The sequence below is a fragment of the Heterocephalus glaber genome, unplaced genomic scaffold (assembly GCF_053883595.1).
Source record: "Heterocephalus glaber isolate CG9 unplaced genomic scaffold, H.glaber_assembly_v1.0 deba00000738, whole genome shotgun sequence".
Taxonomy (NCBI): Eukaryota; Metazoa; Chordata; class Mammalia; order Rodentia; family Bathyergidae; genus Heterocephalus; species Heterocephalus glaber.
Window position 1 is genome coordinate 5,724,675 of NW_028258161.1, and position 72,089 is coordinate 5,796,763.

At 36.4% G+C, this 72,089-nt stretch overlaps 1 long non-coding RNA gene across 1 annotated transcript; it reads right to left on the reverse strand.

Annotated features, from left to right (window-relative positions):
- Positions 1-13,012: 13,012 nt before the first annotated feature.
- Positions 13,013-28,757, reverse strand: LOC110345874 (uncharacterized). Its single transcript, XR_002389512.2, has 3 exons — positions 28,541-28,757; positions 24,178-24,262; positions 13,013-13,187 (listed from the first exon to the last, which is right to left on the reverse strand). It is a non-coding gene; the product is annotated as an uncharacterized LOC110345874 (long non-coding RNA).
- Positions 28,758-72,089: the final 43,332 nt, after the last annotated feature.

Genomic DNA, 72,089 nt, shown 5'->3' on the forward strand with positions numbered 1-72,089 from the left:
ATGACTGTAAATAGCAGTAATATGGCCTTAAGAATGTTTTTATTTTCCTATTCCATTTTTTTCTGGAAAAAAAATGTAAAATTCTTTCTGAATTTTCTGTAAGAAAAATCTTTTACTGTTATGTTTATAAAAGACTCAATACAAAATGAATAGAGATTGATTATATGCTTTGTAAAGATCCAGCTTAGAATTTCTTTTAAAATCAGGCATTCTTGATAAATCTTAAATATATCAATGTGCAAAAATTGTACTTTCTATCTATTTTACAAAACTAGATATATTTATGTTTAAAATTTTATTTTCTGTGACAGTACTCTAAGGGTATATTTTCCAAAAATCGTGAGTCTGGTAGTAGGGTTAGTACCCAATGTTTGTAAATTGAAGCCACAGAGTTTACATTTCTTTGAAATGCCATAGTGAAATTCTAGAATAAGAAAGTGTCATAATATAAGAACTCGGAGTCCTTTTTTATGTTAGTCTAATGAAATTGGATTAAGATTTCTCTATTTAGAGAGGAATTAGTAATAAGGAGAATCCACCTTTCCAATGTGACAACTTTTTGTAACTTTTAGTATAATCTTATTCTGTATTATACTTTTGTTCATTTCATTCTTTAATTTTACTTTTGAATTGCAGTTATATTTTTACATACCGTTAACATAAACTTTTAAAAACATCTTTCATTAAAAGTTACTGTTGACACAACTCCAGTAGAAATTATACTCTTTTTTAGAACCTAAACTAATAGTTTTCTTGTTAGCTGTCTTCTATAATAGTTCTTTATTATAGCTTTATTTTAAACCATACTCTATCAGAATTAATATACAAGGGGTCTTATAGTACAAGGCAGAGTTTTCAAAATGTCATCAACAGAACCCCGGAGGCCTTGGAGACTGTACCAAAAGGTCCATGAGGTCAGAACTATTTTCATAATAATCCACTTAGAGTACAAAAACATTGGTAGAGAAAACTTCTAATTCTGTAGTCTGAATCAGTGCAGTAGCACCAAACTGTTCTAGTAGTCACTGTATTCTTCACTGCCACACACGGTAAAAAGAAAACACATGAGCGCATACACACACACACACACACACACATAAGAAAAACAGTCAAAGACCATCATGTCTTTCACATATTCTGTGAAATGAAATGAGAAGTACACATAGAGCATTCCTGCTACAGGATGACAAATGATGATTTCATATTTTTGAGGAAAAGCACTTGTGCTGTTATCTGAGTTGTGACCTGACTTCACCACATTATTCATGAAACATCTTTTATTACTTGAAAGGAGCGACAGACAGACTGTGGTTATTCAGACTTGGGTATTTGGCAGATATTTTCTTGAAATGAATGAAGTGAGTCTGTCACTTCAGGGAAAATAAGTATCTGTTGCCAATGATAAAATTAAGATTTTCAAGAGAAAATTAGATCTTGGAAAGATTTATCCACCACCATGAATTTGAAAGAGCTTTCAATACTTAAAGACTTTTCTGATGAAATGGTTGATGATATTAATAAATGTGCTTCTGTGTCAACATTTGGAAGAGCTGCAGAACTTGGTAAGCCAGTATATTCCAAATTACCAATGTATAACATTGCAGAATCTGGTATGAGTGAAAGATCTCCTCAAAGTATGAGACAGACAAATGAATTTTAATATAATTGAGTATGAAAAGTTTATTGCTATAGTTTTGCATTGCACATTGCAACTAACCTTCAATAAATTGCTGCTTATCATATTTTATTGTAATAGTGAAGAGTAGCCACAAATATCTGAAAGGACAGATGTGATGTCAAGGTGGACTAAGAATAGTTCAATAATTACTAGAACAGTGGTTTTCTTGTCATTATATATGCTATTGAGAAATGTTTTTAAATCACAAAATATTTTGTTGAAGTTACTGCTTAGTTTAGAAAATCCTTCCCTGCATAGTACTTCATAGTTTTCTTCCCCATCAACAATTTACAGGGTAAGGAAGCATAAAAGAGGTTCATAGACTTTTGTAAAGGCCCATTTTGATCAGTAGTACTTTATAAAAACTATGTTTTGAATAATGGCTTTAATTTTTTAATTTCCCTGTAAACATTTCTACAATTTAGCCTCTGAAATCCTCCAAGATAAAGTGGCCTATTAAATGATAAGTCTGAAGGTGACTTTGAAATACACTCCACCTCCCAAGTGTCTCACAGATGAAAGCTTTGTTCTTGGCAGTACAAGAAATATACAGTCATTTTGGAAAACTGTTGCTGGGAAAGAATATATTTATTTTGGATGTTCCCTTTGAACAGTTAGGACACTTTTAAATAAAATAAACGTTTCCTTGATTTCAAGTCAAATGAATATTTTTATATGCCTCCAAACAGACCTCAGAAACGATCCATGCCACTCTCTTTATTGAGTTCCTAGAGTGACTATTCACTGGGGTTTATGAGCCATGAGTGTTCAAATATGGAGGAAAGCTAGAGACCTGGAAGATTACAGGTTTTTCTGCATCAAGGTTGACCTATAAAATCCTTTGGGAACCTGATTTTGCTAATCAAAATATAAATGATGGGGAATGATTCCATACATATCCTGTGAGCCAAAGAGAAATACCCAAGTGTCTGTTCCAGACCTCCTCAGCTTCACTGTACAGATTTCTTTCTCTGTTTCCCAATTCATTTTATACTGGGCATTGAACCCAGGGCCTTTCCACAGAGCCGCATACCCAGTATTTTTTTCTTCTTGGTCAAATATCTTGGTTTTTAATAGGTAAATTAAATGTAAATGGGATAAATGTTTATAGTAGAACATCTGAGTCACCAGCCTTAAAGTTTATAAAAGGACAATATATTTGGCTCTATAAAATGTGTTTTCAGAACCAGGCATGGTCGCACATGCCTTTAATTCCAGCACCAGGAGGCTTAGGCAAAAGGACCAAGAGCCTACGGCCAGCCTGGGCCACACAGTGACTTCAAGGCTCCAGCCTTTTAATATTATATTTTATTTTATTTTATTATTTTATTTCATTTTATTTTATTTTATTTTTATTTTGAGGGAGGGTCTCACTAAGTTGCTAATTTGCCCCGGCTGGGTTCAAATTTTCAGTCCTTTTGGCTCTGCCTCCCAGAGTACTGGGATTACAGGCATGTGCCATCATACCCAGCTCTTTCTTAGTTTTCAGGACAACTTTCCAAATCTCAAAATAAGTACCTCATAGTCCTAGTTGTACTTGGTCATGAAAGAATGGACTTTCCCCACAAATACAACACTGGGAAACAGGACACGAATAATGTCCTACTGTTTGGGATTTTTTAGCACATTACTTGACCTCTCTGGTCAAGTAAAAGAAAAGAAAGAGGTAGATGATTGGAATTACAAAGTTCTATAGTGTTATGTGTACTATCCTATGTTTAGTTCTTGAACTCCACAGAAGCAAGTTGGTAAATATTTCCACACTTTTCCACCCTTCCCCCCCTTACTCTGAATACATTCAACTTAGATTTTGCCATGCCAACATGTAAGTTTAATTTTGGCAACAATAGTTCACAGGTAGTTCTGTGAATGTTCTAATACATCACACTAATCTTCGTTAAATGTTTAGTTCCTTTCTTCATAATATTAAAATCTGGAGTTCAAGCACCACTGTCTGAGCCATCTACTATAATGTTTACCCTCAGTTTTTCAATTCATGATTTTAGTGACCATCGATGTTCATTTATTACCTCCATTATTTCATTAGAATTCACAAAATGGTGATTATTGATTATATTATTCTTTTTGGATTCATTAGCTGGAATTCTAATTCAAGAAAGAATCTCCCTTTATGAACTCTTTTGCTTCAGATAGAGCTGATACATCTTTCTTCTTATCGTTGTCTGTATGGTTGAAAATGTGCCTCACCTTTGGCTTCTGAAGCAATGTACAATCTAAATTAGCTGCAATAGATATATTCGTTTAATTTTGGAAAAGGCAATTAGTATTATGAATTCAGTGTTGAAATATTGTAATTTACATGCCAATCTTTCTACAACTCATTAGCTATTATCATGTGAAAGATGGTTAGCTAAATTTCCTTTTTAAAAATTTTTATTTTTATTAGTGCATATTTGCAGTACATAGTGATTACACCTAACGTATACATAAATTGAAGTATAAACAAATAAAAGGTGGATAATTGGAAACAGAGATAGACCTTGTGCAAATGGGAAAGGACCAAGAGATGGAGAGAGGAGGGAGGGGCAAGGGGAAAAACATTAAAAGAATTAATATGTGTTATGTACATGCAGCTTAGTTTTCATATTACCTTTTAATATAAAGTTTTACTGTGATTTGAGTCATTTACCCATTTTCACACTGAAGAAATGTATGGGGACCTCCTGATATGTAAGGTGGCCTGCTAAGCACTGGCCTCACACTACCAAATAAAATGGGTTGTCTGAGTCCCCTCGGGGCTCCCAGTGCAGAGGGAAAGAGAAAAGCAATTATACAAATGCTATATGCACTGTGTTCATACTTTCATTTATGTATCACTTAAGCCATACATTTATCATACTCATACACAGTTCATACATGTGCTACATGAAAGCATGTAGCAGAAAAATTTCAGAGATTGTGGCTTATTAAGGAATTGGTCATAGACCTTTGCTTTTTGAGAATTTGCATTTCTAAATCCTCGTCATTTAGGCAGCTAAGAGTAAAACTTTTTTAATGAAATTCACAGAATGACCAATTATCTAAAATATAATAACTTCACTAAAACTTGCTAGAGAATTCTGCTTCTACTTATTTATGGTTATACTTTCCCAGAGTAGTTCACTGTTAGCAAAATGTCACTTGGTCTTGATGGAAGTACTTAAGGAAACAGTGAACAACATACACATGGCTAAATTATAGTCACTGATTTATGTCTCTGTGCAAGGAAATTGAAGTGACTCTGCTCTTATACACTGACATTCCCTGAATGTCCAAGGTAAAACTAGGAACGTGCAATTTTGAAATGAAGAGTGATACTAAAACTTTCTTATTGACCCTGGACACCCATTTGACCAACTATATAATTTCCAGTTACTTGTTCAGTTGATGTATTTCAGTAACATTTTTGGCATTTATATAGACATAATCTATTAGTCTGTGGCCAAATTTTTAAATTTTTTTTTATTACTGACAATATCAGGATTTTAAAAGAATACTGAGGTGATTCCAGAATTCAAAGAGATCTTTATTTTTTCTTTATACTAGAGAATTTCCTTCTCTCATTGGAGAAAGAAATTGATAGCGTGTTCTTAAGAACTGAAGAAAACAAACAATGCAAAGCAAAACAAAACAGCATTACAAGAGAGAACTAAGAAATGATTCCATGGCCAATTGTTTTCTTTTTTCTTTTTGGTACCGGGAATCAAACTCAGGACCTTACGCTTGGGAGGCAGGCAGCAGCACCACTGAGCTAAATCCCTGGCCCAGCGAATTGTTTTCTAAATAGGCTGTTATTAGGAAATCTTTTGTCTTCATTTCTGGAGTTGAGATAATTTTCCTTCCACAGTGCGAGTGAAAGAAGCTAGTTGTTTTGACAACTGATTTAGAATTGTCATGTTTGTTTAGTGTGAAATCTCAATGTTCCAGAACTATCTAATAGCGTCAGCAAACACTTCCCATAGTCAGTAATTTCAAGTTAGACATATTTTCTCCCTCTCTTTCCCTCTCTCCCTCTCTCTCCCTCTCTCTCCCTCTCTCTCCCTCTCTCTCCCTCTCTCTCCCTCTCTCTCCCTCTCTCTCCCTCTCTCTCCCTCTCTCTCCCCTCCCCCCCCCCCCCCCGTGCTATATGGCTACATTACCATGTCTGCCCATCTAGCTAGCTAGCTATCATTTCATCATTTTGAGACTGAATCTTGCTAAATCACTATGTTGCCCAGGCTAGGCTCAAACTTGTTATCCTCCTTCCTCAACCTCTCAGAGTGCTGGGATTACAAGTGTGCACCACTGTTTTTGACTGGATTTTTTTCAAATTTAGTAGACAAAAAACTGGAAGAAAAAAAGCATAGCATGTGGCTCCCCAGTGAGCACCATTGCTATAGAATGATTTCATCATTACAGGAAGTTTTATTGAATACTGCTGCTATGAGGAATGAGCAGAAAATAGCTGTTATATTGAGAGAGTTGATTTTGAAAAACAAATCAACTACCATCTCCCACATCACCAAAAACACCAACACCAACAGGGTGTCTACTGTGTGCCCATACTACCAGGTAAAATTTCATATCTGGGGCTGTCTCCTCCCTGCTTCTTGAGTGAAACCTACAAGTCTCATGGTTTTCTGATCATTCTCAGATGTGATTTTTAGTCATTAAACTTTTTTCAGATGTTTGTGTAATTTCATGTTATAAACAAAACTCCAACCTACACTACCAGGACTTCTCTTAATGTGGTCAATCTTTCCTCTGGCTGGACATACATATCTCTGCCCTTTGCCTTTAATTTTCAGTCCTCATTGGATTTGCCCCTTTTAAGATGATTCTAGGCTGATCCTTAGGGAAAATCTCATTACTGTATTTCCAGGATATAGCAGTGGTTGGCACTGATACTCATTACATATTTGATATTAAATAAAGATGGTCACAATTTTAAGTAAATGAAGTTAGATTTTATACTCAATTACTCATTATACACCCATATAACCCATTGTTTCCCAAGATATAGACTAATCACCTCAGAGATATCTCTTCTGTTCTTTCACAGGAAATCCCCGCTGCCCGCCTATTGCCTCATTCAGGAACATTGTTCTGATTACTTTCAGCATAGATTAATTTTAACTGATATAGAATAGTTGAATGAAAATCAAACATGGTTAAATGAAATCAAACACTATGGACTCTTTTGTGCCTTGCTTATTTCACTCTCAGAATGTTTTTGAGGTTCGTTCAGGCTGTTGCATGTATGCGCCACTGTTCACTCATCTGCTTATGCACATTTGAGTCATTTAAAGTTTTGTAACTACTATGAATAAAGCTGCTCTGAATAAATGAACACATATTTCTATTTCTTTTGAATTACTATGTTGTAGGTTTAACTTCAACAAAGACAAATGTTTCCAAAGTATTTTACCATATAATTTTTCCCCATACTTTTATGAGAAGTTAAATTTTTCTGTACCCTCATAAACATTTGGTGTTACCAGTATTTAAGTTATCATTCTAGTGGGTATGAATTAATATTTCATTTTGATTGTAATGTGCCTTTCCTTCACAACTAATGTTGGAAAGAATTTTCATGTGAAAATTGGCCATTTTTATCTCTTCCTTATAAGGAAGACATTTGCCTATTTGCTGATGTGATATACATAATATATACAATATAATACACTTTCCTAGTCTGTGGTTTCTTTTGATTTTGTTGAAGGAACTTTCAAAAGTTTTAATATTGATAAAATCTATTTGGCATTTTTCTCTTTTATGATTAGTGTTTATTGGGTCTTAAGTAGGAAATTAATTGCCTATATCAGCACCAAGAAGATATTTTCCTTTATTTTCTTCTAGAATCTTATAGGTTTTGCCTCTATGTATAGGTCTGTAGTCTAGTCCTAAATAATTATTTGCATATTACATGAAGTATGATTTGAGTGTTATTTATTTTTGTATAGGTAGCTGGTTGATTCAGTTTTTTTGTTTTTTGTGTTTTTTTGGTATGGGGGATGGAACTCAGGGTCTTGCCCTTGTGAGGCAGTCACGGTGCCACTGAGCAAAATCTTTGGCTCTGCTTCATTCAGTTTTGAAGAGACTTTTTTTTTTGTCCCCATTGAATTGCTTTGGATATGTATAAGAAAGAAAGTGAGAGAAAGAAGAAAGGAAGGAAAGACAGAAAGATATATTCTTAAAACTTCTATTTTGTTTTATTGTTTTATTTGCTTATTTTTACACTAATAGGGTAGCTTGATTAACATAGCTATATATACATATATAACAAGTATGCAATAGTTTTACATAATATTGTATGGTAATAATACTTTTTATGAATAGTAAATTAACATTTGATGTTAATTTATATTACGATTGTTTTGGCTCTTTGATTTCCCTCTAGACTTTAAAATATCTTGTAATTTTTCTATTTTAAAAAGCCTAGAAACTTTGTTGATACAGTCTTGAATCCATAAATTAATTTGGAGATGATAAATATCAGTCTTTACTCTTTATGAATATAATGTGTCTTTCCATTTACTTATGCCTTCAGTTACTTTCAGAATTGTTTGTATGTTTTATATACAGATCTTAGATATATATCACTAAATTTGTAAAATTTTTTCAATTTTACTTTCCAAATGTCATTGTCAGTATCTAGAAATGAAGATCAAATATATTGATCTAGTATCCTGAGACCTTATTAATTTATATATTATTCATAATATACTGTTTGTACATCACTTAGTATTTCTATGCAAATGGTGATATTACCTGTAAAGAAGAACTGTTTCATTTCTTCCTTTCTAGTATGTCTGTTATATTTTTTCTTGACTTATCCCACTGGCCAGGAGTATAAGTACAATGTTGAGTAGAAGTGGTGATGTAGACATCTTCCATGGTATGCTCCTGAAGTCTATATTGAAAACTTAGCCAAATCATAAGCAGTAAATGCCCAAGACAAGACTTATAATACCTAGAAAAATGTGGCTACTGGGGAAATAAGAACTACTGAGAACCTGTGAGCTGAACACTTCCAGAGGTGACATGGAAGTAGAAAACAATAAAGGATTGACACAAAAGAAGTGGAGAGACCTTCGAATAGCCTGAGAATGCAAAAACAATCCTGTAACGCTAGCCCCAATGGTTGATGACCTGCTCTCCTCACTATAATGAAGAGCCAGAACTGTCCTGGTACACTGTTCTCTAAGCTGTCTTTTGATGTTTTAAATACTTTCCAAAGTAATAATTACTTTTAAATATGTCACATCTTAGAATTTAGGAAATGCTCAGTCAGATTCTATAATAGCTCACTCCACCTCTTTGTGCACACCTGCTCCCATTCTTGGTACAACAGCTATGGGAAATGCTTAAATGTTCTTTCTTAATATTAAGGGTATAACTGCACATTAGGATTACAACATAATGTAGACAGATGTAATTCAGGGATACAAACAGAAACTTTCAAAATTAAGGGATGATACTCAGAATAATAATAATGACTAGATTTGAGGGTTATATCCCAAAGAGAATACTAAGAGTACCAATATAATTTAAGGTTAACATGATTCATAAAAGCCCTAGAATACACATTACTGGGAATTGTGCTTTGGCGAGAGCAAAAAAGATTACTTAATGTTTTTTCTCAGCTTTGTAAATACTACATTGCAATAATAAAAATAATAACAACAACAACAACAACAACCAAAGATGAACTCTGAGTGTTCTGCCTTGCCAAGAATAACAGAAAGACACTTATGTTGTCAATCAAAGCATAAAAATACAGCAAACTGGGGTTCAACTCACATGCCTTAGAAGCCAACTTTTTTTTTAACCAGCCATGTGGTCTCTCTGGCTTCTCTTATCACTTTGGACTGTTTGGAAAGTAATTTATTTTGAGACACTTTGGACTGATGCATAGACTCAGTTACATGGCTACCTCACACAATATGTTCTTTGGGAGTTGAATCAGCACACATAAAAGGAGTCTATTTGGACTAGCCTTTCTGTCTGGTCAAGTCATCAGTACAAATAATTAAGGACAAGGTATCAAGAACAAAGATGCACAGTAGTGAAATTTTGAGGCATCATTGCCTTAATGCAAAGTTTGTATGGTCTTTCCCTGACATTTCATGCGTCAGCTCAGCATAGTGCATTATACACTCATATGGAGGCCAAGATATAGTTTGAGAGTCTACTGAAATCTTTGAACCTACTCTCTAGCTGAAGTATCTCTTCTTTGAAGTTACAGAGTCATCAAAATTGAATGGCTCTAAGAAGTTAAAAGATTATGGAAATAGAGTAAAATTGGCAGGACAAAGAAATTTATCCAATAAGTTTTCAAAGGAAAAATGAATCTAAAGTGGGTGACAGCAGCTGGGCCATAATGTCCAGAAGATCAAAGATCCAGGAAGTAAAAGATGGAAAAGGTTGCCCAAGTGAATAAGTGGAAAATGGAAGGGTGGCTAGGGAAAATATTCATTTTTAAAAGTTTTATTGGTACGTTTTTGACATACATAATGATCACATTCATCATAGGAAATTTGTATCTGTACACAATGTATATTAATTTTTTTCCCAACCTTCTTTCCCTTCAATCCTTCTTCCCCTCCATGTTTATAAAACTTTGGTTCTATTGTTTTCTTTCCATTCTTTTTTATTCCTATTCTCTTCCTTCCCTTCTCTCTCCCCCCTTCCTTATTCCCCTTCCCATATGAATATTTTCTTCCTACTTTCCAATACCTTTCTCCATTTTGATTCTTATTTATTCTTTGTGTTTCTCACACAAGAAAAATAATGTACCATTTAAACATGTGTGTCTGATTTATTTCACTTATAATTACGTTCTGAACGTGTATTCATTTACCTAAATGTCTCAAATTTATCCTTCTTTATGGCAACGCAGTACTCCACTGTATATAAAAACCACATTTTCTTTATCCATTTATCTGTTGATGGGCATATGGGCTGTTTCCAAGATTTAGCTATTATAAATTGTGGTGCTGTAAACATAAGTGTGCATATATTGCTGTGGTATGATGTTTTTAATTCTTTTGGGAAGATACCAAGAAGAGAAATAACTGGTTCAAACTGAACATCTAGTTTTATTCTTTTGAGAAATCTCCACATTGATTTCCACAGTAGTTGCACCAGTCCACACTCCCACCAACAGTGAAGAAGTGTTCATTTTTCCCCACAGCCCCACTGGCATTTGTTATTGGTTGATTTCTTGACAATAGCCTTTCTTTCTGGATTGAGATGGAATCTCAGCATTGTTTTAATTTGCATCTCTCAAATGATCAGTGATATTGAACATTTTTTCATATATTTATTTGCCATTTCTACCTCTTCATCTGAGAAATGTCTGTTCATTTCAGATGCCCATTTTTGAATTGGGTCTTCAAATTTGGGAGGTCTGATTTTTTCAGTTCTTTAACTTTTCTAGACATTAGTCATTTGTCTGAGGAACAGATGGCAAAAATTCTTTCTCACTCTGTGGGTTGTCTCTTCAATCTGTTGGTAATTTATTTTGCTGTGCAAAAGTGTTTTAACAAGACAAGATCTCAGTTGTTAATTCTTTGTAATATTTCCCATGCAATTGAGGATTATTGCTTCCCTTTCAGTTTCATTAAAGAGTTTGAGAAGTAGTGGCATTAGGTCTTCTGTAATAGAAAAGTATTATCCGGGGCTGGAGTTTTACTTTCTCACACTAATAGGACATGAATCAAGGTAAGAGTAAGCAGTTGCATCCAATTCAATTGAAAGTAAGCTGATCTGACCTGAACTACATGGACATGAACTAATTGAACTAGATTAACATAAATTTTATGGGGTTGTACAACTTCCCTTTAGAAACAGATAATTTTACAGGTAGACTTATACAACTATAACATTCCAAAACCACAATGTTTTTACTAAATTATTTTTAATTATTTAAGTTTGGAACAGACATTGAAAAGTTTTAAAGTTTGTCCTCTTGATATCGAAATCATAGCCATTTCAGTGTTTTAAAAAATTAATCTTCTTTACACACACACATACACACACACTCACACATACACACGCAGTTTTGGCCAATGAAAAATAATTCTAGTTCATTCAAGAGAAAGCTTGTGCCCCTGCTTCTCTCTGCTTGTATTGATTCAGAAACTTCCTATAAGGCTTCATGATAGAAAATAACTTTATAAAAGCAAGAGCACAAAGATGGATGAGTCAAAAAAATGAGATGTGAAAGGAAATTATAGAAATAATGAAACAGATAATGAACCAAACAGCACTGTAGATTTTGTATATAAAATTAAACTAAGGAAAGGAATAGATACAGTTAACTGGATTGATGGAATGGAAGCATCAATGAAATTATCATAGGCAAAAGATTTTAGTAATGGGGCAGATAATAATTATGAAAGATAAAGACAATCTTGGATAAGGACAGTTGTTATTCCAAAAGTCAAGAATTTGCACAATGCAAAGATACACCACAGTACCAAAAATTTTACTGAAATGATGATTTATATCTAAAGCTTAAGAGAGAATTCTGTATACTAGGAAATGATGATGCAGAATTACATTTTTTCACATATGAATGTACTTCCTAACATTTTAATCTTTTTAATTTAAAAGTGTTTTTTCTTCATATTTTTATTAGTACATGTTTGCAGTATACAATATTTATATTCCTTTTGTGGAGTTGGTGCAGTTAGTTTAAAACTACTCTAACTTGCCAAACTTTTAAAATTTTACAAAGGATATGTTTCCTATATGTAAGCATAAACTGTGAGCCAACAAGGAGGGAAAAAACGTTCAAGAGGACAAAGAAGCAAGTTCTATGAGAACAAGTGTTAGACCCAAGTATATTTAACTCAGCCGAACTACCATTCAGGGAAACTGGTGAAAAAGCACATACCTCATATAGGAGAAATGTAAAGGACTGTAGGGTCCACTGAAGACTACTTAGTAATCATAAATAGCCAATAAAGTGATTTTTAAAGAAATTAAGAACCAAAAAACTCATGGAAACTCATGGAAAACTCATGAAATCATATTAAAATAAAAACTTGTGGATAGTGAGTCAGAAGAAAATTTAACAATTGGAAGAATTTTCATTGCAAAACATAAGAGTTATGATCCCTAAGGAAGTAAAAATAATAACAAAATAGGAAGGTAGGAGGATTAAAGGAAATGTGATAATACCTACTGCTTTTTGATAACAGTGAGGCAATTCATATTAAAACTGAAAATGCCATGTTAAAAGCAAGTACCCAATTTAATTATTTTCATATATTTATTTTATTAAAACATTTAAAAAAGTAATAGTTTCAGTACATTAGAAATTTTATCTCAAGGTTAAGATTCATTTCTGTTTCCATTTTAGAGTCAAATTAAATGTTATATGATACTTAGGTATGATCCATCTTATAAAATAAGTCCCATTTTCTTCTTTCTGATACTCCATAGTTTTGTTGTATTCAAGTATTATTCTTCTTCCAAGAATTTTCTTTTACTTGCTTCCATTCATCACATCAGCTCTATCCTAATAAAAGATAAAATTTAGTATTTTCCATCTGGGGAATGGTGGTACATGCCTGTGATCTTGGTGCTCTAGTAGACTGAGGCAGAAGGATCACAAGCATGAGCCCAGCCTTTACAACTTAGTAACTTAGAAAGATCTTGCCTCAAAATTAAAAAAAAAAAAAGATTTAAGAAAGGGCTGAGTACAAAGGCCTGCATTCAATTCCCAATATGGCAAAAAGAATTATTTTCATGGTCCGGGGATTTAGCTCAGTAGTGCCAATACCTGCCTCATCAGCACAAGGTCCTGAGTTCGATCCCTGGTACCAAACCAAACAAAACAAACAAATAATTATTTTCATTATTATTTGTTGCAAATACATTTTTATATGGTTTCTCCTTTAAGTCATGAGTTGTTAAAAGTTTTGTTTTTTTTTTAACTTTGTGCACATGGAATACTCTAGCTCTCTTTTTGTCATGTATTTGCTTCTGTACTTGGGTGGCTGAAGCAGGTTAGCTGTTCTTATCCATGAGGCTGGTTGTTTATAACTTGGAATATGCTATGCAGATCCAATCATGATAGGTGGAGTTGGGAAAAGATGGCTCACTATACTGTAGCTTCAAAGCCCAAGACCTTTTCATATGACTTAGTCAAGGAAGCCTACAACAGAAATGCCAGCATGTTGTTTCTGGTTTGAATACTCAACTTTGCTTGACCACCACCTTCAACAGACAACCGTGAGGTATGGGTAGGGTGAGGTTTAAACACCAAAACTTCCCACTGAAATTCTTTACAACGTTAAATTCATCTCCTTAAATTGATAGCATAGATGATTGCAACCAATGCCCAGAGAGACCAAATGAATTACAAAAGGTTACAAAATCATTCAGTGAAGTAGCAGAAAATAGACAAAGTTTCTAGCTTGGGAATATTTCCAGATTCTGTATTGAGTTTTTAGCTTCTTTAATATATTCTCAATTTGCTTCCTTCATAGAACACAATTTTCTGTACCATCCTCTCTGATATAATTCTTAAACTGCATTGATACAGAAAGAGCAAAGAGTTTGGAGTCAGAAGGAAGTGAGTTTTAATTCTGCTACTCTCATTTATTTGTTCTATAGCCTAAAAACCTTAGTCTTCCTGAGCCTTAATTTTCTCCTGTGTAAAATAATGATAAGAACAGTTATTCCAGGGGGGCTTTATAAGGTCAATCAAAAGCTTCTTAGCATAGTGTCTGGCACATAGTAGATAATAAATAGAAAATTATTTGTTATTGTTAATATTAGTGTTTTATCTTGACACATTTGGCTTTTGCTCTACCATGGCATTCATTTTCATTAAGGGAGCTTTCATCTGATGTGTTTGTGTGTGTGTGTGTGTGTGTGTGTGTGTGTATGTGTGTCTATGTGTGTTTGTGTGTGTTTAATGGGGCATTCTCTGGGTAGACATACATTTTTTATTTATTGCTCAGGATGGTACTTACTACCCTGGGGATGAAAGACTAAGAAATGGTGATCAATATTATCAAGTGATAAACGAACAGTTGAAAAATAGATTGGAGTTATTCCAAGCCCGAGTTAATGCTCGTAGCTTGTTTATAACTCATTAGTCTGCTCAGACGTAGAACATGAGTTACGGGCACTGGATGCCAGGCTCAAGATCATGGAGTTCTGCTCTGTCTTGGAGCACGCCATTTCAGAAGCCATTCACCAGTGAGCATGTTAAGAGGCCCAGTCACTGGCCACTGCACAATTAGTGTGTCTCAATTCTCCATCCCAACTTTCTGTCCTCTCCCTCTGTGCTTGCCTTTGTTGTGCTGCCTCTCCTTTCATATTCCCTTGGGCATTTCTGACTAATTTCTGGAAAGTTTGAGATGGGACTATATTTTGAAAGTTTAAGGGATTTTGTTACTCTTCTATTTAAATCATCAGACAAAAAGAGCCCTGGGTAGATGGGTGGTTTTCTTTACTAAAGCCTGCCAAGTCTATCCAGTCTGATAGGATAACATGTCAACTTAAAAAAAAAAAAATCACTTACTCTCATGATTCTTGGGAAATGAGAAGAATAAAAGGTTTTGGGATCCAGCCCATGAGATCTGAAAACCACAGATGTGGAAGCTTCAGGAAACTCAGCTTGAAAGATACAGTTATTATTAAAGGGCCAGTCAGTATAATACCCCTGGAACTTCAAGGGAGAGATGGAGATGAGAACTGTCATTTCCCAAATGATAATAATGTGGTTTCAGATTTTTAAATATGTTACCATGAAATCCCTGAGTTTGGTGTGTTACAAGCAAGCCTTCCTAAAGGGCACTTTGAGCAATCATGGGAGATAATAGAGTCCATATATGAATATCAACTTTAAAACAGACTGAGATCCTAATCACATGTGAACATTTACTGAGTAATCAATATTAGCAAGTTATTTTTTCATACATAAGCTTCAGCTCCTCGTCTGATCATTGGAGATATTTAATCCCTGCTTCACAAGATTTTATTTCTTTGTTTTTAGGATTAGAGGAGCTCACGTGTATAAAATATTCATCACAGCAAATGGAACTTATTAAAAGCTTAGTAAATTGTACGTTTCTCAGGTGGTGGCAGACACACACATGCTTGCTAAGTGAAATTAATCAAATATTTATTAAACACCAAGTCTGCACCAAGTCTCTTTGCATCTAAGCACAGAGATTAAAAAGATGCAGTCACTGCTTTTGTGCTATTCTCAAGATATTTCCTGCTAATGTGTCTTGTTTTGACCACTTTGTTTTTAAGTCCAAGACACAGATCATGTTGAGTGAAAGCCCCACAAGAGCATGCATATTTTACATTAGTGTATACCCAGGATCTGGAAGAGTGCATATACTCAACAAATTTTCTGAGAGTCTATTTGTACTAGATGTTGTTCTTGGCATTTGGGATACATTAGTATGCAAAAAAAAAAAAAAAGCCTGCCCTCAGGAACTTGCATTCTGAGTGAAAGAAAGAAGCTACTTAATCACAGTCATCAAAACTTTTCCATAGTCCATTTTTTGACTTGTGTATAGAAGATTACTCTGAAGAACAGAGGCAATTTGGAAGTAGTACTCTTCTTGGTATGGTGAGCCATACCACCACCCCAGATGCTGCAGCTTGCAAGGCCACCAAGCCTTCTCCCAGCTTTTATGAGAGTGATGCAAGAACACATGGTCTAAGAAGATCTGGTTCATTTGAGGAAATGGGCTTCATCCTAACAGAGCTTAGGATTCCTGGTCCCCATCTACTGGATCACTTCATTGGTCTTCACCCTAGAAGGCAGTACTGGGGCAAGTGTGGGGTCCAGGAGGTTCGCCAACTTGTTCTGAGCAGTAGGTGTGTATCCATTGTGCTTGGGGATCTGCTGTCTGCAGGGAACGTGTGCCTCCTCCATCAAGAAAGCTGCCAGCATTCACAATTGGAAAGTAAACAGGCCAGCAGTTTCTGATTAATGCAGATTGGACCTATTCAAACAGTCACAAAAAGAGATCTTTCCCCTGAAGGAATTTACATGTGAACAGAGACTAAGATGGGAAATAAACATTTCTATAATGATTAAAGTTAATTGGCTTGAAAGGATGCCTCTGAAAGAAATGCTTTCTGGTTTTAGTTCCAATCTATTTCGGGACAAGCCTGTTTTTCATAAGATTTGTAACTGCAAACAGATACTGCCCTTTCATTGGAAACAGATGGCAAAGGACATAATTAAAGAAGTATGCACTGGCATCTCAAATAACTGCTTTCAATTACAGCATTTCAAGAGTATTAAGGGGAGATATTTTAAACAAGACCACTGCAAAAATAGATTTTGTCATTAACTTTGAAATAATATTTGACTTAAGGCTGAAATTTCCATGTGCCAGGCCTGAATTTCACAGGCCGACACTGATTGGTGCAGAAGAAATTGAATCACTGTGGTCCTATCATTTAAGGGGAAAAAATCTTATTTTTTAATGTAGAAGAAAAAACTATTTTTTCTCTGGTAAGACTCATATTTTATCTTGAATTTCAGTTATATTTCACAATCTTGAGCAACTTGCATAGTGAAACCATTTCAATGCTGAGTCCAGTGTTATCTATAGGAGTTTGTGGGTTCAGCCAGTGTGTCTAGGCCTATACCCCATCATCAAGCATATTTGCCCACCTTATAGCCCAAATTGTTGAAAATACGCTAAATTCATGCTAAAATGGACATAAAAACACAAATTTGGCAGATTGTGTGTGCTAGTACATTTAAAAATCTGTGGTTTGCTTATTATAAATTTTCCTCACTAGATAATTTTAATGGACATTACAATAATTATAACATAGCTAAGTAGAACTGACAACTTACAAAATGCTTCACGTGCATTGTCCTATCATTTGAAATGATATTTACTTCACTTAATAAAATAGCCCTTGGGCATGTAACACATAACAGACACTACACCAAAAGATAAAAAAACAAGCAATACAAATGTTCATTTGCCTTCTTGAAGCTTATGATTACATGGTGGGTAGACACAAGTGAACAGACAATTACAATACAGGATTGTAAGTGCTGTGGAGAAAGGTAGTCAAGATAGCATAGAAAAACCAAACAAAGGCACTTAACCCATTATCTTAAACTTAGTTTTAGAAACAAAGAGTAAAGCAACCAACAACATATCATCTTAGCTACTGAAGCACGTATGCTTTCTGACAGACCACTGGTTCCCAGTAACTTTAGCAGAGGTCAGTCCAATTCACTGATTACTAACGACCATGAGTTGGTGAATAAGCATAGAATAAACTTACTTTTGATTACATATGTACACACTTACATAATTGTGTACATACACATATACAGAGATGGAGAGATAAAGACAGGACACACATGAGCTATACTACTTCTGACTCACTAAGCAAAGTTGTATGGACCTTCTAGTCATTATATGGAGTGCGATATGAGCACTTACCCACCTGCCTTTCACTAATAGTCTGCACACTTCGAAGAAAAATGTAGGGTTATGGTGAATAACAGGCAAGGACAGAAAATATTAGCCAGTCTGCACATCAATTTCATCTATGAGTAGTGAGTCAAATGTTGCGATTAGATTTTTGGAATTTTTTTTACTTGCAACAATTACACACTAAAAAATGTTCTAATTTCCTTCAAAGTTATACTCAGTGTTCAAATTCTCCACAAAGATATTCAAATTAGTCCTACCCAATAATTAGCTTTTCCTCATTTTGGATAGCCTCTCTCACTTACAGTTTGTGTGTGTGTGTGTGTGTGTGTGTGCGCGCGCGCGCACCCTATATTCTTTATTATTATGGGGATGAACAGAGACAGTACCACAAATGCCAATGCATTTATTTTAAAAGATACTGTATAGATTTGTACCCAAAGAATTAAGAAAATGTGATGTAAACAACAATAATGTTTTGATAAACAATGAGAGGAGAAAGTTGCTAATTTGAGGCAGGATACAAAAGAGAAATTCTGAACTCTGGCTAAGGGAAGAGTGTAAAGGGTGTAGAACCTTGAATGATGATTTTTTTTTTAAAAGTGAAGGAAAAAAAGTCCTTTCACTAAAGAAACTTAAATTCTTCAAGTCAAGTTGAGTACAGTGGAACAGGTCTATAATCCCAGCACTTGGAAGGGTGAAATAGGAGGATCACAGTGAGTTTGAGATTAGCCTGGGCTACATCATGAGTTCAAAACCAGCCTGAGATCCGTCTCAAAAAACCAGAATAACCCAAAGCAAAATTTTTCAAGTGAGAGTATTTTTTAGCTCAGGGCTGGGACTGATTGGGAGTAGTAAGCTGAACGATGATCCCTGATTCTTCACACTTTCTCCTTTCATACCCTGCCATGGCCTTGTCATGGGTGGAATGCATACCTTTGCTTATCAGGCTTTGGGTTTAGTGCTGTGCATTGCTTTGACCCTGTAAGCAAGAGTGACAGTGGAGCCATTCCACACCAAGACCTTAAGAAGCCTTACACACTTCCTCTTATTCCCTAATGCCTCTGCTCTTACCATGGAGGAGTATGCCTTGGCTGGCTTTCAGGACCCAGGACAGTGAGAGATGTGGATCTGAGCCACCTCACCTGTCTGGCCCATCTGTGGTGGGAAGCAAAGCCAAATAGCAAGTTGAAGCACATCTACCCCACTGATCCAGCCTCACTCCCAGCTCAGCCAACTTATAGACCTGTGAAAATAAATGATTGTTCTTTTAAGCTGCTGAGTTTTGGGTGATTTGTTACTCAGGTAACTGTAGAAAAAGTTAATTAATAATTGTTTGGGAAAGAAATGGTGGTATATAGAAGTAAGAAAGAGACAGAGCTAGAAACAGGCTTCTTACTGGCTGCCTTTCCTTGGTTCTCCACAATCTATGAGCAGAGAAAGCCATTGTGTAAATAGCTGGCCTATCCAGTGGGTGGCTGCCTTCCTTGGCTTGGCAGAATTCAATTTTCCCTTGCTTGACCAGAAAATGGACTTTTAAAGATTCAGTTTGGGGATGGGAAGGTTATTATTTCTAGTTCACAAATATTCTAATTAAATTGAAAATGGTCTAGGATAAGTAGATTAATTTAGGAACATCTATGCTTCTTATATTCTAAAATATCAGGTACACTTCTTGATTATAAAGCATACTTCCAGTCATCCCTTTGCCTAGTTCAGTGTTTGGTAACCAGAAATTTAATAAATTGTACTAAAGGGCTAAATGTAAAAGGTTCCTGGGTTTCAGGGCCATGTTTCAGAATCTGGATGACCAGTGAAATATTCCATGTGTAGCTCTCAAATCACCCATGCCAACTCGTGACTCTAATTTCATCATGCCAAGCTTACTTCCCCTCAAAATTTTGGATTTATGGTGTAATTCCTAAAGATAGATGAGGAGAGTTTGAGTGATATATCTCCTCTGCATCAATAGTTCAGTTAAGGAATCTAGCCACTTATAAGGAATGAAGGTTGATTAGCTCAACCAGCATGTATTGAGGACACATGATTAATGATCAAACTGTAGTTTTTAACCTTTTCCAAAATCAATGGTATTTATCTTATCTGTCCTCTAACCTTGATCTTAGAAAAATCCGCTTATTCTATATGGGATTATAAACTTGGGGTACTGGTTAGAAAACCAAAAGTGAAAATTTCCTATTACACAACTTGGGTTGATTTAAAGACTTACATGTAGGAAAAAATAAAAACAGTAAGAATAATAGGAGTAATAATAATAAATAGAATGTTTACTGAACATTTACAATCAATAGGCACTCTGCAAAGTACTTTACTTGCATTTTTTTCATTTAAACCTCACACAATCCTATGAGGTAGTAACTATTATTAACCCAAAGCGCTTAAGGCACTTGTAATTATGAAGTAGGTAAGATGGGAAGTGTACAGTGTACATTAGAGTCCTTGGCCATTGTTTGCACTACTTTGCCAAGAGGTGTTAATGGAAAGCATGATTTTAGATATTTTATTTAAAGATAGGAATCTGCTCTCTATATACTCGTTTTTTCACAGTTACACAGTAGTTTTGCTCTATCCCTTGTTTCTCTTGATAGAACTCTAAAAACACAATTTCCAACTGTAGCAAAGGGTGACCCTGCCCTCTTCTCATTTACCCTGTCTCTTGTAATTCCATTCAAGGGTCACTCCCTTGAAGTTTTCAAACAGAAGAAATACAGAAAAATACTGGAATACAGAAAAATCTAATCTGTGATCAAGCACTTCACAAGGAATAGGAATAAAACTATTGGAGCCTTTCCCATGTGAGCTCCTTATCTCTACTCTGTTTTACCATAAATGTTGATCTAAAAAATAAGTCTCACATGTTTAATTTTGGTAATTTATTTTTTGGAAAATAAGAAAATATTCCTCAGAAATTACTTGAGGCCAGGAAGAGTAAATCACTGTGGTGATTTACTAGTTTTGAAAAGTCTACTCCAATAGTTTTCGTGTGGCAAACTATCTGTGTGCTATTGATGTGATGATTCATAGTTTAAAAACAAAACTTTAAGACTATGAGAAAACCATTACTTTACTCTATTTAGAGAATTTTGGAAGATTTTTTTTCCCCTTGGTAAATGCCACAAAGAGATATTTCTCATGAAAATTTAACTGAGGGACAGGCTGTAGCACTGTTAAGGATCGCCTTTGGGAATAGTTATGGGAGAGAGTGTGGAGCCAGGGCTAGTAATTATGAAACACCAAGGAAAAAAGCATATATGTATGAAAAAGGAAGAGGTCGAGAGATGGAGTGAGGGAAGAGGGAAGGAAAGGAAATGGAATGAAAAACAGAATTTAGATGTATGAGGTACATGTACCAACTCTCCACAAGGACTGTAAACATTATATACTACACACATACTAAAAAATTTTTAAATTCTGAAAATAATAATGAGCAGAATGATAGGAAGAGAATAAATGCTTTAAAAAATAGTTTTCACCATACAAAAGCCATAGCATATATTCACATCTGGTTTAGCAGAAAGAATTAACTTGGACATATACTTGAAAATATATTGAAAAATCTGACATATTACTTAAAATTTCTGTAGACAGAGCACACTGGATTTTGAATCTTGGGCCTTTACTGATAATGTGAGTGACCTTAAGCATTATTTCCAAAACAGAACTCAAGAAATAACATGTATGGAAGTGCTTAGCATTTATAGTCGAGGCAAGAATACTGTTAGGACAAAAAAAAAAAAGAGCCAGGTGTGGTAGTGCTGTAATCCTACCACTTGGGAGGCTGAGGCAGGAGGATCACTGCGAGTTTGAGCCAAGCTTGGACTACATAGTGAGTCAGGTCCAACCTCAGTTACACACAAAGACTCTCACAAACAAACAAACAATGCCTGTTATGGTCAGAAAAATTTGAAATACAATGTTCAGATCTCAGATTTCTAGAGGTCGGTCACTTCATTAACCTTGGAAAGGATGGTGGAGCTTATGTCACAGAGTCGAAAATACATGATATGAATCTACGGAGTGCCAACAGTAAACACAGCACTTTCTTAGGAAGTGGCATTGAAGGGAATGGGGGTCATTTAATAGGCACAGAGAATAAAAGAGGAACATTAGGGAAAACCACCTATGTCTCTCATGCAAGTTCAGGCTTCAGATATTTTTGACCAAGTGACACCAAGAAAATAACACAAGTTGTGGGGGTCAGACTTGGTTTCAAATCTTGGCTTTGTTTATGGACCTGAGTATAGCCTTTCCCAGCCTCAGAACCCCCATCCGTGGAATGAAAACAAAAATACTTACACTGCAATACATTTTTAAAGATTACAGATGATTTATGAAAATGCCGAATTGACATCTGACACACAGAAGCTGTTACTGTGAGTTCCTTCAAAGCAGAAACTGAGCCTCATGCATCTCTGTATTCCTCACTGTGTTTAGCACAATGCTTGTAATATATATTAGGTATAATAACTCTTCATTGAATGGATAAATAAGTTAAAAACTTGTTTAATGCTCTTGGTGTATGCTCTAATTACCATCAGATGGGGCTTTTGCCCAATTTGGGAAAAAAATTTCCTCTAAAGGACCAACTGAACTCAACCTTTGACTTCAGAGCATGTCTCCAAGACAACAAAACAAAATAAAACAAAACTGGAACACACAGAAATTGGCTGTCATTGGTACATGGCTCTTAGTGATACATTTAGATCCCACCTAAACTTTAGATATACCTATGGCTGTGGACTCAATCTAATACTTATTTTTAAGGTGCCATTATGACCAACAAGTCACTCTGAGAAAGTTAGATACCCCTTTGAGCTTAATTTCTTCATTCATAAATAATTTCCTTAATGGTTGATGTGAAGATTAAATGAGACAGCATATGTATAGTACCTGACACAGATCAGGCAAAGCATGTTTTGAAACTAAGTATAAAACACCAGAGCTCAAGCTTCTTTTATTACATTTTATTTCCAAAGGACTTTAAGCTCATTGAAGAACAGAACCATGACTTATTGAGAACCACTTCGCATGTCCATGCTTGGTTCCTAGCATAATGTAGGCCAAAGAGTAAATGTGAAATCATTGCTTGTAGAGCTGGATTGCTTCCAACTGCTAAACATACTGGAAGTTAATCAAGAGTGTTTTTATAGGAAAATGTGATTTTAGGCACGAGGAACCATAAAAGATTTCAAAAATAAAGTGTACCAAAGAAACTTTTTCTGTTTTCAATATTACTATAGCAATTGTCCAAAGAAAGAACCATAGACCTAATATCTTATCATTTTTACAAAGCTTTAGACAAATTGATCGTTTAGGATAGTTTCAGATACAAGTAGCAGAAAATCCAACATGATTTCGAAAGTAAGTGAATTTTTTTTTGTACCAGGGATTGAACTCAGGACCTTACGCTTGTGAGGCAGGCACAGTGCCGCTGAGCTAAATCCCTGGCCCCAAAAGTAAGTGAATTTCTTGGGCTTACATGTTGGGAAGTGTATGTCAGGATTGACTGATCCAATAAACAGTTCAACAGTGTGATCAAGAATCCAGATTCTTTCTGCTTTTCTGTGTTGGCAACAGTGTTGGCTTTATGTTGGATGTAAGTTAGTTTCTAATAGAGAGTAGGCTACATTTCCTCATTCATATCTAGGAAGAGAAAATGAAAGTGTGCTAAAGCACTAAACGTACTTTCTAACAATATAATGTTCCCACACCTTACCCAGTAATTATCTTCAGTGAAATGTAATGCATTGATAGGATTAGGTTAGTGTGGACCGATTCTTCATATTTCATTCCTTCTTCACAGGGATGCAAGTGAAATGGGGAAAAGTATGATGAGAAGCCAGTCACTATGTCTCCAGTGAAAATTATAATGTTCACAAGAAAAGATGTAGATTTGTTTTTTTTTTTGTACCGGGGATCAAACTTGGATCCTTGCACTTGCGCAGCAGGCGGTGAAACCACTGAGCTAAATCCCGGGCCCAAGATGTAGATGTTTGAGCTGGATGATGTGGTTGAGTGGACAAGTAGCTGTTAAAATAGAATACTTACGAAATTAGAGAGATGTGACTGCAGAAATCTTTTCTTGCTTTACCCTGCCACCCTAGATATGGTTAGGCGCTGCTCCATTCTCCTCCTGTATAAAAATACATGTCATTTCATGTGCATACATCATAAAAATTATGTATTTCCCTTTTACTGATACATATTTGTAATACAGAATCATGAGATTAGTTTTGGTGCAATGGAACATGTGAATAACATATTTTGATTATTTTCATCCCAGTTCCCCCTTTCCTTCCTTCATCCCTTCCCCTTATCCCTTTCCTCATCATTTCTAAAGGTCTATTTTCTAGTTTGCTGTTATCTCCCTTTAGTTGTATTTATTTATTTTTAGATTGCTTATTAAGAGATAACATGTGACAATAAACTTTCTGAGATTGACTGATTTCATTTAATGTTCTACAGTTTCATCCAACTTCCTGTGAATGACATGACTTTGTTCTTCTTTGTGGTGGAATAATACTTCATTCTATATATATACCACATTTTCTTCATCCCTTCAACAATTGATATGCATATAGGTTGTTACTATAGCTTAGCTATTGTGGATTTTGCACTTCTATAAAAATGGGTATACAGTTATCAGTAGAGTACACTGCCTTTAATTCTTTTGGGAATATGGCAAGAAATAATATAGCTGGATCAAATGGTATATCTATTTTTTATCATTTTAAGAAGTCTCCATACTGATTTCCATAGTGGTTGTACTAGTTACATTCCCACCAACATTGTAGGAGGGTTATTTTTACCCTGCATCCTCACCTAAATTCACTGCTTTTTATATTCATGATAGCCATTCTGACTGGGATGAGATGGAATATAGTTTTGATTTACATTTCCCTAATGGCTAAAGACATTGAACATTTTTTCATATACTTATTGCCCCTTTGTACTTCTTTTGAGTACTCTCTGCTCAATTCATTTGCCTGTTTATCAGGTAGGCTGTTTATTTCTTCAGTGTTTTTGAGTATATATTCTAAATATTACCCTTTTATCTGAAGAGTAGCTACCACAGATTTTTTTCCCATTTTGTAGGTTGTCATTTCATTCTGCTGATTGTTTCCTTTACTGTGCAGAAGTTTTTGATGAATTATATTTCTGTGACTATTTTTATAACCCAACTGTAACGGTGTTGAAAGCAGGACTTGTGCCTTACCCAGCTTTATAGCCTCAACACATAGCACAGAATCTGGCATATGCTAAGGAGGTCAATTTCTAAATATTACATAATGAACAATGAAGGGGTACAAGTTTCAGAAAGGGAGATTTCAAATGTTCACATGGTTGAAAAGAAAACTTCCTAACAATAAACATATCTCTAGCAGCCTTCAATCTCTGAACTATAAAAAGGAAGTATGTTGGATTAATATATAGTTAATGTTCTTTTAAATCCTGGAATTCATTGATTTTCTGAATTTATCAATGGTGATCACAATGTCATGATAGTGGCCCAGATGTCTCCTATGTAGAACTCAAGATGTTCTGTGTGATGAGAAAGTACAAAAGTTAGTTATATGGCTCATGAGAAGTTGAACTTTCTATGCAAGCCTATGATCTCTACGAAGAGATAATATTCCATTTTTTCTTGTCAGCTTTGATGACTAGTCCGTGCTGGTTCTGATCTGGCATGAACTTGACATTGTCTGTCTGTTTATAAAATAAAACTGAAGGAAGTTTCATGAGGCAATATAGTGCTAAGGGTGAAGGAGAGATTTCTTATCAGTCTAAACAACCTTTAGCTCAAGTGACCCTTAAGAATAAAATAAATAGAATCACAAATGACCATGGCAGACATTCAGCATTTAGCTAGTGCTAAACACTGGGCAAGTCCTCTAGCTAAGCGGACAGTACATACTTGGAGATAAGATCTAGCCACAATAAAATTTAGAATTTAATTGGATAATTGCAACACACACACATGTACACATATATACATATATAATACAAAGCAGCACCCAAGACAGCAAAGGGAGTGACTACAGAATATTGCATTCAGGAATGTACTGCTCAGAATACCCTTTCACTCATCCTCCTAACCTATAGTAACTTGTTCAATTTTCTTTTTTTTTTTTTTTTGGTACCGGGGATTGAGCTCAGGTCCTTGTGCTTGCGCAGCAGGCAGCCAAAACCACTGAGCTAAATCCCCGGCCACTTGTTCAATTTTCTTCTTGTGATTGATACATTCTAACTAATTTTCTTAATCCTTTGTCTCCCTTAAATATCCCATGAAACCTCAGTTTGCTTATTTGGGGGTTCATAGTTTTACCATCATTTCATAGGTATAAAAGTTATAAATCATTTGACCACTTAGACATAAATACTGTTAGGATAGTCTCTCTCTGTTCCTAGAACACCACTTATGTATATAGGTAAATGCACAGACAAAAGTATTTGAAATGTTTTATACAAACATGTTTACTGGGAAAAGGATGATGTTGTTGAGGCTTTCATATTTTATTCTATGTACTTTTATGTTGTTATTTTAAACAACAAAGTACCTAGGTGAATTAGTAAAATTTTTTAAAAGACTAAATAAAACCTTTACTCCCAGGTGAGTTACTAACAAAAAATATTTGGTCTTATGTTGAATATCCATCACAGTGACAAATACTTGAGATCACTTGGAAGGAGGAAAGGCTTGTTTAGGCTCACAGTTTCAGAACTTTCAGCCCATGGTCAGTTGGCTCCACTGCTTGGCAACCTGTTGTGACACAGCATATCATTGCAGGTACATGAAGCAAAGGGAACTGCTCATCCTGTGGAGTCCCGGATATAAAGTGCGAGAAAGGCAAGGGGCCAGGGTCCCAGTATCTCCTTCAAGGGCATGCACCAATTACCCAGCTTCCTTGCCCTGGGCCCCACCTCTCAGAGGTTCTATCTCTCAGTCCTGCCACAGGCTGGTGACCAAGCCTTTCTCACATAGCCTCTGGAAGATGTTTAAGATCCAAACCATAACATATTTTGAATCTGATTCAAGGCAATAACCCCCATCCATAGGGTCATGGCAAGAAATGACAGTATTTGATCTTGACGGCTTTTTGTCAGGGAAGAATAAATGCAGAAAAATGAAAAAGAAGAGCCTTGATTTTCTGAGAGCCCGTATGTACCAAATGACCCACAGAGCAAACATCAGCAGATAAGCACACTACAAGCTGAGGAGGGGATTGTTCTCAAAATGTTTCTCAGAGGAAGGAGTTGGGTATAGAGAAAGCAGAACTGGCTGCAAGTGAAGAGACAAGAATTGTGCCTCTTGTTCTGATATAATCGAGGACTGTGAACACACAGGATTCATAGACTCTCTCTTGGTTTCAGTTTTCTACTTTCTAGAGTACTAAAATGTAGAATATTTAAAAATTGATAATTATTGATGATTCTCAACATTTTAACTTACCAAGTAGGGACAATAAAAGGGGAAAACTAAACAAACAAATAAGCAGCAAAACCAAAAACTGTCATCAAACTCAATCATCTTTCACTAATGAAAGAACATTTTTGTACCAAAAATGTAGGGGTATAATATCATATTTTCACAAATAAAATTCTTAAAAAGCTTAGCTTTGTGTCTAAAACCTCAAAATTTGCCTTTATCTGTTTCCTCCATAGACAAGTATAAATTTTGCCATGGGCTTCATTTGGGAACTTCAGAATTACATTTCTGTCCTGTGCTGTCCCACTAGCATGTTGTGACCTTGAACTTGATTTTGAACAGTACACTGGGCATTGAATGGCATTCAGAAACACAGAGAGGGTAATCAGAAGACATACTGGCGAGCAGAGAACATCAGTACTGATGGAATGCCTCAGAAGCATTGCTGAACAACAGCTATGTGCTACACCTTTTTCCGGATGATGAAGTTCCACAGTGAGTAAAGTTAACACAAAATTTAACTTCAAGGGAGGATCTAACATGGTTGACTAGAGGAGGAGTCATACAGATACTCAGAGAAGGTTTACTGAAAATACAGATACTCTGAAATAGGGAGAAGTACTCACATCGTGAAACTGAAAATTCAAAAGATGATATGTATAGATCAGACAAATATCTGGATCATTAAAAAGGGAAAACAGTGCCACCATGGTGGTCTATACTACATCTGCCCCTGCTTATCCCAAGGAGTAGCCATCATGAGGCCATCCCAAAGAGTCTGAGGGGATGAGCTAAGCTCTGCAGAGGGGAGACCCCATGGATAGACTCAGCTTACACTGGCCCCATCTCTCCATCTTCCAATTACTACACCAAACACTGGGGAACATTGTGGTGTCCAGTGTGAGCAGAGGAAGTTCCCATTCTCTCTAGCCAGAGAGAAGTAAACATGGTGAAGGTAGCAGGGACCCACCACAGATTACATACCTGGAGACAGAGAAGACGGAGCAAGACTGATCCGTTGGTCCAGAGTGAGCTCTTTCTGTTTTTTCCACAAAGATTTTAAAAATCTGAGTTAGTAGGGGTGGGAGCCAAGAGTCCCAAAATCAGTCCTGGGGAACAATAAGATTCTGCTGGTTGGACATGGAGTTCTTGAGACAGATCCAGTTTAACACAAAAATCAATAGTGTTCCTTAGGCCAGTAATGAACCCACTGTTGAAAGAACCATTATGGAATTTAGAATGGAGATTTCTGAAAAAACTAAAAATTTTAATTCCATTCTATTCAGTTATTTCCCTTATAGCTATCTTCCCAAAAGAGGTAAAGATACCATATTATATGTATATCAATATTTATAGGAGCACAAGTCATAACAGTTAAATCTTGGAAGCAACCCTATGCTTACCCACAGATGAATGGATAAAGAAAATAAGGTATCTATATATAATACTACTTATACTATACTATAGAATACTACTTAGTTATAAAGAAGGATAGATTTGAGGCATTTGTAGGAAAATGGGTACATCTTGAAAACATAATATGAAATGAAATAAATTGACACACAAGCTTGAACATCATACAATTTCTCTTACAGGATAAATCCATGGTGCAAATAAAAAAGCAAAATAAAAACTGATGAAAGAATAATACTTAATACACTGTGTATCATCATCTTAAAAGTACGGTCAAAGTGTTATTCAGAGCACAAGTCATAGACAAAAAAGATTCTCTCCTATATAAAGAAACAAACATAATAGCACAAAACTATATCAAATATTGTTATTTCCTAATTATTTTGTTATGAAACTTTGTTTTAGTTTTTCATAGAAGTAAGAGTGCTTTTTAAATATTTTCTGTATTAATATCTATATGATAAAAAAGATTCTAAACTTGAAGTTATTCTATTACCAGATATGTATACTAAGGAATACATTCTGTTGGATTACCTAAAGAAATGAGATGATCACATACTGCAAAAACAAAATAAAACAAAAAAACTGATAAAAGGAAGCAAGGAGATAGATATTTTGCAAATGAGAAGGGGACCAAAGACTGAGTGGAGAATATTGGGAGAGGGGAAGGAAATGTAAAATAATTAAGATGTGTCATGTACCAACCACCCACAATGAATCTAATCATTATATGTCACAAACATGAATAAAAAAGGTAACAATAATTAAAATGAGTGAACGTGATCTAGATATAGAGGGAGGAAAGAGGGTAGGAAGAAGGGAAATAAAAAGTATCAAGATATGTTAAGTACATGTACCTTTCAAGATGAATGTAAACATCACGTACTGCAACTATGTACTAATAAAAAACATTTTTAAAAGAAAGAAAGAGGGGCCGGGGATTTAGCTCAGTGGTTTCGCCGCCTGCTGCGCAAGCGCAAGAACCTGAGTTCGATCCCCGGTACCTAAAAAAAAAGAAAGAAAGAAAGAAATGTGACTTCTAGAAGCTTATGTTGTAGCTAAGGGAACCTGGTTATTAAAAATACACAAGCAAATATATGTATATTGGATCACATTGGCATAAATAGCATGGTAAAAATAAAGCAAGGTAAGTATGATAGGTAGAGTAGCTCCGGTGTGGAAGGTGATCCGGGAAAGGCTCCTTGAGCAGAGAAGGGAAGGGAAGAGGGAGCTATGTCCACACCTGAGAGAAGAAAAGTGCTGGCACAGAGCGTAGTGAATACGAATGCCTTCAGGCAAGAGTTAAGGAATAGCTGTGCCCAGAAGTAAGGAGAGAGAAAGGAAGTCAGAGGTAGTCGCGGACCAAATCACATAGGACCTCAGACGTTGTAGAGAACAGTGAGCAGAGGAGAGATGCAGTCTGACTTATGTTTTAATAAAACCTCTCTGGCTTCTGTATAAAGAGACTCTCTGTGGACACAAGCAGAAGCAGGGAATTGAGTTGATGCTATAATTTTTGCACTTGGAAATGATAAAGGATATTTATAACAAGAAGAAAGGAGATACCTGAAAAGTACCCCTGTGCTGTTGTTCCTGCCACTGCTTTTGGAAGTGAGAAAATAAGGAAACAATATATTACTCAATGAGAACATGCCTAAGACTTAGGACTGTCTTTCTGAAACATGCACATATACGCATGTTTATTTCATACAGATAAAACATCTCTCTATAACTTATTAAATGAAACTTTGTCCTCTGATTTCTCCAAAACTAATGCTTTGTTTGCTAGGTTAAGACTTTTTTATTTTGTATTTTCTACTTTTATTAGTAATTGCTTTATATGATGCATGGAAACCCTGTGCATTAGTCAAGATTAGATAGGTTATGCTATGGTTAAAAAAACAAAAAAACAACCTCATGGACTTGCTGGTTTAACATAATAAAAGCTTATACCCAGTGAGGATCAGCTGAGAAGCTCTGATCATCTTAGATGTTCAGAGACCAGATGAGAGAAGCTCCATCTTAACATTTGATGACATAGTTGCTGAGTGCAAGAAAACAAACATGGCAACTTCTATACTGTCTTTTAAAACTTCTAAGAAGTTAATATAAACTATTTTCCCTCACATTTCCCTGATATGTCATATAGCCATGCATAACTTCAAATGAAGCAGGAACATGGAATTGTACTATGTACCTAAAAAATAAGAAGTGAAAAACTACTGAATCCTCTTAATGTCTCCTATAACCTGGCTGTTTCTGATTGGATTTTAAATTTTTCTTGCCCTTATCTGTCCACTTGTCCACAAAAATTCCAGTCTTCCTTGTTTACTCAGTTGGAATCTTTGTGACCTAAAAACATGCACATGCGCATAATTGGCACCTGTCATTCTAAATATACACCTTTTCTTTGCCCTCTAGTAAGCTTTGTAGCCAGGAAGTCAATTCAAAGAGATGCTAGGAAAATTACCTCTCCCAAAGTGAAAAAATAGATACAGATTTTCTTTAGAGCTTTTCTACTGTGTGTGTGTGTGTGTGTGTGTGTGTGTGTATATATATATATGATTGGTTAGTTACTTTTCTTGCTTCCTGCTGCTGCGACAAAATATCTGACACCATAAGTTAAAGGAGGAAAGGTTTATTTTAGCTCAAAGTTTGTAGAGGTTTCAGTTCATAGTTAGCAGGCTCCAAGGCAGGGTGTTATGAGCATGGCAGAGAAGAAACACTCCTTGGCAGGGCAAGCAGGAGGCAGCAGCAGCTGTGAGCCTTCCTTTTCCTTTTATCCCATCCAGTCTACAAGCCTATTGGTTGGTCCCACCCACACTCAGGTTGGAGCATCCATTATTCACACCCAGAACTATGCTAAACCACTTTAATTATCATACACTCTCAATCCCAGTATTACACACTCAAAATCCAGCCAACTCTGAAAAGTCCCACCTATGAGCACATGGGGCTTTGAGAGACATCAAGATACAAGTCATAGCACTGCTTACTTTTTTATCCTTTCTGTCCTTTGATAGTCTGATATCCACCTGCTATCCCCACCAGAGTTTCTAATCAATGGAGCAATACCAGTAAGCAATTCCAGTCAGTCCAATTTTGCCTGAACCCCATCCAAAGATAGCATCATTGTTTGCAAGCATTGGGAAAACCATAGCACCAAATTCTTCATCTGTACACTAAGGCATTTATTAGTGGCCAGGTGCTATCCCGTGCAATACTGATAGGCTTCTGACTCTGAAGACACTGTCTCAAATAAAAAAATTGGTAATTCCAGGTCGAGGACTAAGTTTTATATATCATCTCACCATCAGAGTATAAGGCTCTGATTTGCCTTTCTTTTCTAAAAATTCTTAAATCTTTTTATTAGTGTATATAAGTTACATAGAATATTGGTTTTAATTGTGACATCTTCATATATACATATAATATACTCTGATAATATCCATTCTTCTTGACTTGCCTTGAAAACTTTTCAGAGATTTGTGACTATGTAGCCATGACAAGAAGGCAAAAGTTTTTGAAAACCTGCTGAAGCTCCACACAGAGGGACCCATCTTTGCTGACCTGTGAAAACATTCACTCGATTGATTAGAAGTATTGTCTCCTCCACAGAATGACAAATAATACAGGAACTCACCCCTATGGGAAACCTAAAAAAGCTGCCCTCATACAAATAGAGAATAGAATAGTAGCTATCATAAGTTCTGGTATTCTGATTACAGAAAACTATAGTGACTATAGTGACCATAAAGCACTATATATTTCTAAATAACTAGAAGAAAGGATTTTGAACCTTCTCACCACAAAGAAATGATAAATGTCTGAGATGTAGATATGCTAATTCCCTAATTTGATCAGGAAACACTGTATACATGTATCAAAACACACTGTTCCCCAAAATATATACAATTACTTACTATGTGTCAGTTAAAAGTAAAATTTTAATCTTTTTACGTCATGTACATATATACTAAATACCCACAATGAAAATAGTCATTATGTATTGGAAATATGTACTAATAAATAAAGAAAAAGGAGAAAAAGTGTTGTTGGTACAGTAGAGAGCACAGCTTCCTTCTAATTAATATCAAGTGGAGCTAAAAAAATAATAAAACTTTAAAAGATGAAAGATTTATATGATCTGAAGAGTATGAAAATAATAAAACTTTAAAAGAGTAATATCACTCTTAATTAAGCAAGATGACTACATTTGCTTTCAGAAGTCCTGTGAAAGTATAATTGTGTATGGTACAAAGGAGCAATAGAGTGAATTCCAAGATAGAGAATGTAATCCTTGCCAGTGTTTGGGAGAAAAAATATTAAGTTTTAAAGTACAGACCTACAAATGCTATGACTAGGAATGACCTTTCATTTACTGGACTAGGTAAGAGGCTTCTTGAAAGTGGAGACCTTTTCCATTTTTATTTCTTTCTCATTCTGTAACCTAACATTTTTGCATTACTTTAGACAAGTCATGAATAAACTCTTTTCTAATAAACCATCAAAAATTGCTTTTTCTACCCAACAGGTGGCATTGTTGTTTTACAAATGGCTTTGGAACCAACAGCAGTTAAATAGTCACCAGCGATTTTGGCTTTTGTTGGTGGTGCCTTTGTTCTGTTTTTAGCCCCACCTATTTTTCACAGAAGCAGGCAGACATGAGGAGTAACGAATATTCTTCTTTGCAGAAGCGCTTTATTTTTGAGAAGACATATCATTGATGAGTCGATTCAATTACCAGTTGTTGTATTAGTAAATAAGAAACATTTAACTTCTCCCTTTCTGGTTCCTCTGGATTAACTGGGAAAGAATTCTTTGCTTCCTCTTCATTGCTGTCAGTGACTAATTTAATGATTATTCATACCACTTGAACTTACAAATTAACTAAATCACTTGTGCATTGAGACAGTGTCATTTACAGAATTTGGGTCTGATGTCTTTATGAGATGTAATCAGAAATATGATGAATAAGTGCCATCCAACAGAAAGGCAGGCCTGTAGAAACACTATGGCATGTCCTCCTCCGCCTTATTCACTGAACATGGAACCATATGACTTCTGACTCTTCTCCAAACTCAAAATGACCATAAGAGGTAAACGTTTTGAATAGATTTTGGACATTGAGGCAGCCTGAGAGTGCAACTAATGATACTCATAAAAGAAGACTTCCAGAACTGCTTCAGCAAGTGGTAAGAACAATGGAATAAGTGTGTTCAAAGCAAGGAAGAATATTTGTAGGAGGATTAATGGCAAGGTTTCTTTTACAGCAGTAAATTTTTATTTAAACACCCACCATATTTTTCAATCACACCTCATATATACAGTGGAATATTATTTGGCTACCAAAAAAAAAACCAGTGTCATTTGCAAAACATAAATGAATCTGGAGGGCATTGTTAGGTGAAATATTCCAGCCACAGAAAGGCAAGTGCCACATTATCTCAGTCATCTGTGAATTGACCTTGGAGAAGTTGTGGGTAGCATGGCCAGAAGGAATAAAAGGAGATGGACAAAGGTTAGTCAACAAGACAAAGTTAAAGTTACAGTTAGATGGAAGGAGTAAGTTTCCATTTGCTGTCGTACAACTTGATGTCTCTAGTTAATGTACTGTATATTTCAAAATAGCTAGAAGTAAGGGTTTTGAACTTTCTTATCACAAAGAAATGATAAATGATTGAAATTTTTGAGGTCGTGGATATGCTAAATTCTTATTTGATTATTATACAATAATTATACAATGTGTGCTTGGATTTAAATGTTGTACTGTAACTAAATATGTACAATTATTAAGTCAATTAAAAAGAAAACCACCTAAAATAAAATGAAAAATAACATTTAATAAGAATTCGCTGTATGGTAGACTCTTTTCTGAGCATTTATGTGAATCTTAACAGCAATCCTAGGGAGTAGACAAAATGGGGAAACAGTCCTCAAGAAGTGAAGCAATCACATCAGGGCAGAGTGGGGATTTGAATCAAGGCAGTATGTGGTCAATAACAGCTGATACCCACAGAGCACTCATCAAGTAAGTGTTTTGGCCTTAGGACACATCTGGTGACTGAATGTCTTGTTAACTCAGAACTAGGCACTAACCATTCTTTTTATAGTACTTTTATTTCTATAGGGTTTGTCTTTCCTAACAAAATGGTAATGCATTTGCTTCTTGGAAATAAGCAGAAAGATTTGTGATAATGTGAGTTACTTTAACATTGGATAACTAAGCTTCAGAACTCTAGCAATTTACTAAATATCACAGCAGGGCCAGGGATTTAGCTCAGTGGTCCCACCACTTGCCTCGAAAGCGAAAGGTCCCAAGTTCGATCCCTGGTACCAAAATAAATAAATAAATAAATAAATAAATAAATAAATAAATAAATAAATAAATATCACAGCAGTCTGAGACTTTCCCCGTAAGGTACATCAGTTACACGTTGTACAGCATGTTATTAAAAGTTAATAATATGTATTTATGACTCTATGTTATTTTCAGCTGTAGGAAATATGATCAAGTTACTTATTAAGATTTCTGAAATTTTGTTAATTTTGATTTACCAATATAACACAAAGAGAAAACACTTTTCTAAAATAGGGAAATAGTACACACAAACACACACGTCCCACACACAATCAAAAGACAGGTAATAGTTTTCTGTCCTTAAAGATATAAAAAGTCATAAATTCCAACAATCTGTAACATTTCCTTGCCTGAAAGCAATCATAGAAAGTTTTAGTGCAGAGATCAGGGTGGGGTGGAGAATTCCTAAGAGTGACAGGCTTTTGGGTGAAAAGCAAAAAAATAAGACAGAGAAATTTGGGCATGGTTTGATTTCTGACCATGGAATGGGTTAGCAAGAACAGGAAAATATAATGTTCTTATTTAGAAATTCACTAATACTCTTTGACAGCTCATTTCATAAACTTACAAGTATTTTTCTCTCGTTGTTGAGGAATGGGATATTCTGGTTAATACTAGCCGTGGTACTTATTAATTCAATACAGCTGAGTTTCAGGATTCCTAATTAGGCATCTGGCCACTTTACATGGAGTCTGCAAAGATTTTATTTTTTAAGGGAAATGACTAAGTGTTGTAAATATATATTTTAAATCTCTGCTAAAATTCTGGAAGAAATATTAGTGCCTCCATCATAGCAAATTCGACCTATAATAAATTGCTAGAATTCTGTAGTTTGTCTAGAATTAAATTAATACCTAAATATTAGCCCAAACTTCAAACCAGAGTTCAAATAATGAAACTTTTTCTCAAAATTCTCAGGTTTATTTTCAATAGATTAAAAGGCAGTGTCTTCATATTTGTTCTTTTAAAAAATACACAAAAATGAACAAAACTTTGACAGAATTTTAGACTCACACAGAGGGAAAAATGTGTGGCTACTTTGATTGTTTACAATCTGTTTTTTACATACTTGAGAAGTATCTTTGTAGGTTCAATTATTCCATTTTCTAATTAGAGGGAATAAAATATATAGTTACATAGTATATATAGCTTTGCCTTGCTGGTCTTCAATTTTCTCTGTCTTTTGGATAAACTCTAAAAATAAGTCTCATTTTACTTCCTACCACTAGGATTATCCTCCAGAAGTTTCAGTATACTTCTGAAGCCAATTATATATTCTTGAGGCAAGGTGGAATGAGAAGGGAGATTTTGAATGTGTATTTCAACAGTAGCTATCAGAAAAATTATAAAGAAGTTTGACACCCCAAATCAGCAAGGTGTGAGGTTGCAGACATCCTCACTCTGTGTCGGTGGGAGAAAATACTGTTTACCCACTTTCTGGAAAGCACTTAAATAATTTGTGTAGGAGAGCCTTTACAAAAGTATATGCTCTTTGACCCTGCACTTTTACCTGTGAGTTAATCTTAAGGAAATAAAGGAACATTTATAAAGGATTTATGCATACTGATATTCATTGCAATGTTATTTATAGTAATTAAGAATTCAAAATAGCCCTGTGCCCATCAATAGGGAATGGATTAAATAAATCATATCTGTCCACACAGCAGGGTACTATGTAACTATTCAAGAGAAGATGTTTATTAACTTGAATGGCCATAACACAGTGTTGAGTGACAAAAAGGAAATTACAGATGTATTTGTAGAAAGAAAAGTGAATTTAAGTATGTGTGCATGTGTGAACAATAGAAGTAAAAGGCTGTATGATTAAATTTTAACTACAGTTTTTAGAGAGTATTTCATATTATTTTATTTTCTTCGTAATTATTTACTATACTTTCTGAATGTATAGGTATAGTATAGGTATATATTTATCTGTAGATATATGTACACATGAAAAAGGCTATTTTCATTTTATATGCACATACATATGCACATATGGTGAGAAAACAAAACAAAGAGCCCCTTGAAATAATGATCATGCGATGATTCCGAACTTTTCAATCAATACTTTTAATTCAGTAAATATTTTAAAGAGGCTATATAAATCACTACACTCCAGACTGCATTTCATTCTTTCTTCATCCCTTCAATATTGTCCCTCCTCTCATCTGTTCCCCTTCTCACCCTCCCCTCCTCTGTCTTTGCATTTTCTCGATTTCCTCTCATCCCCATTCTATCTTCATTTTCCTCTTTTTCTGGCCCCCAGAACCACCCTGTGTCACTTCAGATCACTTGGTCCTGATTCTCTTCAAACAAAAATATGTGCAATTTTCTTCCATACATAACTGACTTCTGAAAGATCCTTCTACTCAACCTCTTTTTGTTACTCTCATAGGAAGTGTATCTGGCAAAGCCATTAATGAACTCCTAATGGAAAAAGCCCTGGGCTTTGAGTGCCAGTGGCGATGAACTCCCAGGGTTAGTGGCCCTCCTCACCAGGGGGAGCCATCAACCACCAGCAGGTCTTTGGAACTCTTATGACCACTGGAGATGGTGGCTCTTGCAGTCCTCTACCACTCCCTGCCATCCTCTGCTGCTTCCTGCCCTCAGTGTTACCAGCTCTGGCTGCTGACTCCTTGTGGCACTGGTAGTCTTTAGTGTTATCAGCTCTAGTGCTGGCTCCTTTCAGTAGTACCCGGGGCCTTTGGTATGACCAGCTCTTAGGGTAATGGCTCATCATGCTCCACCTGAGATACAAATCACAAATGAACAAAAATATGCCATTGAAAAACTTTATTAAGACTTATACTCCAGCATAAGGGGGAATAGCACATAGACTGAACCAGCTAAGGGTATAGTGAGGTTATTTACAAGGAGAAACCCTAGTGGAAAAACCCAAAATTAAAGTATGTTTACTTTTGTTTTAATTCTGGTCTTTCACTATATGCACACATACTGTTTGTTCTTATTTAGGGATAAGAACCTGGGCTTTGGAGTTATCTTACTGTGTTTAGGCTTTATCTTTACCACTAATTGGCTACATGATATCAGTATATCTTTCATGTTTCTCACCTGTGAACTGAGGATAGATTCAAAGTATCTGTGTCGTAGGTCATGATGATAAAATGGGACAATGTAAGCTGTGCCTTAGTGCCAAACACTATTACTGCTATTATACTCTATCAAAATGCACCATACTTAGTTTATACACTCTCCTTTTCCAGGCATTTAAATTATACCTGTGCTTTATTATTACAAATAAATTTGCAGTGAGCATTTGATGCAAGTAAAATATTTTTCTGATTTTTTTTGTATTATTTGGTTTAATTTTTAAGTTCCCTAAGAATAAATTCCCAGAGTTGTGATAAGAGGGTTAAAATGGGATGGAAAATTCCTGGCTTCTCATACCATTCTTCAAATTCTTACCTGAATTGGCACGTGCAGTTGGTGCATATACAAGTTCTCCCAACACAACCAGTGTTGGATAGCATTATATATTTCAATGATTAGTAAATTAATAGTTGTAAAATTGTACCCCATTGTTATTTCAATAAGCATCTACTTGTTTTTGTTGTGGCCAATCTTATAGGCCAGTCTTATAGTCCACTAACCCTCTTTGATATCTAGAACTGATCTATTGATTTTTACCATATAACTTCAGTCATCCCTACCTAACAGTGGCACATCTGTGTACCCAGTTTCTGAGGACAAAAGCTTAGAGTTGTTCTTAGCTCTTTTACCCTATGCTTTACACCTAATCCACCAGGAAGTCTGTTTTTCTTTTCTTTTTAATTTAATAAAATCTGCCATGTGGTTCAATCAAAGTCAGCCCATACTATAAAGAGGTATGATCTAATTTTGCTGTTGTTGTTGATAATGACATAAGTGTCTACATCTTGATCAGAATGCTGATCATTTGACTGCATATATTTGTCAAAATTATTCAGGGGCTGGGCATATAACTTAGTAGTAGAATGCTTGCCTACCATTCACGAGATCCTTTGTTTTAATCTCAGCACTGAAAAAAATTATAGAAATGAACTCAAATGGATGAAATTTCTATATGTAGCTTATACTCAAAACTGACATAAAACTTTTGCATAAAATTTTGGATTCAGTTTTAAAAAGTGCTTTGCTGTTTGTGCTTCAAAGAAAACCAAGTTTCAAATATTTTTAAGTTTCTGTGTTTGATTTTCTTTTTGGATCTAGATTATACCCATTCAAAAGGTTACAAATTCATGACAAACTCTCATTGCTTGGTCTTGTCTGAAAGAATTTGCTTCCCTACTAGGACTTGAGCTGCATAATCTGTCTTGCAGCTGTTCCATCTGCTGAGACTGCAAGTGAGACAAGTGGCATCTGCCCAGGACCTTGAGACATTCACACCAGGGTTAGTTTTTAAAAAATTATTTTATCATTTTATTAATGAATAATATTTATACATATTTATGATGTACAAAGTGATGTTTTGATTCATGTATATATTGGGCAATGATCAACTCAGGGTAACTAATGTAGCTGTCACTTTAAATGTTTATCATTTCTTTAAGATGAGTACATTCAAAATCCTCTCTTCTAACTACCTTGAGATGTATGTAGAGTGAATATAATTAACAACAATATATTACATAACTAAGTTTTGATTTTAAGGATCAATTTAGGATCTGTGAGTGCCACAAAGATACAACACTACTAGCAGTTCGAATTTTAACATAGGTTATCTTTTTATTGTTGTTGTTGTTACTGTGGATCAAACTCGGGACCTTGCACTTGCAAGGCAGGCAGTGGAACCACTGACCTAAATCCCTGGCCCCTAACATAGGTTATCTAATTAGATGTTTACAGTTTCCAGTGTTCCAAGTAAATGAGGTTTAAGTTAAGGGAAAGGAGTAAATTAAGAGAAAGAAGATCTTTCAAGAAGGCCTGACGTGAAGCATTTGAGGGGAAACAATGTAAACATTGGGTACCCAGAAAATGAGAGGCTGCAGCTGAATGAGAAACAGAATTCTCAAAAGAAAACACAGGAGAACTCGGTTTATAATTGTCACTGACTTCTGCCAGGGCTGAAATTCTGCAAATACCTATACCTAACAGAAATAGAGCTGAATTCTTAGTGTTCCTTGACATTAAACTTTGTCTTTGGAACCAGAAGAGTTTATTATAACTGTTTCCATTTTATTCATTAACCTTAGCTAGTTATCAACAAAATCAGAATTTAAATGTAAGGTTTCTAATTCCAAAGCCTTTTCTGGGTTCCTTTATGCTAGGCTACCAGACAGATTCTTCACTAGAAATTTCTCTAAGTAATGATAATGACCATGATAGTAAAATTACTACAACAATAACAACTACTGTTACTGATATTTAATGAACATTAATTGTGTGACAAGCATTGCATAGACCAGAAACTAGGAGTTACTGTTAGTCCACCCCAACAGCCTTTTGATTTCTTAAAAAAATATCTCACAAATCAATTTCTTCACCTCCACTGCCTTATTTTGTGTCCCTTACTTGATTTCTGAAAATGCTTCCTGTACCTCTCATCCACTTTGGTCTTCTTCTAAAAATGGCTCATATTTCATCTGGAGAAATCTTTCCAAAAACACAAGTTCTATTATGTTCTGTCATGTTTGAATCTCAATAACTTCCCATTTCTGTTAGGACAAAGATAAAACTCCTTAATGTTGCTTAGAAGACCTTGTGTCTGCTATTGGAGTCCAATCCCACTCTCTCCACCTCGCTTTCTGTGTGTCAGCCTTGGTGTTTTTGTTCCACATATGTGCAAGTTCACTCATGCTCTTCTCTCTGTCTGGAGGGAGACCGCTGTGTAACTTTGCTTCACCTGTGATTCTGACCTCGTCCTCACGTCTCACCTCAAGCATTATTTCTTCGAGGAAGCCCATCTTGATTTCATATTTTGATTGGGTTTGCTTATGACATACTTTCATTAAAAAAGTTTTGCTTTTTTCTGGGGCACCTATTCGAATTTGTAGGAGTACATTTGTTAACATGGTTCTCTGATTATTATCTCCCCTTATCTAAATAGAAAGCTACATGAGAACAGTAACTGAGTCTGTAGTTCACTTCTCCATCCCCAATACCTGGCATGTAATATTTATTTAATAAAGATTTATTAAATAAATAGTCCTAACAGATAGTACTGTGATTACTGCTTCATCATACAGAACAGCTGTGTGATAGATAATATTAAAAGTATAAACAGTGCACTCACATTGCACTGTGGAATATGCTGTCCGGGCTGGTGGAATGAGTCAAATAACATTAGCACAGATCCCTTAATCTAGTTTCCTCATTGTCACTCAGCAGCAAGACAGATTGGGAAGAATGGGAAACAGCTTTGATGAAATACCATATGTGAGAAAGGTTCAGGCATACTTTGTACTAGAGTCCTCAGAAAAGAATATGTGCTGAAGACATATGCGAATAATCTTGATCTTTCATTAGGTACTTGCAAAAATTAAATTACATGATAATGTAAACCTAGAAATTCCATTCCGATATATTTACTTAAGAGCAATGAAAAAAGTATGTGTGTGTATATATATATATATATATATATATATCCACAAAAAGACTTGTACATGAAAGTATGGAACAGAGAAAAAATGAAAGAGATCAGCTGGAATGCAGAGTTATTTCATTGGTTAAATTTATTGCAGTCTTCCCTGTTTCTTCAGACAAAAGAAAATTCTCCCAGGAAAGCCATGTGGTTACCTGGTTGTGACAGAATAAAGTTCAAACCAGTTTGCACTACTGTTTATTATTATTATATCCTTCTTAATATGCTCTTCTCTTATCTTGTGACACTTTGCTTCTCAGTTCTTTTTCCTCTGTTCTCTCTCTCTCTCTTTCTCTCTCTCTCTTCCCTCTTTCTCCTTCTTCTCCTTAAACATGTCTATACAGTAGTCCTTCCTCGTCCATGGAGTATACATTATAAAATCCCCAGTAAACTAACAAAACTATGAAAATACCAAACCATATATATGTCATGTTTTTTCTACTACTTGTACTTCTATGGTACACTTTAACTTATAAATTTGGAATAGTAAATTTAACAGCAAGCTGGGCATGGTAGTACTGACCTGTAATCCACCTCATTGGGAGGCTGGGGAAGGAGAATTCCAAGTTCAAAGCTAGCCTAGGCAGCTTAGTGAGATCATATCTCAAAATCTAAAAAAGGCTGAGGTGTAGCTCAGTGTTCAGTGGCAGAGCACTTGAGAGAGGACCTGGGTTTAATCCCCAGTACTGCACCAAAAAAAAAAAAAAAAAGAAAGAAAGAAAAAGAAAAACAGATTAACAACAATAACTAGTAATAAAAAATAATTATAGTGATACAGTCTAATGAAAATTGTGTGAATATGCTTGTACTTCTTTTTACCTTTTTACTTACAGGAAGCATTTTATGTCTTCTCTTTGACACATCTGAATGGCCAGCATCATCGTCCTGTGCTTTGGGGCTGTTATTAGGTAAAATAAGGATGATATGAACATACGTGCTATGAGACTGTAACAGGCTGGTGTGGATTCTTAGCTGTATGTAAGGTGGAAAGGTTTGATTTTGAGCTGCTTATCTGTCAGCATTGTCCATGCTCTTCTTTAGCGCCCTCTAGAGGAGAGGGTCTCCATGTGGGCTTCCAAGATGTTACCAATCCACTGAAAGTTCTTGCTCAACTCATACAGAAGTCACAAATTGGTAAAATAAAAGGGTTTTTGTTGTTGTTATTTTTTTTTGTTTTTAGTTTTAACAGCCCCGGGCTTTGTGTGCCAGTGGTGATGAACTCCTAGGGTTAGTGGCCCTCCTCATCAGGGGGAGCCATCAACCACCAGCAGGTCTTTGGAACTCTTATGACTACTGGAGATGGTGGCTTTTGCAGTTCTCTACCACTCCCTGCCAGTCTCTGCTGTTTCCTGTCCTCAATTTTACCAGCTCTGGCTGCTGACTTCTTGTGGCACTGGTAGTCTTTAGTGTTATCAGCTCTAGTGCTGGCCTCTTTCAGTAGTACCAGGGGCCTTTGGTGTGACCAGCTCTTAGAGTAATGGCTCAGCATTCTCCACCTGATATAGAAATCACAAATGAACGAGAATATGCCATCAAAAAGCTTCATTAGGACTTACTCTCCAGCGTAAGGGAGAATGGCATATAGATTGAACCCTCAGATGATTTAGGGAAGTTACTTGTAAGGAAAAAAAGGTGGGCTTGAGCATGTGACGTGTTCAGACTTTCTGGTGGGTCAGGGGTGGGGTAGGGGCTCCTCCTAAATCTAATTGGGGAAGGGTGCAGAGGGGTGGAGCCATCCAGAGAGACTGCAGAGGGAAGAGTCTGGGGGAAGTCCTCAGTGGATCCCTGGTCCAGCCAAAGCAAATGTCTCCCAGAGTGGCTATAGAGTAACTGATGTAGCAGGCCTGGCTGCAAGGCATTTGAGGCAGTCATGGAAAAATAAATGGTACTACTTGGTTAGTGTCAGGACCTTCTCTCCTCCCTCAATACTATAGCAGTCAATCTGATAACTGAAACAGCTACTTATAGAACAAGGCAGCAGCATACACAGAATAGATTTGCTGGACAGAGGGATGATTCATGCCAGGATGAAGGTTGGTGTGAGATTTCATCAACTACTCTGAATGGTGAATGATTTAAAATACAGTTTTGGCTCCGTGCAAGGCTCTCTGCTAGGCACTATGAGGAAATTTTCCATTTAATTTTTTCTGACTGTAGTTGACCACAGGTAACTGAAACCATGGAAGTCAAAACTGAGGATAAGGGGGGAGGCTACTGTGTTCTTCTTTTCCTCTCTTTTTGACATCTCCCTTGACAATATCATTTAGTCACACATATTCAGTTATGCATTCCATCCACTCCAATAACCAACAAATCTATACCAGCTCTACTTTCATTCTAGAATATTAGTTGTGCAGTTTGAACTGGTCTTTTGATCCCTTCAATCTGGGCATTCTCAGAATCTCGCATTCAAATCTCTAAATGTCTGTAATCATCCTGTTTCCAGCTTATGTTCTTTGTACTGCCATCTCCCCAGGCTGATCCTCTTGCTCCTCAGCCTGCATGGCCAAAGAAAAGTGTCTAACAGGTAGACTTCTAATCTCTGTAGCCCTGGTCTCATCATCCCCAAACCTTCTGTTACTACCCTGGTTCAGTCCCTTGCTACTTTTCTATAGTTTGTTGAAACAGTCTCCAAACTGGACTTTGGTCCCCTATTTTTCTTGTTTTTCTCTCTTTTGACAATCATCTTTCTAATGCCCAACTATAATAATGCATTCTTTTGGCTGAACTGTTTTTAATGGTTTCCTGTTGCTTAGCGAATAACTTTCAAGCCCCTTACCCAGCCTTCTTGGTCTAGGTGCAGTGTACTTCAATTTAGCATTTTACCCTCTGTGCTAGTATTTCTTTACTGCCCTGATCCTACATTCCAAACCAGTGCAACTAGGTGCTTTCTTCTTTACATCCTGAGACTCCTTCCCACACATTTACACCTGAATGAAACGTAGCACAAAGGCTCCCTGACTTTCCTAATAGAACACATCTCCCTTAGCTATGGACATGCTCAGTGCTTTCCCTGATGCTAATCTAGGAAATGAGCCCTTTTCTTTCCTGTCATAATTATGCCCCTTATTAACTGTTGGCTCCCTGAAAACATATCTATATTTGATTCATCATTGTATTCCTCAGTGCCTAGCAGAGAGTTGAAACTAAATGTACATTTGTTTATTTAATGAAAGCCACACGGGAGAAAAATGTAGTTTAGATAGATATACAGATATTAGACATGGGCCGCTCTTTAGCCCATGTCTTTTTTACTGTATGGTTAAATTGTTTTCATGTGTGAGTTATTGTTGAATCACTTATCTCCCTTTTACTACACTTCTCTTTACACCAGTCATTTTTGTCACCATTGGTGAAGGATTCATTTTATGTGTGGCTTAGAGAGCACAAGGTAGTTTTCAGAAACTAGATAAAAGCACAACTTCAAAACAGCATTACCATATTGGTGACTGGACAAACATGTGTTTAGTTGCCTTCCACAGATATGCTCAGGTGGAAAGCTGAGAGCCACTGGGGACTTTGCCTAGAATAGTGCTGTTCAATTCAGGCTGTATAAGGAAATTGACATAAGGCTACACTCTCTTGTTACATTCTCTTTAATCTCAAATTCATAGTTTCACATTACAGAGAGAGAAAACCTCTGAAGTATGATCCAGCTATTTAAAAATACAAAAAAAAAAATCTAAAGTAGGGCCAGGTTTAATAGTAAATTGACCCTTTATTATAATACAAGTAGAAATTTAAAGCTAAGACAATCTTGGATATTTTCAGCTAATGTTTTCATTATGATGTTAGAAAACTGAAATCTGAAAGTGTAAGTTATTGGTTAAGGGAATTTGGTTTATTAAAATAACAGCAAGAACTAGGCTTTGGACCCCCTATTTAGTGCTACTCAGTGTTTCAAGAAGCTTTGGAGTAAAACAGTTGCCTGAAAATAGTTTCTTCCATATCTTCTTTTAACTACAAAAGTAATAATAATAATCCATAATTACACCTTTTCTTCATATGTGCTAGACATTGAAATATATAAATTATACACATGACCACTTCTTTAGTCCTCGTACACTATATGCTGAGCTAGTATTAGTTCCATGTCACCAATGATGATGGTAAATTGACTGTGCTTGGTGTCACATAACAGTTCCTATCACAAAGTGTTCACAAGGAGAAAGGCAATGGAAAGCTAAGTCTACCTCTTCCTCACAGTTTTATTAAGATATTTCTAGTCCATTGAAATCTATGTAAATAGGGAAGAGTGGAGGGGGTGAAGGGCGCACAGGTATTAGAGGAAAAAATAAGAACCAAGATACATCATGTACAGGTACAAACACCCAATGATAAATGTAAACGTATTGTATACCTAAAATGTACCAATTTAAGAATAAAAAAATATCTGATTACTATGTTTTAATCATAGTCTGTTGTGAGGGAGGACTAGAAAAAGGAGAGGTCTTTTCACCACCATACCTGTTTCTTCTTATTCTTTGTGGAATATTTTAGGATTCTCACAAGTACTCTGTACAATAACTACCCTTGAATTCTAGATCTAACTGCAGCAGAATTTTTTATTCTTTCTTTCTTGTTCTTTGTACTTACTCTTCAGTCCTTACCACAAACGGTCTAACTTATCACAGTTTAGCAGTGGGAAATACGTTCATCACTACATCTTGGAATTAATATAGGGAGGGTTACTGACAGCACATCATTCCTTCAGAAGAGAGTTGGAAGGGCAAGTAACTGGAAGGAATTCGGTGTCAGGCTGGGTCTGCTGGTTTGGGGTCAGTTCCCTTCCTCCACATTGGTTTTCAGCTTTATGGGATCCCATTCAGGCCCTTTTTCTCCATGATGCTGAAGCAAAAGCAATTGTATGTTTCTCCAGTTCATTGTCAGCAGAAATCTGGACTGGTATGTTATGTGTGATCCAGGAGCATGCCAGTGTGGGCCTGGTTTGAATCTCCACGGAATTCTACTCTATATAGAATGTTGCTGTCACGAAGTACACATGTCAGGGATTTCAAAAACTGTTCCATGTCTTTTAAATCATTCAAATCAAGCCTGCTTTTTGAGAACTACCATTTCTACCCTGGCATCCATTTCTGCTCCTCCACTTATTATCCAGCAGTGGAAGAGAGAAATGGTTTTGGTGAAGCCTTCATAGTGGCAACTCCAGTCACTGTCTTAATGACTGATTCATTTGGCTGCTTGGCTTTGGATATCTTACTTGATTTCTCAAAATCTCAATCAGGTTAAACATATATAGTAATAATGCCCACCTTTTAGAGCTTTTGCGAAGATTAAGTTAGAGAATATAGTCCTAAGCACAGTACCTGCATTGCAGTGTTTCATAAATATCAGCAAATATTATTATTCTGTCATGATTTCATCATCCAATTGACAATTGATACTGTAAGCAAAGTCTCAATGTTCTCCTGCCATATTTCTTGCCAAATCTTGTCCTATAATTTCTATACATCTTAAGCTTATGAAAAAAGCTTCAGTTGTCTGTAATTCACAACCAAAACATAGGCATTAAAACAAGAATGAAAAGATATATTCAGTCATATTTTCATCTGGCCCTTTACATATGGACAGATGAGAGGCAGGATACAAGGAGACAGTTAAAAGGGTTGAAATGAATGCCTCCAAGGCTGTTCTTTATGAGCATTGTGCTGGCCAATCAGAAGACTAGCATTTCTCCTTACTTCAGCTTGGGAAACTGACATAATAGTCTAACACATGAATAGTAACAATCAGAAGTACAGTGATACCTTGGTACTGGTTGTTGGTTGCTTTCAGGAGGCATTTCAAGTACCAAAATGCCAAGTACCAAATTGTTTTGCTGGAAAGGGTAACAAGTAATGAGGCAATTGACATCAACAGATTCTAGCTTGCACATATAGTATGAAGCAAATGAAGAGCACTAGGGGAATATTTTATTCATAATGTGTCACATACCAAATGTGAAGAGTTTCAAAGCAGTCCAGTATCAAGATATGACTGTAAGTTTGATCTTCAAAAGAAGGGGTAGATAACATTGGGGGGAAATGAGTTTTCACATAATAAGTCATTGTGTTAGTAGGAGAATATTCGCTAAAATGTACAACCTATTTGTTGAGAAAAAGGCTGTTATCTGGTAGGAATAAATATGGGTACCAAGTATTACAATAAACACTTAGTATCGATAACCTAGAACTCATGGTCTTGAACTTTCAAGTTACCTTGGTCTTAGGGAAGCTTGTTCTCTATTAGGGGAAAATGTAACGGAGTCCCTACATATCCCTTCCTATTTTTTAACAGGAACTCAAAGATAAGCTCTTTGTAGCTATATCAGGATAAATAATCATCAATTGGTGTCATACTAGCACCATTGTGTCACAGTAGCAGCCACATCAAAACAAGTTTGTATTTCTATCTCCCCAAATTGCTCTCCCCAGTGTCAGTGATATTTTGCCAGAATGAATGGGAAGGAAAAACTGACTCGCAAGGACTCTAAAATACCCAGGCTTCTTCTTATTTTTTTATTAATCCATATTAATTATGCAGAAGAAGAGTTGTTTTCCTTTGGATCAGAGGTTTAATGCGGGAGTGGGTGGGAGTAAGGGGGTGGGAGGTGCTGAGCCTGAAGGCTATTGTAATACTTTGGGTCTTAACTTGAGTGATACAGGAAAGCACTGGAAGGTTTTAGACAGAGGTGTGGGATCTTCGGAGGTATTTTAGGATCACTGTGGCAAGTGTAGTCTAAGGAGCCGCAGCAGCAGAAACAGGGAAAGGGCCTGTGAGACTGTAGGGTAATCCGAGCAGGATATGATGGCAGTTTGTGCCAACCATGACAGCTGGAGAGTAAGATTTTTCATGTTATTACTATATAAATAGCTTTTAAAAACTTGAAGAAAAATGAGACCAGTGAGTGATTGTATCAAACAGGAGAAATCCAACAGCTGAAGGGTAGAGCACTCTTGCATTTAAATAGCAGTGTCACGTGGGAAAAGCAGCAAAAGAGGCTGAGAAGGAATAGATAAAAAGTAGAAGCTGTCTTGGAAGCCACTGAAAGAAAGGTCACTTAAAGAAAATTGTAAATACTGCTGCTTACATAAGAATCGAGAAACAGTTGTTGTTTTTTAACAACATAGAGGTTACTACAGACATTGACAGGCAGTTTTAGTGGGACCATAAGAGGAAAGAGCGAGGACAAGGTAATTATTGGGGAGACCAGGAGATGAGAGTAGAGTAGAAAATAAATGCAGTTTCTGGACAGCATTATGGACCCACTTGGTGGTGAAGATTTAAGTGAGGTAAGTCAATGTGGACTGTGTCATTCCTCAGCCATATTCAGCTGTGTGGGTGCTGAGGAAGAAAATACAGAGAGTTAGATATACCCAAGGCTGTGGTTTTTGCCATGTAAGAATAGTGAAGTAAGAGGAGGGCATGGGATTTGAGAGAGTATGAAAAGGAATCATGATGATTGAGCATGGAATTTAAGCTGCATACGGGAAGTGAGAGAGGAGGAAGAATAGTGAGGATCAATAAAGGAACAGAGATGGTACTAAGTTGGGCACTACAGAGAAAGAAAGGAAATTTGTTCAGAGTATAGGATGTTAGAGGTTGAGATTACAGAGAACTGTATATTCTCATAATGAAGAGTTCAAGAGTGTGGTGATTGGCTGGCACAGGTACAAAAATCCAGCATTTGTAGTAAAACCCCAAATCCTTATTAAAATGCTCAGTAACATTCAAAATCATTATTGCCTTTCTTAACATTTAAGATGAAATAATTTTCATCTGTCTTCATTCCTGTTGGCTGATCCATGCTAGCATAAGAGTGATTATCAGAATCTTTGAAATATATTTTCATACTATTTCCAGAATCCATAGGCAAAGTTTTGGGGGAAATACTCTGCCTGACAACCACTTTATATGGCTTTACCCAAGCCACACTGTATGTACAGTATGTTCTCTGTAAATATAGTTATTATTGTTGTTCTTATTTTTGTAATGCATTGACTTTCACAGTGTTCTCAGCTCTTTTCTCCTTTTGACTTCTTATAATTTTACACTCCAGAAACCAGTAAGTAAAAATCCTAGTGGTCCTTTACTTAAGCAATGAAGTGGAAAATTAAGAGGCACATAGAATGTTGGAGTATAATGTGAATATGATTTGGTTTAAGCAATTGCCTCCTGGGTTAACCTGCTATAAGTAATCTAGGTCAGACAGTTTGGACAGCTGATGCCTTTGACTGAAATTGATGCATATGAACATTATTGATTAGAAACTAAAGGTTAGTGAGCCTAAGAGCCTCAAAGCCTCAGACAACAGAGTAAGAATAAAGCCTGGCCACTGTGGCAGCTACTACTCCAATCTGCAGAAATCAGATCTGGAGGAGAGTTCACCAGCTGCCACCAGCAGTGTTCCCCATCTGACTGGTTGTGCACCTTGGCCACCACCCGGAGAAGGCCTGACCAGGATCAGGAAGGGATCTTTTATACCCGCAAGGAACTTGGATTCTGCAAGTGTGCATACTAATACAGTGTCCAGGTTGGTGAAGTCATAAATAATTTCAGATTTTATAATTTAGTCCAAAGGAGAACAGTGTAGCTGTCATCACGAAAAATATAGAGAAGGGCTGGAGGATAGTGCGTAGGGCACCTCTGGACACTTAAGCTCAGCACAACAATTTCTCTTGAACAGTGGGTGAGACTTGACCTTTCTTTTCTATTGTCTGGACTACAGGAGCGTTAGTGTTCTCTGCCTTCCGGCCAAGACAGGGATGACAGCCTGTCACTTTCAGAGAAAGGGAAATGGAAAACTACTTTGCCCACCCTGTGCTCAACATGAGCTTAGCACTAAGTGTCCATATTTCATGCAGTCATCACAAAAATTCCATACAGTTGGTATTAATACTAGCCTTATTTTTTAGCTGAAGAAACTATGGTTAAAAATAGAAGTAACTTTGCCCAAGATTACCCAGCTACTTCATGGTGGAGCAGAATTTGGATTCATGTCTGTCTGACTTCCAACTCCATCTGTTTCACAACACTATTTGGACTTCCTCTCACGACTATTTCCTATGTGCTTACAATGGACAAGGCAGTATATTGGACCAAGGTCTATCTAATAGGTCTCCCCAGTCCACATAGAAAGAAATACAGACTCAAAGAGGTGACATGCCTAAGCCCACCAAACTGAAAGATAGCTAGGACCAGCACTAAAACACCTTGTTTTTCCTCCTGAGAGGATAATTGAGCAGGATGTAATGAGAAGAGTTTGCCCATTCACCTTAGTTGTCAAATGACAATGAGCACCTGCTCAGCTCTTTATAGTTATCAAATAACTTTCACATAATTATTTCCTTTAAGCCTTGAGTAATTCCTGAGTGAATACTGTAATATTATTTACATTTTTTTTCAGATGAAAAGGGAGTTGAGAAAGGCTAAGTAACTCTCCCTGTAACAGTTAGTAAGCTATGAAAAAGCACCATGACTTTGGTCATTTTGTTTTGTTTTGCCTTGCTTTTTTAGTTTTTTGAGATAGAGTCTCTCTATGTACCCCAGGCTGGCTTTGAACTCACTATGTAGTCCAGTCTGACCTTGAATTTGCAACAATACTCCTGCCTCAGCCTGCTGATTGCCAGGATTACAAGCATGTGTCACCACCCTGGGCCCCATGTTCTCTGTCTTTTGATTTTAATAACTCATTCCTTCAAAGTTCATTGAGCATCTCCTGTGTATCAAGAACAGTGATAGGGACTAGGAACATAGAGAAGAATGAGACAAAGTCTTAACTTAAAGGGGCCCCATTCCACAGAGGATGCATCTGAACAAACCAGGAAATGGCAGCAGAAGATAGAAAGCCCTCACTCTTAGTTAACATAGCCATAGCCTTCTGACAGGAATGAGGTCCTGCTTAAGAGAATTCTTAAGGTCCTGATTGATAGTAGGATTGACTACTTACTATACTCTAGTCTGTGTCTGTGTCTGTGTGTATGTGCACACGTGTGTGTGTGTATATATGCAAAGGAAAATATAATTAAGTCTCTATTGAGGCCAAGAGAGAAGGCTAACTGAATGGAAGGACAGTTCAGGGTTTTAAATGTTTTCCAGTAATTGCTTCAAAGGTCTTTTCAGTCCTGTGATCAAGGAACCAGGTCTTTCCAATTGCACAAGTTCCTCTCAGAAGTTGTAGGCTCAGAAAGCATGTATCTTTGATGAGGAAAAAAGGGAAAGATTTTAGAGTTATGAGAGAATGGTAAAAAGGAAAGGAACACAGCTTCATATAGGTTGTGATAAAAAAAAAACTCTGTAGAGAAAAAATAAAATAATGTTTCATAAAAGTCCCCGTGAGAAAACAGCCACACAGGTCAGGTCAAGTCCAGCTTGAAGGCAGCCTCCATGACTATTGTGGGATTTCCAAGAGGGAAAGCCACTGGGACAGAGCACAGATGACTAGGAGGAGGCCAAGAATTTCCTCAGCAAAGTGCTCATCTTGACTTGTTTTGCTTGGGAAACAGAAGTGAGGAGGCCTTTTGCTTTCTCTCAAGGATATGTTCAGAACTCAAAAATATTAATTTTGGGATAACAGTGCCTACAATTTTGGAAGTCAGCTAAGTCAGAGATGTATTTGGGTTGGCAGAGCACTTCTCTGATCCTCCAGAGGATGCCCATTCCAAATCCCTGCAGCCCTTCCACAGAAAAATGAAAATGGAATAGCATACAAACCAGAAACTAGCCAGATGAAGCGCAACCTTTGAGCACCCCAAATCCGTAATACAAAATGTAACAGCATTTTGAGTGAGCTTGAATTTTTAATAATTACAAAGAAAATAAGAGCTTTAGTTATTATTTTACTCTATTGATACATGTATGTAGTACATAATATTTACATTTTTGTGGGAAGTTACTACATGTACATCTTTTTTTTCCTTAAATTCTTTTATTGGTACATTTTAGGTATTAGTACATTTACATTTATCATTGGGTACTGGTACCTTTACGTGATATATCTTGGTTCTTATTTTTTCTCCATTTCCTGTCCTCCCTTCACCCCCTCCACCCTGCCCTATTTACAAAGACTTTGTTTCCATTTTTTCCTTTTCTCATAATTTTTCCTTTCCCTTCTTTCCTTTGCCCTATCCTTCCCACTTACCTTACCCCTTTGGACCTTTTATTCCTATTTCACATTATCAATTATTCATTTTAATCATTATTTACTCTTTCAGTTTCTCATACCAGAGAAACTATTCGGTATTTACGCATGTGTGTCCTATTTATTTCACTTAAAATTATGGCCTCAATTTGCATCCATTTAGCTATAAATGTCTCTAGTTTTTCATTCTTTATGGCTGAGTAGTATTCCATTTTATAAAAAAACGTATCTTTATCCAGTTTCCAGTTAATGGGTATTTGTGGTGTTTCCAAGCTTTCACTATTACAAACTGCGCTCCTATAAACATGGGTGCACATATATTGCTGTGGTATGATTCTTTAATTCTTTGGGAAGATACCAAGCAGGGAAATAGCTGGGTCAAATGGGACCTCTAGTCCTAGTTCTTTGAGGTATCTCCATACTGATTTCCACAATGTACCAGTCTGCACCCCAACCAATGGAGAAGGGTTCCTTTCTCTCCACAATCCTGCCAAAATTTGTTATTGGCTGATTTCTTGATAGCAGCCATTCTTTGTGGGGTGAGGTGGAATCTCAGTGTTGTTTTCATCTGCATCTCTCGAATGACCAGTCATGTTGAACATTTTTTCGTATGTTTATTTGCTGCTTTTACTTCTTTGAGAAATGTCTGTTTATTTCAGATGCCCATTTTTGAATTGAGTCTTTAAATTTGGGGGGTCTGATTTTTTCAAGTTCTTTATATATTCTAGATAGTAATCCTTTGTCTGAGGTACAACTGCAATAGCATAGTACTGGCAAAGAAATAAAGCTGAGGATCAGTGGAATAGATTTTTGGTGGTTTCTCTTGCAGTGCAGAAGCTTTTTAATAAGATGAGATCCCAGTTGTTGGTTCTTTGTGCTAGTTCCCGTGCTACTGAGGTTTTGTTCACAAAGTCGTTTCCTACACCAATATCTTCAAGAGTTCTACCTAACTTATGTTCCTGCAAGTTTAGTGTTTCTGTTTTAATACTTAGATCTTTAGTCCACTTTGATCTTAGTTTAGTGCATGGTGATAGATATGGGTCTAGTTTTAATCTTTGGCAGGTTGAAATCCAGTTTTTCCAACACCACTTATTAAAGACGCTATCTTTCCTCCAGTGAGGATGGTAGGCTCCTTTGTCAAAGATGAGGTGGCTGAATATATCTGGAGTTGTTTCTGCATCTAGGATATTGTTTAGAATTGTTTGGCGTGCTGGTTTGGTGTTTATGAAATTTCTCAGGTGTTCTTTGTCGTGGCAGTATCTAATTTCCCCATTGATTTTGAAAGATAATTTGCAGGATACATCAGTCTAGGTTGGAAGTGAACAGTTTTTTTTATGTCATTTATACTTTCTCCTGCTTTTTTGTGGACTCCTGTCAGTTTTATGTTATTCTTCTTTGCATCATCTAGCAGCTGCTGGATTGATTTCTCATGGTCCCTACTATTTTTAAGAAATCTCTGTTTTCATTGTCACTAACTGCAATCCTGTCTCTATATCTGATATTCTATCTTCACATTCACTCATTTTCCTGTGAATACTTTCAGTGGTGTTTTTAATCTCCTAAATATCTGTTTGAATCTGTTTCATGGATTCCATTTCTTTCCCATGTTGGGCAACGATGGTTTGCATTTATTTCTTATGCTGGGCATTCATGGCTTCCAGCATGGTTTTGAGCTCATCTGTTTTTTTATCTGTTTCTGTTCTAGAGCCTCTAATCATGTCTTTCACTCTGCTCACCATCTCTGTAGTTCTTTGGGAAATTATTTCTGTTTTGAACTTTTCTAGAGCCTCATTCATCTGTTTTGTTACTTCCTGTGCTAGCAGTTCAGGGTGTCCAGGTGGTTGGTTGTCAGACTTTTCCACCTTTTTTCCCCCAGAATTTGCCTTTGGTGAGCTAGAAGTCTGTGTTTGTGTCCTAGCAAGTTGTCTTCTCATTTTTAATTCTGTTATTGGTGCTTTTTTTTGCTTTAATTCCTAGGCTGATACTCCAATATTTCTTATTTTGAGTATCTTTATTACTGATGTTTAGGGCCCCTATGGAGTGATTGCTTCTCAGAGATACCTTCCAGGTATAGCTGGACTTTTTAGGCTTTGAGTCTCTAATGACTCTTAGGCAATCTCATTTTCAGTATACCAGAGAGGACATCTGATTAGATCAATCACAACACCTTAGCCCAATTGACACAATCAACATCAAACACAGTTTAGAAAATGACGATTTGTGGTAGCAGTTAATCTGTCACCTTTAGCCATGGGAGCTAGATAAAAATCTAGGGCCAGCCCAAAATATGTTTGTAGTAAGTAAACCCTTCAATATGGCAAATTTACCATTCAGGATAAGGATTTAGCAGGGATTGGGGAGGGAGGGGTAGAGAGATAGAGGGAAAGGGAAAGGATAGAGTTGAGGCTAGAAGACACAGAAAGATCATGCAAATTGTGGGGATCTGTTGAAGACAGGAGGAAAAGACAGTGAAAGAACAGAGACAAGTACAGAACAAACTGACAACAATAGGGAAGCTAGAAATTGTATTCACCTTCCTATAAAAGTGACCGTCGAGAGGATAGAGAGAGAAAAAATTCAGAATGGAACAGGAACAGGAACAAAGAGGGAGAGAAATACAGAGCCAGAAGGGATAGAGAGAAAAAGAAAAGAGAACAGAAAAAATTATATATGTGTGTGTGTGTGTGTGTGTGTGTGTGTGTGTGTGTGTATGAAACAAAACAAACAAAAAAAGGTCTACCTTAGGATATGTCTCTGCTGTTGTGGTAGGCAATGTGTGTCGGTCTAAATGTGTGTCGGTCTAAGTCAATTAGTCTCAGCAAGCCAGCTGTAGTCTACTGAGATTCAGGCTGATTTCTGGCTGCAAGGTCCAAGTTGAGGTCCCTGACCTCCTGCAGGATAAACTCTGCAAAGTTCTACTGCAGTTCCAGCTGTCCTCCCCGCATGCAAGTCCAGGTTTCTATGGGAGGTACTGGTCCCACCAACTTAGCAACCACGATGGTCCAGTGTGCTTTTATTGAAGAGTTTTTCTTCATTTTCCCAGTGGGCTTCAATTTTCATTGAGGAGCATCGGAAAGGCCGCCTCTGTTGTTCTCTTCTGCTCTATCTTCTGGGACTTATAACCGTGGCGTTTATGTTCTCTCTGACGCCTCTGCTGTGCATCTGCGTGGCGTGGTCCTGCGGAGTGCGGGCTGCTGGCATTAGTGGGACCGTTTCTGGCGGGACGCAGGACTACATGTACATCTTAATTTCTCTTTTCATTCCCTTACCTCTTCCTCTCCCCTTTCACCCATCCATTGATGGTTTGCAGTACATGTGTGCATTCCTAGTGTGGAGTTGGTACATGTACATAACACATCCCAATTTCTTTTTTTCATCCCTTCTCCCTTCTTTTCCTTCCTTCCTCCTCTACCTCTTGATCCTCTTCTTGACTTACCACCAACCTTTTGCTGCAAGTCTAAACATCAGTGTTTCAGCCTTGTAGATAACCTATCCAGAACACAAGGCCAATTTTTATACTCTTAAGTACTTTTGTGCCCTTTTCTCTAATGATGGATTTAATCCTCAAATGCTAGGTTTAATACTATTTCCCAGTATCCACCCTGAATCACCATCACCAGATGCAGCCTCCCTTCTGTGTCTTCCCATTCAAAGATTGCCTGTCCAATTCTTTGATGCCTTCTGCTCAGTAACTGTTCATTGCAATAAATAAATGTGTAAACAGCAATCATGAGTCAGTGTACTCTTTCTCCTGGAAGTAGTCATATTCTTTTTTGTTGCAATTAATAATTCTTTATTGCATACTTAAAAAGTTGCTAAAAGGATAGGTTTTACCTTAAGTCCTCTTACCTCAAAAGGAGCAAACAACACAGAGAGGGGAGAGAGGAAACTTTTGAAGGTAGCAAATAAGTTTATGGCATTGTGATGATGATTCCACTTAACTCCAAACACATCAAGTTGTATCTACGGAATTTCTACAGCATCTGTGTGTCAGTCACAACTTAGTAAGTGATACAAAATGAAACAAAAGATAATCACAAAGGGCCACATATTGAATCATCCTATTTATACAAAATATGCAGATAGACAAGTCAGTAGAGACATAAAGTAGATAGGTGTTTGCCGAGAGCTTGAGATGGGAAGGGGTTGACGGGATGGTGGCTAAAGGGTGCAGAGATTCCTTCTGGGGGTTATAAAAATGTTCTAAAATTGACTGTGGTGACAGTTGCACAACCTGTGACTATACTAAAGCTATTGAGTAGCTTTGAATGACTGGACATTTTACTTTAAATGAGTGAATTCTGTGTTACATAAATTATGTCTCGATAAAGCTGTTTTAACAAAATAAAACCAACCATTTCTAAATGCCTCATTTGGAAACATTTTCAAACCCATGATAATGCTTCAGTATCACTACCTTTCTGAATGGAAGTGGCATTAGCCACTATATTGACCAGGCTTTCTGCCAAGAACATTGAGCTGGCTTCAGGAGTCAAGTTCACTGTCAGAGGACAAACATCTGCAACATTAGGAACAGTTGAAAAATATGGCTCTGAGAGCGAAAGGCTACTTCTGATAGGATCAGTCAGAGATGCGCTGCTTTTATTTGTGCGTCTCATGTCTCATATTCAACCGAAAGGATATAGGATAGAGTGATTGTTACATTATAACTTCTCATAGCAAAATATTTCTGCTTGGTCATTTGCTAGTTAAGTTATGACCTTGAACTAGTTCTTTTTTTAAAATTAATTTTATTGGTACATTTTATTGGTACACTTTAGGTATACAGTTCATTTACATTTATCATTGGGTGTTTGTATCTGTACATAATATATCTTGGTTCTTATTTTTTCCCCCATTACCTGTGCGCCCTTCACCCCCTCCACCCTTCCCTATTTACATAGATTTCATTTCCATTTTTTTTCTTTTCTCATAGTTTTTCCTTTCCCTCTTTTCCTTTCCCCTTCCCCTCCCTTCACTCCTTCATCTTTGGACCTTTTTTCCTATTTCAAATTATCAATCATTTATTTTAATCATTGTAACTCTTGTTTACACTATCAGTTTCTCACACTAGAGAAACTATTTGGTATTTACACGTGTGTCCTATTTATTTCACTTAAGAGTATGGCCTCGATATGCATCCATTTAGCTATAAATGACTCTAGTTTTTCATTCTTTATGGCTGAGTAGTACTCCATTTTATAAAAAAACCACATCTTCTTTATCCACTCCCCAGTTGATGGGCACTTGGGCTGCTTCCAAGCTTTAGCTATTACAAACTGTGCTGCTGTGAACATGGGTGCACATATATCACTGTGGTATGATTCTTTTAAATATTTTGGGAAGATACCCAGCAGAGGAATAGCTGGGTCAAATGAGACCTGTGGTCCTAATTCTTTGAGGTATCTCCACACTGACTTCCACAGTGGTTGCACCAGTCTGCACTTCCACCAGCAATGGAGAAGTGTTCCTTTCTCCCCACACCCCCGCCAGCATTTGTTATTTGTTGATTTCTTGATAGCAGCCGTTCTTTGTGGAGTGAGGTGGAATCTCAGTGTTGTTTTCATCTGCATCTCTCAAATGACCAGTCATGTTGAACATTTTTTCATATATTTGTTTGCTGCTTTTACTTCCTTGTCTGAGAAATGTCTCTTCGTTTCAGATCCCTATTTTTGAGTTGGGTCTTTGAATTTGGGGGGTCTGATTTTTTTCAATTCTTTATATATTCTCGATAGTAGTCCTTTGAGGTACAGCTGCTAAAATTTTTTTCCCATATTGTAGGTTGTCTGTTAGCTCTGTTGGTGGTTTCTTTTGCAGTGCAGAAGCTTTTTAAAAGATGAGATCCCAGTTGTTGATTCTTTCTGCTAGTTCCTGTGCTGCTGAGGTTTTGTTCATGAAGTCTTTTCCTATGCCAATGTCTTCAAGAGTTCTACCTAACTTATCTTCCAGCAAGTTTAGTGTTTCTGTCTTAATATTTATATCTTTCATCCACTTTGATCTTAGTTTAGTGCATGGTGATAGGTATGGGTCTAGTTTCAATCTTTGGCAGGTTGAAATCCAGTTTTTCCAACACCATTTATTAAATAGGCTATCTTTCCTCTAATGATGGTGGTTGGCGCCGTTGTCAAAGATGAGGTGGCTGAGCATGTCTGGAGTTGTTTCTACATCTTCTAATCTATTCCACTGATCCTCAGGCCTGTTCCTTTGCCAGTACCATGCTGATTTTATCACAGTAGCTTTCATGAACACCAAACCAGCACTACAAGCAATTCTAAACAATATCCTAGAAAAAAGCAATGAAGGTCACAACTCCATGAGGACCAACAGAGGGAAACCACCAGGCAAGGTAAGACACTTAAGGGAAAGGGGGAAAAATAAGAAATAAAAGATCCAACAAAAGTAGTCATATTCTTAATTTGAGAATCGAAGCATTAACTAAAAAAAAGGACTGAACAATGGGAGAACTTACAGAACCTAGGAAAGATTGGAAAGAATATCTGAAAGCATGTGACTCTTCCTCTGTCCCTCATTGGAACACAGCAATAGTTACTCTATCTGTTTCTGGGTAATTTCAGTTCTATTTCCAGGAATACACTTAAAAAAATACTTTCGTCACTCATAATAGCATTTATAAACTTATTGTATTCTATTACAGGAAGAAAAAAATCTGTTCATGTTTTGATGTACTTTTTCCACTTCTGAATCATAGGAATCTGCATTGTAAAAATGCCAAATTGTCACAAATTGATTTGTAAATTCAATGAATAGAGAGATGTGTAGGGAACAAGGAAAGAGGACATTACTAGAATCTCTGAAGTAAGTCCTAGTGTCCTGTGAGCCATGACAGGACAAGGCAAATTAACTTTTGCAGGAAAGGTAGAAAAAATGAGACTTTGGGAAGAAGCTGGGCTTTGGGCCTGATCAGTGCTGCTCTGGGAAAAAAGACGAAAGCCCTGAGCTTGCCCTACCTTTATTCAGTACAGTTTGGAGAAACAAATGTAACAAATGACTTAGGACAGAGAGTTCAGTACAATGGGAGAAACAAATGTAACAGATGACTGGGGGGCAGCGAAATCCTAGATCAATAAGGAACTATGCAGATGAAGATTTTGTTCCTTCCAGGATGTCTTCAGCTGGTATAATCTTGCCTTGGAGCATCACAGCATCACCGGACCATTGAGGTCTTAGCTGTGACCAGAGGCCAAAATGGAGTTATGTCTTGAAATCCCATAGCTGGCCTATAGGCAGGAGAACTAGGTCTAATCAAATGATTTTTCCCCAAAATGATGTAGAACTGCTCCCAACAGAGATGGATATATGGATAAATATATATATATATATATATACACACACACACACACACATACATATGTATATATAAAATAATTTTTAAGGAAAAATGTTAACATAGAGTCAAAATGATTGTTAGATATTGATGTGTTCATGGTAAAATCCTCTCTGCTTTCCCTGTATAATAAAACATTAGGAGAAACATATTACTTCTGTAACCATAATCATAGAGAAATATTTGTCCCTCAGTATGTAGTCTTATTGGAGGATCAATTTTTTGGTTGGAATTACTGAATCAAAAGTATTAATATTTCAAGGTTTTTAATACTTGTTAAGAAAATATTTTCCCAAAGATTTATTCCTTGTTATTCTCCTACCAGTGAATATCTGAGCCTGCAGAGATAGTATTTTTAAAACTCTGAAGAACTTTATTAATGTATAATTGACATACAGTGAAATTCAGAGACATTAAATTTACAGTTCAGCAAATTTGTATAAATATATACATGTGTAAAACCAATGCCACTAACAAGATGCAGAACATTTCCATCACAGCAGAGAATTCCCTCATTTTCTTTACCAGCTCTTCCCTGGGATTTTACCTCAGGCAACCGTTATGCCAGTTACTTTCTACAATGATTAGACTTGTTCTTTTCAAACTTTCTTATGAATGTAGTGATGCCATGTATTCCTCTGAGTTTGTTTTCTTTTGCTCAGTGTAAGATTCATCTATATTATTGTGTCGTTGCAGTAGTATTTTCCGTTTTTTTGTTCAGTAGTATTTCATCATATAGATAAACCATACTCTATTTATTAATTCTCTTGTTGGTGAACATGAAATGACAATTGAAACCTTAAACAATTACAATTCAATGTATCCCTATACCATTTGTCAGTATTTGGATATGATTTTAAGCATGACCCCTAAGTCTCATGTGTTGGAAGCTTGTCTCTTGTGTGTCACTCTTAACAGGTGATGAGACCTTTAAAAGATGGGGCCTAGAAAGGGGTCGTTACTGGCCCCTCCTTGTTGTGTTGGCTTCCTACCTTCCATGTGACCTGTGTCCTGCATGCAATCCTGCTTGGATGCCATCTGCTCTGATGTAGTCCGGCCAGAGTTTTCTTCAATGGAGCCCAAACTATGTTGTTTCTTTCAGCCTTCAAAGTTGTACCTAAGTAAAGCTCTTTTATTTATAAGTTAATCGGCCCTAGGTATTTCATTATAGTAATGAGCTTATACTTCAATCATAAAGTGAAGTCCCTGGTAGACATAAGTAAATAGACAATACATAGCAGTGGAGTTAGTCACCTATTTCAAATCATTGGAAAGATAGCCACAGAAGGGTGATACCTTGCAAGCCACCACTAGAATCACCTGTAAACATAAAAATAATGCTCTAAAACTCCTTTTCTACAATATATTTCTCTTTAAAACATAAATGAGATTCCCTGTTTTATGACCAATTTCTCCTTTCCCTTTGGGCATATGTTCAAACAGTATAAAAGAATTTCCCATGAGAAAAATTCATTTTATCTTCTCTGTAAGCATTTTCACTAAAAATTAATAGGCCATGCATTCTACTTTTAATTCTCAGGAGATTAAGTTCATACAAAAAAAAATGGCATCCTGTCAAAAGTCATGAAATGATATCTTCAAATTTGGGAAATAGAAGAGTTTGTGGAAGTCATCTAGCTCAAATTCCCTATTGAGCAGTTTAAAAAGTGAGGCCCAAAGAGATCTTATAATTTATGAAAGTCCCACAGCTAGTAGTATGAAACCTGGGCCCAGAACTTTGGCATAGCTGGTTTCCAGTCCATTTTCTGTTTGTCTCCACAACCTTGCCTCTCCATGGGCTGAGGCTGTGATCTTATTTAAACCAGATCCTTAGGATTATGGTTGTTTTCGTAGGCACAAGTGATTCATCAAAGCCAAAATAGGAGTAGCTTCTCCCTTCCTCCTCTGACTGTGAAGCCCACTTACCTTCCCATGCTTAAGCAGCAGAGGCACAGCCTGCCTCCACTTAGCTGTATGTGTGTGTCTCACAGCTGGGCCATTCTAAAACTCAAGCCTCAAACTTTAAAACATGTGTCAAACCAAATATCCATTAAGCTTAAGGATTTTTGTTTTTATTTTTAAAAACCGCATGCTTTTATAGCAGCTTCAATTATTTAGTATGTTCACACAAGGCAGTAAGCTTCCAGGTCATTAAAGGCAGTAAAAACAAGGACTTTATCTTAAAAACTCACCTCATAGAAATAAATTCAAACAGACATTTTCAGAAATAAATAAATTCACAAATAAAGAAAGAGTAGTGGAGCTGGTAAAAAGCAAAGACTAATCTCTGTAGTGATGACCACAGGACAAGAGGCAGAGAGCATTGTCCACACCAAGCTTTGATTCAGTCTCAAGCTTAAGATGAAGCATGCCCACTACTAATGGAAAAATCCTGGACCCAAGTTCTGTTTGCATAACAAGGCACCAAGGTATCATTGGGTTTGTAGTTTTCAGTATTCTTTGTGAAATTTTTACAATACTTCTTTATTAGTGTGAAACTCACAGCCAGCTGCCTGTTAGACTTTTTTGGTAGAATAGTGAACTTGAAACTTCTTCAGGGAAACAGCCAGGTATTGTGATACTCTGGGTATAGAAAGCACCATGGAGCTCTTTTCTATCTCCTGCCATCAAACACATAATATTTTTACTAGCAGAAAGTATACCTCTGTTGTATATAAATAATGTGAAATCATAGATTCATATCCAGAAGCGCATTATACACAAAATGAGAAAGCTTCCTGCTAAGCACCTTTTACTGTATACAAGTACTTCATTTTTCCAAGAGAGCAAAAGCTTAAGTGATTAAAAAGAAAGTTTATTCACTTTATTTTTTTCCTCCAGTAAACTGAAAATAGAACCATTACTTTAAGAGCTCAATAGCTGTGCCCAATACCTTGTTGAAATAATTTGAGAACCACTAATATAGAGGAAAATATTCTCCTCACAGAGCCCTGGATTCTTCTTAATCTTTCTCCTTTATAACATCCACCTTTCATTCTAGGCACACGTCATTCACAGGGTTTTTCTACCACCCTTGTTGGAAAAAATAAATACTCATTATTATTGAATAAATTGCTTTGTAAAGAGGTATAAATTGGCTTTAAGACGTAAATTTTGATCTTGTGTGTATTAGTCACTTTCCCACTACTGAGACATAATATCTAACACCTAAATTTAAAGGTGAAGAGGTTTAAATGGCTCATGGTTTGTGGGGGACTCAGTCCGTTGTCAGCTGGCTCCAAGGCAGAAACATCATGGCTGAAAAGCACGGTGGAAGAAAGCTGCTCACTCTATGGTGTCCAGAAAACAAAGAAGAGCAGAGCCAGGGACAAAAATATATACCCTTCCAGGTCAAGATCACATAATCCTTCTCCTACCACCTGCTTCCACCTTATAACAACACATTCAGCTATGAATCCATCAGTGGGAGGATCCACTGATGTGTACAGCACCCTGTTATCCAGTCTCCTTAGAAACACATGAGACTTTGAGGGGCATTTTAGGTCTAAATCCTACCAAAGTATTTACATTTGTTTTAACACAATAAATAGTCCAAATCAAAGAAACAACCAGCAAGGTAAGGAGCTCAGATTTTGGCCTATGAAGACAGGGATAGTAAAAAGTTCTGAACTTTCACAAAAAATTAAAGGTGATATTTCACATTCAGGAAGAAAGAGCTGATCTCCAAAGAATGGGAAACTACATAATGAAAAAGAAGAAGCAGTGGAAAAAGCTTCTCTGTCATCACATGGCTCTCTCTCTCATTCTCCCTCCTTTCTCTTTCTTTTTTTTTTTTACTTTTACTAGTACATGTTTGCAGTATATAATGTTATATGCACTGTATGGGATTGGTACATGGACATACACACTTCGATTCCCTTCTTTTTTTCTCCTCCCTCCGCTCTCCTTTTATTTTTCCAGTATCAGATTCATTTATTTATCTTATAAGACCGTATAAAGTTAATTATCATATATACAGATTGAAAAACAGACTAATAGGCCAAAGAACACATAAAACATGTAAGACAATTTTACTAAGTCAAAGTTTACTTTTGGATACATTTTCCTCACTGGATTGCAATACTGTTTTTTCCCTTTCTCTGTTTTCGTATTATCTGTCTTTTATTTCATTCTTTCTATATATATTGAGTTTTGCATATAAGATAAACTATGCAATATTTCAAGTGGCTTTCTTAAAGTTTATATTCCCTCATCTAGATACAGTACTAATTGTAAAGGATTGGCTGAAGTTCAGACTATTGGTGAAATTCCAATTTTCTCCATCTGAAACTGGAGTCTCACAATCCATTTTTCTGTTTTTAAGGCTCTTGCTTGAATTTAGCTTGTAAAATTAGTATTATGTTTTCATTTTTTGTATATACTTTACTTTGCAATAAGTTCAGCCTCATAAAAACTTGCAAAATAGGACAGTGTTTCATACTACCCTTAGACAGCTTTTCTAAATGTTGCATATTATATATCTATAGCACAATTACCAAACCCCTTCTCATAAATAACATTCATTCAGTATTACTAATCACAGACATACCCTATTAAAATTCATCAGTTATCTCATTAATGTTCATATTCTGATCTAGGATTGATTTAATTTTTGTGTTTTCTTAATTTCATCCAATCTGGGATTGTTCCTCAGTCCCTTTTTTGTGACCTTTAAACTTTCACCACGCCCTTCAGTTGAGTTTGTCTCATGTTTCCCTGTAATTAATTTTTGGTACCCAATTTTGGCAAGAACACCAGGAAAAGATTTTGTCTCTCTTCTCATACATAATATGAGGAGATAAATGATATTGATATGTATCATTACTGGTGATATTAACTTTAATGTTACAGTTAACATGGTAACTTCCTACTTTTTAAATTGCTACGTTACTGTTTTTCTTTTTGTAATGAATAAGTATTTTGTGAGGAGATACATTGAGAAAATACAAATGTCCTTTTTTCGTTATACATTTGGCCACGAATTTTAATGTTCATAATGTTTCTTGCCTACGATTATTACCCTAGTGCTGGACAAATGATTATTTTCTATATAGTCTTGATGTTTTCTACAGTTCTCTCCTCCTCTTTCTTGCTCTATCACCCTTTCCCCCATTATAGTCCCTACTTTCCTCTTTTTATTTTCTCTTTCTCTTTATCCCTTTTGCTCGTTTCATCCCTTCTCCCTTTCTCCTTTCTACCTCTCTGATCAAATTGTCCCAAGTTAACCATTGAGAGTTCCTTTCAGTCAGTTTGTATATCTTTTCAGTGGGCCTCCATCATATTTGAGAATTTCCTTAATTCCTGGCACCATGGAATAATCCATGTTGTTCTTTGTCTGATTCACCCATTTATGCTGTTACTGGACAGTACTATTTAAAAACAAAAACCCTGGGGCTGGTTATGTTCCTCCTATGTGTCACTGCTTGTGAGATATAGACACATCTGTCTATTTCTCTTGTTTAATCTACCATCTGTCACCCATTAAAGACCATGAGTTCATACTGAACCTCCACTTCTAGTCTAATACCACAGCATTCTTTAGGTCAATTTTTCCCCTTTTTTACTTATAACTATTTTTTCTGATGGGGAATTCTGGCTCTCCTTATTCATAACATATTTTATTATTTGTTTAATATCTCAAACCACATAGTTTCAGAAGTGCTAACTCATAGCTCTGTACAAGTTCATTTGACCACATGTTTGCTACAATCTTTTATATTTCATCTCTCAGTATATAGATGCTTCTTGAGTTATGACATAGTTACATTCTGAGAAGCTCACTGTAAGCTGAAAATATCATTAAATACAAAATGAATTTAATATGCCTAACCTATCAAACAACATAGCTTAGCAAAACATTACTACATTGTAGAGTATTGGTTTTTTGCTCTTGTGATTGAGTAGCTGATCGAGATCTAGGGCTGACTGCTATTGCCAAACATCTCAAGAGAGTATCATGCCACATATAACTAGTCCAGAAAAAGATCAAAACTCAAAATTTAAAATAAGTTTTCTACTGAGTGTGTATAGCTTTCCATTGTAAAGTTGAAAAATAAGTTGGACCATTCTAAGTTTGGGACCATAAGTACAGTCAAATCTTATTTTCCAAAGATACTTAGGTTGGTAATCTACTTCCCCAACTCCTTCTGTATTATTTGGTTATTCATTTGTCTTACAAGTAGACTCATACATTACTATTTGTACTACATTTTGGGTTTATCCTGCTCTTCGGTTGATTTAATTATTTATTTATTTTAATGAGGTATTAGCTTTTCTTGACTGTGACAAAATGCCTGAGATAAATCTACTTTTAATTAGAAAATGTTTATTTTAGCTCCTAGTTTCAGAGATTTCAGTGCACAGTTCTTTGACAAGTTGCTTTTGATCGGCGGCAGCACAGTACGTCATGGAGGGAGCACACAAGAGAGGAAGCCTGTTCATCTCTGCCCCCCAAGGTAGCCAACAAGCAAGTAGTGAGTCATAAAAGGGCCAGGGTCCCAGTATACCCTTCAAAGACACACCCTGAAGGACCAGACTTCCTTGCACTAGGCCCCACCTCCTAAAGGTTTTACCATTTCCCATAATGGAGCTTTGGGGGACATTCAAGACCCAAACTCTAGTAAAGGGTATGTGAAACCTTGCCATGGTTCTAAAAGTCAGAACTAAGCAAAATGACATATGCAGAAATGTTTGGCTAATGAGTTACAATTAATATTTAATAATTAATGTATTAATTGTATTCATTTATCCTTCCTCTGGATATTATTTTGGCACAAATTTTGGCACCTCATATTTGCCCTTCTTGGTCATTATCTCAGATCATCTATAAAATGGAACTCTAGGTATAGGTGAAAGGTGAAGTTAAATATAGGCATAAAGCAGGGAATGGTGGTGCACATCCATAATCCCAGCACTCTGGTAGGCTGAGATAGGAGAATCACAAGTTGAAGTCCAGCTCACACAAATTAGCAAATTAGTTAGACTCTGTCTCAAAATTTTAAAAAATGAAAAAGGAGGTGGGGATATAGCTCAGTGCAAAGGCTCTGTATTTAATCCCAGTAAAACACACACACACACACACACACACACAAGGCACGCACACAAATGTGCATAATAAACAGACATATTTATATATTAAGAGAATTATTGTCTTCTTCAAAATGTTTCTCCTCAGTAATTGCTACTCCAAAACAGTACTTCTCCAGCAGTCATGACTAAAATGAAGTCATTAAGAAGCTTTGTTGGTTTACAGATATGCAGAAACTGCTGAAGACTGTTAAGATAGCTATTACCCCAAATCATCCTCAAACACACAAATGTGCCTATGAAAATGAGAGCACACAATGGAAAACAGTAGTAGCTGATTTTCTGTGTCCTTCTTGAAGTTTGTGTCTATATCTAGCTTCCTCTTTTTCTGGCCTTTGCAACACTTATGGTTTTGGGGTCTTTTTGGTGGTGTTCTTTTTATAAAATAGTATATTTTGCAATATATAATGAATACATTTGTCATGGAGAATTTGTACATGTGTATCTGAAACCATTTTACTTTCCCTTTTCCTCTCCCGCCATTGCTAGATCCCCTTCCTATGTATAAAAGATCTACCTTTCTGTTTTCTGTCATCTTCATTTATTTTGCTCTTTAAATCATATACTTTGGGTTTATCATATAAGAAAAATCATGCAATATTTAATCTTCTGTGTCTGATTTAACTCACTTAGCATTATGGTCTCAAGGTGCATCCATTTTTCTACAGATTACTCAAATTTTTCTTTTTTATGGCTGATATATATATATATATTTTTTTTCTTTATCCATTCATCTGTTGATAGACATATAGGCCATTTCTAAGATTTAGGTATTGTGAGTTATGCTGCTATAAACATATATACATATAATGTATAACCTACATATTATACTATAATACCAATATATCTTTATAGCAGTAGTATGTATAGCTGAGTCAAATGAAGTTTCTGTTGTTAGATTTTTTTTTTTGAGGAATCTCTGTAAGATTTCCATAGTGATTGTACTAGTTTACATTCCCACCAACAATGCAGAAAGTCTCCTTTTTTCCCTTCAACCTCACCAACATTTGTTTGGTTTTTTTTTTTTTTTTTTTTTTTGAGTTCTTGATGATAGCTATCTTTTTTGGAATAAGATGAAATCTGTGTTATTTCAATTTGCATTTCTTGGCCGGGGATTTAGCTCAGTGGTTTCGCTGCCTGCTGCACAAGCACAAGAACCCGAGTTTGATCCCCGGTACCAACAAAACAAAACAAAACAACAACAATTTGCATTTCTCTAATTGCCAAAGATACTGAACATTTTTTTCAAGTACAGTACTCTTTGGCCATTTGTACTTCTGCTAAGAAGTGTCTATACATTTCATTGCCTATTTTTTGATTGGGTCTTTTATTTTGGAAGGTCAAAGTTATTGAGTTCTTTGTATATTCAAGATATTAGTTTTCTATCTGAGGAGTGGCTGGCAACATTTTTTCCAGTTCTCTAGGTTCTCTTCACTCTGCTAGTCATTTGCTTTGCTGTGCAGAAGCTTTTTAATTTGATATAATCCCATTTGTTGACCCTCAGTGTTATTTTTCTTTTCTTCTTTTCTTTGGAGACAGGGTATCACTATGTAGTTCAGATTGGCCTTGAACTCACTATGTAGTCTAGGCTGGCTTGGAACTTGTGGTAATCCTTCTGCCTCAGCCTCCCAAGCGCTGGGATTACAGGTGTGTGCCACCACGTCAAGTGCCTGACCCTGGGTGTTACTTTTTAATTCAGTTGGAGTTCTGTTTAGAAAATCCTTTTCCATGCTTATGTCTTCAGTAGTTTTATCTATTTTATTTTCCACCAGATTGTTTCTGTTTTAATACTTAGGTCTTTTTATTATTTTTATTATTATGTGTTTGTAGTACATAATGTTTACATTCTTTGTGTGGAATAGGTACATGTCCCTAAAACATCTTGATGTACTTTTTCATCTCCTTTCCCTCCTCTTCCACCTCCCTCCCTCCATCTCTTGATCCCCTTATCATTTCAGAAAGATCTAACACTCTCCTTTCTGTTTATTGTCTTTCTTTTTACTCATTAGCTCTTTGATCCATTTTGATGTTATGTTAGTACTGGATGAGAGATGTGGGTGGAGACATTCTTCTGCATCTGGATAGCCAGTGTTTCCAGCATCATTTATTATTATTGCCACCCCCCACCCCCCATGAAAGAACAGATGGCTGAATATACCTACAGTTGTTTCTACATCCTCTGTTCTATTGATCCACATGTCTGTTTTTGTGTCTGTTCCTTGCTGTTTTTATCACTGTAGCTTTGTGATATCAGTGGAAATTTGGGTTTCAGATGCCTCCTGCTTTGCTCTTGTTGCCCAGGATTACTTTTGACATACCAAAGAACCAACAAAATCTCCTACTATACCACCCTTAACAATAGAAAGGAGATCTGCAATAATATAGATGCAAAGCCAAATATTGTCATACAGAAAATTTACTAAATGCAACAACCAGAACATCATTAACAATATAAAATAATTCAAAAATGAGAGTATAATGTCAAGTAAAAATCTAAAAATTAATAAATGTTAACAATAATAATGATAAAAATAGAGGGGTAGGGCATGGGAAAAGTAAAATTTGAAAAGAAAGATGAGAAGCAAGAGAGAAAGGAGAGATAAAAAGTAAAAGAAAATTAATAGAATTAGAAAATGTAACATTAAAAAACAAGAAAAAGAAAATTAATAAAAGGAATAATGCAAACACCAAAAGAAAGAGAAAAAATAAACCCCAAACTCCAAAACACAAACATTGAAAAAGACAAATGAGTCCAAAAAATTCTTCCATGTCTTTGGGTGAATGGCTTCTTTCCAGGACCTGCAGAATTGGAATCTTCAAGATATGAGGAAGGGATAGTGAGTGGCTTCCGGGTCCTGTTTTGTGTCCAGATCCATATATATGGTCCTGCCACACCTTTCCTTCTGAGCAGGGTCCATCAATGTGTGATGTGTGAGGTGTGTGCCTCAGAGCTGTATTTACCACAATATGTCTTAGTGTTTGTGCTCCTCTGCCCACCCCAAGTCACTGCTATCTCTCCCCAGCTTTATAGCCTAAGAACTGGTAAAGTGGTCCCATTGTTCTAAAGGTCCCTCTGTCTGTACACTCCAGGATATGGCAACCATGCAACCTGAGGTGTATCCTTGGTCACTTTGGCAGATGGAGAAGTCAAACAGATCACCAAGCTCTGTGCTGGAAATAGCAATGCCAGCTCTTTCAGGCCCAGGGCCTTCAGAAAACCACAAGCAAATAGTCTGGCTTCTTGTCACAAAAGCTGAAACTATCATGTCATTCACAGGCTGAGGTCACTGCTGCTTAAACTTCTCAGGGGGTCTAAGACTCAACCACCCCTCTCTGCAACTGTCTCTTGTCAATATTTCACAACTGGTCACTGCATTTGGGTGAGTACCCTGAAGTATAGTTAATCTGAGACTTCTAGATTCCTAGAGTAGCCCAGTCTTAATCAATTTGCCCCTTCCAAAAGTTGTTCCCCATTAATCTCCCTTAAATATGATGGGTGCAGCAATGGATTTCTTTGATAATTCTAGCCTGCCATACAGAAAGAATCATTTTCAGAGTAAAACCCCATGCTGTATTTGGAGTGTACAGTGATGGTGGGCTTTTCTTAGGGCTAATGCTGGCTCTGGGCCAGTCCACTGTTTCTTCCTGAGGATGCCAACCTTCTCTGGGCTTACCTGGTGTTTGTGGAGAGAGGTCTGTCTTCCTGGTAGCCAGGGTTAACATTCTAGACTGCTTCATTCTTTTTTTCTGTATAGTTTCCGGTTTCTGAAGTTTGTATGTGACTTCTAGTTTTCCCATTTGGTCTTTCTTGGTTCTGAGAGGTCTTCTTCCTTTTCTCTTCTCTAAGTTTTTTTTCCATGTGTCTTGATTCCAGGTCCTGGAGATGCTGTGATATGCTTCCAGCCTTTACTCTGCCATCTTCCTCCTTCCCTGCAATATCTTGTATACATGGTAGCCTTTTCCTTCGTTCACTAATGTTTCAAATTCTTATTTTCCATCAGAGTGTCCTGTGCTCTTTTGCTACAGCAAATTCTGAGAAAAATGTAAATAAATGTAAGATCAAAAATTAAAACTTGGACTGTCTTTTTAATAAATGGAAATTCAGAGTCTTTCCATTCCCTCCAAACTTCTGCTGAAGCTTTTCCAAAAATAACCAGAACAAGGGGTTCAAAGTAAATCATAAACTATTTAGTGAGCAGCAAATCTTCCTCAAAGCCCTCTTGACCACAGACAAGCTTCAGTAAAAGACAGTGAAGAAGTGAATACATACAAGGGAGACAGTGTATGGGAGTGTGGACTAATAAACCGCTCTGTCAAGCTAGCCAGCTCTAAAGTCCCACAAATGTATGATACTGGTCTTTCACAACTTGTATGTATATAACAGGAGATAGAGACATCAAAGTAAAACTGAAAGCATCATGAGTTTCAGATAATATTTTTCTGCAACCAGAGATATTAGTGCCTCAACATATCTCCAAAGTAAGGCACAATATTTTGAAAAGTATTTTTAAGTTTGAACATTGGAAATTATTTTACTTAATGCTGATAGTATCTAATGATTCTCTGCTATGGTATGTGGGGAAAATAATTCACCTAAGATTTTGGCCA